The sequence below is a fragment of the Amaranthus tricolor genome, chromosome 6, assembly GCF_026212465.1.
Source record: "Amaranthus tricolor cultivar Red isolate AtriRed21 chromosome 6, ASM2621246v1, whole genome shotgun sequence".
NCBI classification, from domain to species: Eukaryota; Viridiplantae; Streptophyta; class Magnoliopsida; order Caryophyllales; family Amaranthaceae; genus Amaranthus; species Amaranthus tricolor.
This window is the reverse complement of record NC_080052.1, coordinates 20,871,895-20,943,983: the sequence shown is the minus strand read 5'-3', so window position 1 is coordinate 20,943,983 and position 72,089 is coordinate 20,871,895. Positions and strand designations below refer to the sequence as shown.

Here is a 72,089-nt window from a genome sequence, read left to right as displayed (position 1 = left end):
GGCGTACGCTCGAAGCCGTCATAAATAAGTTTAGCTATGTGCCCGCCATAGCTAGGGATCAGTCGCGTATCTGTCGGCCCCCCGGGCTGGGGTGATGTCACTAACCAGTCCGTGTTAGTGGACTGTGAGGGCCTGCCCCGTGGCGGCTCATTATCGACAAAACTTCCTCCTGCACGCTCAGATGCGGCGGAAGAACTCGGGCCGCCACGGGCAAATCTGCCGTCGGGGCCACGAACTATAGTCCAGTCCAATGGGGCAGGCTCAGGAGCTTGGAACTGAACATCATCAGCATCATTATCATCTTCACTATAAACCCCCCAACTACTCTGGAGGCTATCAGCCTGGTCATCAAAATGAGTACGCACTTGGTTCAGCGTACACGACCTTTGGGCCTCACTGTGTCTGGCCGCCTCTTCCTGCCTAGCCCTCCTAGCAGAACCCGTGACCCCCCTCTCATGCGGGTCCCCTCTGAGTAAGGTAGGCCTAGAACTATTACCTCTCAACAATTGCCTAAAAAAACCCTTTCCTTTTCCTTGATTACCAGCCATTTTCTACAATTTTTTACGGTTTCATTAAATATTATAAATAATAATATTTCTAAAAACATAATAATCATAAATAAAATATGGAAAAAAATAACATAAAAAACAAAATAATTAATTAATAATACAAACATAAACAATTATATAACAACAAAAAATTAAATTATTATTAACTATCACAATAACAGTAATAACATAAAAAAAAATTATATTTATAATAATAATCACCTTTTTTTAAAAAAAAACAAAAAAATTATTAATAATAATCACCTTTTTTTTTCCAAAATTAAGTACAATATTAACATTTTATTAAAAAAAATATATAAAATTATTAATAATAATCATGTTTTTTTTTTTATATTTCAAAATTAAAAATTATTATTCCTAAATAAACGGAAAAAAAAAACAAATTTAAAATAAATAAATAAATAAATTATTTACAATATTAACATTTTATTAAAAAAAATATATAAATTTTTTAATAAAAATCAGTTTTTTTTTAAAATTTCAAACTTTAAATATATTTTCCCTAAATATAAGGAAAAAATAAAAAAAAAAAAAAAAAAAAAAATATATATATATATATATATATATATATATATATATATATATATATATATATATTTATATATATATATATAATAATCAGTTTTTTTTTTTAAATTTCAATTTTTAAATTTATTACTCCAAAATATACAAAAAATTAAAATAAAAAAAATAAAAAAAAAAGAAAATGAGTCGCCCAGATCCGGGCGGCTGGACCCCGGTTCAGTCGCCTAAAATTAGGCGACTGAACCGGGGTTCAGCCGCCCAGATCCGGGCGACTCATTTTCTTTTTTTTTTTTCCGTAAAATATAAATAATATACACTTACTAAAAAAAAATAAATAAACATTACAACATACAAATTTAAACTAATAATTTATAAAACAAAACATAAACATATATTTAATAATAAATAAAAATAACAATAACAATAATAATAATAAAATTAATGATAACAACATTAACATATATTTAATAATACAAAATTAACAATCACAATAATAATAATAAAATTAATAATAATAACATTAACATATATTTAATATTAACAAAAATAACAATACAATAATAATAATAATTAAATTAATAATAATAAAATTAACAAAATACATACGGAAAAAATAAAAAATAAAAAATAAAAAAAAAATTGGAGTCGCCCAGATCTGGGCGACTCCTTTTTTTTTTTTTGATGATTAAATTTAATTAAAAATAACTTACCTCGATTGATAAATTCCGGATCGAACTTAATTTTTGCTCCCAAATTTTGCTTTTGTATGTTGGTTTTTAGTTGTAGTGAGAGAATTTTTAATATGAGTGTGGTTTATATAGAAAATTTTAGTTTTAATGGCATAATTGTAATTTTTTCAAAAACCAAGGGCAATATGATAATTTACTAGGGGGGTGGCGAAAAAATGAAAAGGGTGGCGAATTATAAGAATTGGGCTTCTTTATACCATTTATTAATCATGAATGTCTTGATTTTAGGCAATTTGGTGGCATCAACTGTCTCCCTAGTGGGACATCATTACTTTCGCGTATTAGGATTCTTTTTATTATTTTTCTCTAATGTTAAGATTTTGACACTTTTATTAGAATTAAAAATAAAATGTTAAATTTTTCTCTATTGAAACTCCATAAAACAATTATAGCCATTAGATTGAGTAATGGACATTCCATTACTTTTTAAATAATGGAGAAGATTCTAACTCTAATTTCACACTTTTAGTTTCTTTTGTTCATAATCCCTACCAGCTTTGTTCCTCTCATATTATCCTGCTGGTTGTAATATAGGTAAAATTAATGAAAAGTAAAATCAGCTTGAAGCCAAAAAATGTAGAGAATAACTTAAGATAGAGATTAAATATGCGTTTATGGATGAGATTAAAAGAAAGTAAATTCAAAATCAGTGAGCAAAATTAAAATAAAAAATAATACAATATAAGAGTTACCAATGAAATAATTGAGAATATTATACTACTCATATAAACATGCAAGGAAGAAACAAGAATAAGTACATCAAATAATAGTGCTATTTTTTTACCTTTAATAAAAGATCAATTTTTGACTCCCTTTCATTTGAGAGGACAATTTGTTGGTACATTCAAGTGTTTCAATTTTTTTTTTTTTTTTTTTTATAAACACTTCAAATTTATTGTTGCTAATGCTTACTTGCTTTTATATTGAATAAAACACAAGTTGGGGCTTTAAAAGAAAAAAAATAATCTCACTCTCCATAAGATTCATAAAATGAAAAATGATACTAAAATTAAGAAAGAAACTGGTATAAACATTAAAATTATTTGATAAGACTAAACAAAAAATGTAAAAAGAAAATATGTGGATAAAAATTAGGAAAAGTTATTGTGAATTATACAATATTTTGTTAATTTCTCTACAATAATATTAATTATTGATTAACCATGAATAATATCAACTTAAAAGGCTAACATGTTAAAAATCAAAATATAGGTGATTAAGATAAAAAAAAACTTAGGAAACTAGTTAATAAACTAAACTTGGTATTGTTCTAGGAATTTTTCCTAAAAATTAAATAAATATTATTTATGGTTAATCAATAGTTGTGTTATTATAAGAAAATTTACAAAAAGTTATATTATTCACAGTAATTTTTCTTAAAAATTAAATAAAGTGATGAGAATATTATCCAAAATCAAAATATTGTAAAATAAATAAAGCGACCTAAAACTAAGATGTTAAAAAACTCACGAGAACAAAGAAAGTTTTTGTTATAGAAATGTAGTTGACCATGAATATAGGTATATGCTCACATGGAATTAAATTAAGGAAGATAATCAAGAAGTATAATCTAAGTAAACAACTTTATTTATACTAATTTAAATTTAGAATAAAATCCCGTTAGACTTATGGATGATTAAATATCCTCGATATATAAATATATAAGCGAATTTATTTCCCTATTTATTGATATAATTTTTCATTTATTGATTGACATACATTTCCAAAAGGAAGTAACTTCAATAGTATATTCAATTGCAATTTTGTACTCACCACTTTAGAGGTTCTTTTGGGCATCAAAATTATACTAATATCAAAATTATATTTGTGCCCAAAGAACTAAAGCAATTTATTCATTGGAAATTAAAAAGAAAATCTAATTGGTCACCGCCAAAATGAATAAATGATAGTGGTGAGATAAACTCTTAATGGAAGAATATTGGGCATGTTAAGCATTCAGCAAACATCACATTGCAGCACGCTCACAGTCAAATCAGCTGAAACAAATCGAGTGGGAGTATAAAAATGGTGATAAGTGTGGGAATATTATTACTAATTTCTTAGGATTTTTATTTACCTTTTTTAGTTCAATATTTTTAGGTAATTACTGATTTCCTAAGCTAAGTATTTCCTAAATTAATTCTTAGCTTTTGTATAAATATTAGAGCTGTAATTATAATTAAATCAATACAAAAACATTGTATTCATTATTCCAATTTCAGCTTCCTTAATTTTTCATGGTATCAGAGCCAAAGGTGTTTTCCGGGACCGGCAACACCATTGGTTATCATCATCTACCTTAAAACCTTACCTGTAACAATGGCAAAAACAAACCCAAACCAAATCATAACTATGGAACAAATGGAACACATGTTCAGATTGTTTCAACAGATGCAAAAACCAAACACAACCCTCGAAACTATTTCACCAGACTTAAAATTGGCCGAAAAATTAAACCATCAAAATTACACAACTTGGTGTAAAATGATGCGGATAGCCTTAGAATGCAGAGGTCGTCTCAACTAGGGCTGAACAGAGTTTGGTCTAAACCGTAAACCAAACCGAACCAAACCGTAATTTAAGTATTTGGTCTGGTCTACGGTCTAAATGGTCTGGTCCGGTTTTTTTTTTCTTTAAAACGATTTACGGTCCGATCCCGGTTTTAAAAATTTTAGACCAAACCGGACCAAAAAACCGTAATAAAATCAAATATTAGGGGTTAGGGTTAGGGCTACTACTCTCCACTCCTGCCGTAAACCTGCCTGCCTCCTTCTCCCATTCTCCTCTCTTCCTCGCCTCCTCTGAGTCTCTGACCTCTCTGATTCCTCGCCTCCTCTCTAATTCCTCGCCTTCTTCGAGGCTTCAACTCTTCAAGCTTCAAGTCTTCAACCCATCGACAGTCGACAGATTTTGTTAATTATAAATTTTAATTTTTTCGACACCAAACCCTAGCATAGCATTTAACTTCGCAAGAAGCTAATCAAACTACAACACCAATCGTTCTCTTGCTCGGTTGCTCTTGCCTCGTCGTTCGATTGCCTCCTTTCGCCTCTATCAGGTATACTTATTAAGCTTAATTACTTTCTTAACTCTGATTATTACAATTTACTCAGTTCCATGTTTGCCGCCCCAATTTAAAGCTTTGTTTGAAGTTTCCTTTTCTTTAATTGAATTCATTTCATTCTGCATATTTGTTTCTTCTGAGATTGCATGAGAATTATGTTCTATACTATAGTCATAGGTAAAATTCAAGATGATCGTATTATTCTTGTTTGATTTCCATTGATTATAGTCAGTGTGTTGATTTTCAATTATTCTGTCATTGTGTAACCTTAGATTACGGAGCTTTTTGTGGTTGTGTGTAAAGTATTGTGGATAGTAGAGTATTATTGTGGCTTGTTAATGACTTATTTTTCTAGTAAAAGTTTCTAACACTTTTTTAGGGTTGTATGAATCTTAGTTTATAAGAAAGATGAGTTAGAATTCTGCAGATTATTTGGTAATGAGCAAAAAGTAAATGTTGCCTGGAAATTGAGTCTTGAGGAATTGATGTATAATACAGTGTAATTTTCCTCTAATTTTCTCTTGCACTCTTGAATAACAACATTTGCTTTTCTGGATTGTATTTTTTTGAGAAAGTTATCGCAATATTTTCAGGAACACAGCTTATTGAAAAATACAAAAAAAAAAAAAACCGTAGACCAGACCAGACCAGACCGTTCTAGAACGGTCTGGTCTGGTCCGGTCTGGTCTCTTGACTGGTCTGGTCTGGTCTGAAAAATTTCCAGACCGGAATTCTGGTCTGGTCTGATTTTTCTGTCAAACCAGACCAGACCGGACCGTGTGCAGCCCTAGTCTCAACCACATCATTGACGACCCGCCTAGCATTACTGATCCAAATTACAAAACATGGAAGCAAAAGGACTCGATAGTCCTATCATGGATTATCTCAAATATAGACACTGAACTCGTAAACCAGTTTCTAGATTACACGATTGCAAAAGACTTATGGAGGGGAATTGAAGTATTATTAAGCAGTAGAAGAGACGAACTCCAAATCTTTGATCTGAGTTCACAGGCAAATAACATGAAACAGAACCAAGATCCATTAGAGGTCTTTTATGGGAAATTGACCACAATCTGAAAGGAAATAGACCGACGGGAACCAAACCCGATTGTACATGATGAAGACATCACAATTTTTAACACTTTCATCCAAAAACAACGTCTCTTTCAATTTTTGGCCGGAATAAATGAGACGTTTGACAAAGAAAAGAAGGACTTACGGAACCTAGATCCACTCCCAACTGTCGATATGGCTTATGCTACAATCAGGCGAGAGGTTTCAAGGCGTGGTATCATGATCCACGCTTCATCATCGGGAAAAAATCCCTCAGAAATTGGAAGTGGGTTGGCCGTCAAACACCACCGGTCAAATTCATCATTCCGGCGTGAAATGGAGGACAAAACTCACCTAAGATGCAGCCACTATGGAGGAAGTCGACACACAAAGGAGGGATGTTTTAAAATTATCGGTTACCCGGAGTGGTGGGAGGAACACCGGCAACGGAAAGTTGCCACCAAGGCTCCGACCGACAGAACCGGCGGCAAGGCTAACATGGCCACCAGTGCTCCTCACATCTCCGATATGACTGATGAACCAACCCACAGAATGAAGGTCAAGGATGACAAAAATGGCGATACAGGTGAACAGATCGAAGAGGAAAAGGGAAACGGCCTAGAAGAGAGAGAAGGAGAAGGGAAACAAATGAAATCTTTCCAAAAAAAACCCTTATATAGTCCCCCGACCCCAGCCCTAAATAAAACCCTAAAACCCACAACCCAACCGGCCCAATTACCTTTACCCAATAATCAACCGGCCCATTATTTCACAACCCACAAAATCATACCTCAAAGAGTTGGCCTGATGTGTAAACCTGTTTCATCTCAGTGGATATTTGATTGTGGGACCACTGATACTATGACATTTGACCCTCGTGATCTCCTATCCACCCATCCAAAAACCCGCACCTATATCCAGACAGCAAATGGGGAATGTGTAAATGTTGATCAATCTGGGCCCGTTTCTATCTCTCCGTCTCTAAAATTAAATAATTGTCTCCTAATTCCTGGTTTATCTCATAAGTTATTATCGATTAGTCAATTGACTCGGGAACTAAATTGTACTTTGCTTATGACCTCTTCTGATTGTGTTGTACAGGATGCTCAGACCGGGAGGATTATTGGGCGTGGTATTGAACGAGATGGCTTGTACTATGTGGACGAGGCGATTCAAAAGGGTCATACTTCGCTTACTCATGGGTTCTCCGATCAGCAGTTATGGACATGGCATCGACGTCTGAGACATCCATCAGTAGGGTATCTGAAACGTCTTTTCCCATCATTAAACAATTGTAATGTTACTCTAGACTGTGAAGCATGTGTTCTTGCCAAAAGTCATAAACAATCTTATCCTCCGAGTCATAATCATAGTAGTGAACCTTTTGTTTTAATACATTCTGATGTTTGGGGTCCTGCTCCTGAGTTTAGCAATCACAATTACTCATATTTTATTTCATTTATTGATGATTGTACTCGGATGTGTTGGGTGTATTTTTTGAAATATAAATTTGAAGTTTTTGATGCATTTGTTAAGTTTTATAATATGATTCTTACCTAATTTAAGACTAAACCTCAAATTCTTCGATCTGATAATGGGGGGGGGGGGGGGGGGGAATACATAAATCAAAATATGGAAAACTTCTTCACCACTCATGGACTTATTCACCAAACTTCTTGTACTTATACATCACAACAAAACGGGGTTGCTGAGAGGAAAAACCGTACTCTTCTTGAAATAAGCCGAGCCCTCATGTTTGAAGCCCATGTCCCATCTCACTTCTGGCCCGAAGCTATCGCCTCCGCCACATATCTCACAAATCGACTACCTTTAAAAGCCTTGAAATTCAAAACTCCTCTTGAAATCCTCCATAATTACAAAATCATTCCCTCTCTTCACTCCTTACCTCCTCGGATCTTTGGTTGTGTGGTGTATGTCCATTTACCTAAACCTGCTAGAAACAAACTCAAACCCAGGGCTATTAAGTGTATCTTTGTGGGTTACGGTTAGGCATGGCCACGGTCCGGGTTGGTCCGGTTCCATCCGGTTCCGGTTCCATTTGGAACATGTCGCGATCGGTTCCGGTTCCGGTTCCGGGCGGTTCCAAACGGTTCCTTGGCGGTTCATGAAGCGGTTCCGGCGGTTCCAGCTCACGGGACGGGCGGGTCGGACCATCGGTTCCATTTTTATTTTTTCTTTAAATATTTATATAATAAAAAAATATTATAATATTGCGGACGTACCTTTGATGATTACTTGATTATTAGCGAAATTCATTGCTTGTCAAGTTGTCATCGTTATTAAAATATATACTAAAAAGAATGAGAAAAATAAATTAATAAAAAACGAATCAATGATAATGTCGATAAAGATGATTAATAAAAAAAGAGGGAGAAAATGGACTTGAACCTAGTACCCAAAGGAATACTAAGCTGCCTACGTATCCCGAAGGAATCAAAGCCCACGTAGTTCTTTGTCATACCTTTTATTTATAGTTGTTGAATGTTGATTTATCGTTGTCCGATTAATCCTATTCGTCTTCGACATCATCATCTGGTTGGTTAGATGCTTCCGCGGACTCTCCTCCTGACGATGAGGCAGATGTATCCATCATCATCCATGGATCATCATCGTCGTCTTGATCATCATCATTCCTTAGTCCTTGGTTGATCCCAATCTTTCTTGCAAACACATATTTGAATACTATGTGGAGCAAGACGAGATCTCTTTTCGTCCAAAACTCTTCTACCTGCACTAAAAGCAGACTCCGACGCAATTGTTGACGCGAGAATTGCAAGGACATCCTTTGCAATTTTCGATAAAATGGGAAATTTTACAGATTTTTCTTTCCACCACTCTAAAATGTTATAGCTACCTTGGTCTATTTCAAAGTAGTGTTTAAGATAACTATCTAATTCTAAATATGAGGTGGAGGAAGAAGAAGATGATCCTACAAAACTATCATCTTGACTCATTATATTAGCTATTACCGAATTATAATAAGAGGGACGTGCCGAAACGCTAGCACGCCTAGACGTATCGCGTTTTGGGTTATATACACTAGCGTAATAATCATAGAGTTCTGCTAAATATTTTTTACATGTTCCTACATAATTATGTACATCAGTAGGCGGGCGATCTAACGATTGGTAGTAAAATCCTATTACTTTAGTAAGGACCTCAATTTTAAAACATGGGTCTAAAATGGTTGCAATTCCATAAATATAAGGAAAATCGGTAAAATATGCCTTCCATTTTTCCATCATATCTGCAAGAATCGGCTTCAAATATGGGTTAGTATCATCATGCATATGTTTAAGGAGATGATAAAAAATAGTAATACACTCACTTATTACTAAGTGAACGTTCGGTTCATAAACATATGAAAAAATCTTAGTTGCGTGGTCATACGCTTCTAATATATTATGTACACCTATAGCTAATTCCCAAGTGTCATCAGCTATATAGCTATCTGTACACTCACTATACAGTTGTGTTATAACTGGACGATAAGCAATCGCCTTTCTTAATAAATCGTTGGTTGAGCCCCAACGTGTAGGAGTATCTAATGACCAATACACTTTTTTAAGTTGATATTGGTCACATAATTGTTTATATCGTCTCTTTATCTTTCCAATCCTAAGCCACTTCACTATATCTCTAATTGGTTCTAATAAATCGCTTAATTCTTTTATACCTGCTTGGCAAAATAAGTTAACTATATGCGCACAACAACGTATGTGTAATAAGCTACCCCCAAGGATAAAACTAAAAGCAGGTTCGTTATACAAAAGTTCTATACATTTAATGTTCGCAGTTGCATTATCAGTTGAACAACAAAATATCTTATCTAATAAGTTCCATTCTCTACATATCTCTACTAATCTATATTTTATGTTTTCACCGGTATGTCTTTCTGGCATTGTCTCAAAAGCAATTATTCTTTTTTGAATAATCCAATTTTGATCTATCCAATGTGCTGTTACACACATATAAGATTCTAAATGTGGGGGAGCAGACCAAATGTCAGTTGTTATGCTAACCCTACCATTAAAAGATTTAAACATTTCAACTAATTCATAGCGCATTGATTCATATAATTTAATTGTGCATCTTTTAAGAGTGCTCCTAGGGATTGTTCTATATTGTGGTTGTAAAGTTTTTCTAGCAAAACGCTCGTATGCCCTACTTTCACCGTGGTTAAAAGGCAATTCATCACAAATTACATACCTAGAAAATTCATCGATCATATCATTACGATTATATCTAAAAGGCATACCTGTGCTAGGAATGTCCCACTGTGTCTGTCGGCTTCCACTTGTGGTCCCGCTGCCGCTTGCTGCATGAGTTTCTTTTGTGATTCCATGCTTCTTTGCCAAATGTTTTTTAAAAGATCCCGTACCACCACCTAACACGTATTCACAAAACACAATAAATAAATTTTTATAAAATATGAATATATAATGTATGTATAAAAAACTTAAAAAGTATTTACCTCTGGCGAAACTGTATGAAACTAAGGGCTTTACTCCTTGACTTTCACAAATTTGACAAGTGCATAAGAAAATATCTGGATTCTCGGTTGGTTCTTTTGTGAAATACGACCACACATGTGAAACAGCTCTACCACTAGGAGGTGGCATTGCCGAAAAAGGTTGTCTTACTGGTTCATCTTCATCTAAATAAATAATTTAAAATTATAAAACTATAATTAAATAAATAAATAATTTAAAATTTAATTAATTTGAAGAATAAAATTATAAAACTAACCGATAGTTTGAAAATTGACTCGTTTACCACGAGCTTGTCTTTGTTGTTGTTGTTCTCCTTGTTCTTCATGTGATCTTGTTGATGACTGTCGAGATATATGTATCTCAATAGGGGTCGTTGGTTCCTCTTCTTGTTCTTCTTCTTGTATTTCTCTTTCCACTTCTTCTGCATAATTTTGTAATTTTGGGTCGTACCCTTCTGGATAATTTGGTTCATAATTATAATTACTAATGGAAGGTGTTGTTGATACCGACGGAGTAGAAGTGGCCTTTCTTTTGGAGGAGCTGGAACCTCCCAATGATTTTGCCACTTTAGTAACTTTTTTTGAGGCTTTTTTCAAAAATGAAGACATGATTGATAATATTGAAATAATAATAGAATTAAGAAATAAATAAATAATTAATAGACTAATTATGTAATTAACTAAATTAAAAAATAATTAAAACACTAATTACGTAATTAAGAGAATAATTGCGTAATTAAAGAATTAAGTAGAGAGAGTAAGTAGAGAGAGTAAGAGAAGAGATGAGTTGTGAATGAAAATGATTGAAAGTGGTGGGTATTAATAGAAAAATTCCAACGGCTATAAACGGCTAGTTTCCAACGGATCTTTTCACGGTTCCATGGAACCGTTGGGCCGGTTCACCCGGACCGGTCCCGGTTCCGTGGAACCGTTGGACCGGTTCACCCGGACTGGTTCCGGTTCCAAACCGCGGTTTTTAAGTCCGGTTCATGAAGTTTTTTTCCGACGGTTTTACGGTTCCGGCAACTTTTTTTCCGGCGGTTTCACGGTTTCGCGGTTCGGGGCGGTTCGGAACCTGTCGCAAACGATTCCGGTTCCAAGCGGTTCGGGACCGGTTCGGTTCCGGGTAACCCGCTCCGTGGCCATGCCTAGTTACGGTGTTCACCAGAAAGGGTATTGCTGTTTTGATCCTACTCAAAATAAACTCTATACCACAATGCATTGCGATTTTTTTGAGAACTCCTATTTTTTCTCCCAGCCTCGTCCTAAGGAGGAGATTATATGTGATGACTTGAGCTGGCTTACACAGTCTGTGACTGATGGTCCGAACCCCAAAGAGCAAGTAGGTAGTCCCGCAGATGTTGCCACTGAAAACATAGTTCTTCTTTCTCCTCGGACTCCCCTTACCTTGTCTGAAGCATCCAGTGAACAAGAGGCCGTTTGTGAAACTCATGACACTCAAGAGGTAATTACTGAACCTGACTCTCGGATTGATGATATACCCAGTACTGTTAACCCTCCATGCATGTGTGAATTACCTCCAAGAAGCAAAAGAGGTATCCCTCCAAAGCGGTATGATCCAGAGTTTGAGTCACAAAGATCTCGATATCCAGTTAGCCGTGATATTGATAAATTAGCACAGATGGCAGTGGCGTTCCAAACCAGTGTATACTCAAGTTCCCTTCCTCGTAATACTGAAGAAGCTCTCCAAAATTCCAAATGGCGAGAAGCAATGAAAGAAGAGATCGTAGCACTGAAGAAAAATCGTACATGGGACAAGTGTGTACTACCTAAAGGGAAGAAAACTGTCGGTTGTAAATGGGTGTTCACAATAAAATATCATGCTAATGGGAAGATTGAAAGGTACAAAGCTCGCCTTGTAGCAAAGGGGTATACACTGCCATATGGAATTGACTACTCAGAAACTTTTTCACCAGTTGCAAAGATAGACACCATCAGAGTTCTGTTCTCTATAGCCGCTAATAAGGATTGACCCTTATATCAGTTCGATGTGAAAAATGCATTCCTTCATGGTGAGATCGAAGAAGAAGTATACATGCATGCTCCACCGGGTTTTTAAGATGAATTTGCTCCAGGAGAAGGATGTCGCCTGAGGAAAGCTCTGTATGGTTTGAAACAATCCCCAAGGGCTTGGTTTGGAAGATTTACCACAGCTATGAGAAGATTTGGGTATGAGCAGAGCAACTCTGACCACACCCTATTCTTGAAGAAAGGAGAAGATTGTATCAATTGCTTGATCATTTATGTTGATGATATGATCATAACAGGGAATAATGAGGAAGAGATTAGTGATCTTAAGGAGAAATTATTTAAAGAATTCGAGATGAAAGATTTGGGGAACTTGAAGTACTTCCTTGGCATAGAGGTTTTTCGATCAAAAAGGGGAATCTTCATCAATCAAAAGAAATATATCTTGGACCTACTAGCAGAGGTAGGTATGATAGACTACAAACCAGCCGAAACACCTATTGTTACTAATCATAGATTACAAACAACACCAGGAGAAAATTCAACCGACAAAGAAAAGTATCAGAAATTGGTGGGAAAGCTGATCTATCTATCTCACACTAGGCCCGACATATCTTATGCAGTTGGAGTTGTGAGTCGATTTATGCACCTACCCCAGACATTTCATATGGAAGAAGTCATGAGAATCTTGAAATACTTAAAGGGTACAAGTGACAAAGGTGTTTTCTACAAGAAAAATGGTCACCTAAACCTCATTGCATATACTGATGTTGACTAGGCAGGTGATCAAGACATTAGGAGATCTACATCGGGATAAGTGGGCTAATAATAACATTATATCACACTTACTCTCTCTGTTCCACAATGGTACTTGCAAGCATAGTTATCAGAATTTGATCTACGATTTAAAGAAAGGCAACCGATCCGGATCGTACGTAGGATCTTAATGTGGTAAAATCGTGCGATTCTACGCAGCTTAAAAATTTAGGTAGTAGGATCATAACACAATTCTACGATCCTACGATCCAACAATCCGATTCTACATGTTTAGTTTATCGTAAAATAATTTCATATGATACAGATTCACTTACGTATAGATATATATTTAAAAGTATATCTCCTCTTATAAAACTTAAGTTTTTCTTGATTTGCAATTTCAAAATGATTCTTAAAAATATATTTTTTTTCAAAATATATCAGATGAAATCAAATAAACTTTTACCTACACCTTAAAACTGAAAAAAGAGAACAAGTATAATTGATGAATAGTAATTTAAAGCACATTAATACATATTTGTAGGATCACACAATCCTACGATTCGATTCCACTGATTTTGATCCTACCCCCTTAACTATCCTAGATAGAATCCCATCCTAATGGTTGTGTGGATGTATTTACTATAAGTATATGTTGTGTGAATACCGTGAAAAGGGGAAAAAAAGTATTGTCTTACGGAAAATAGAAGAAATTTGTGGATGAGATGCACAAATATGCTCCCTCCGTTTCTTAAAGATTTCCACAAGGAATGCTCAAGAAAATTAAGAAAAATAAAATTTTTAAGATGGTGGATATATTAATTTATTAAATAATAAATTTGGTGGAGAAAAAGTGGGGACCATAAATATTAAAAGAAAGTTAGTGGAAAAATTATAGAGACCAACACTATTAAAAAATGTTTATATAAAGTTAGTGAGAAACATGTGTGGAACATAAGCAATATTAAAATGCAAAAATAAAGTTAATGGAATATAGGTTGGGGCTATAAGCATTATTAAAATATAAAAATGAGGATCAACAAGGTTAATTTTGTCCAAAAATATCTGATTTAAATAAAAAGATTCATTATGAAAACAACAAATAGAACAACCCAAAATAATGAATGAAAACAATTTTAAGGAACGGAGGGAATATTAAGCATATGAATAGAAATTAAAGATAGAGTGTACACCATGATCAAAAAGTGAAATGTCACAAATTAAAATGTAGCCGATCATGAAAAATATAACTAAATGGAGGGAGTATGTTTTAACTCTTTAAACCTTTAATTTCCCCAACCCTTTAACCAAAAACGCTTGTGACTTAATGAATAGAATATCAGCATGTGGAGTAGAAAATTTGGGATTCGACTCTAACTGGGTGTAGGTATCAATTAAGGGAATTCTTGTGTAGGATACTGAAAGTGTCCTTTACCTCCTCTTTTTTTTTTTTTTTTTTTTTTATCTTCAATCACTGAAATGTCCGATACATCCTAAGTTGTCTCTCTAGAAATATTGTCCATTTTAAAAGGAAGAACACAAAAAAAAAAAAAAAAAAAATACAAAGCATAAACATTCGGTAATTAGCAATCATTCTTTTCAATTGGTTTCTAAAAGGTTCTTCTTGTTAATGTAAGTCACCTAGTTTAAAATGGAAATAATTTCCAATAGATTTAATTGTACTCACTTTTACGTTTTCAATTTCACTTAAGAAATTAAGTTTGCGGACAAATTTTGAGGTGAGTTTTCTCCTATTAGAAAGATCCTTCGTAGTGGATTCTATCGGAAATATGCTCCCCTTAGACGATTGGGGGATATATTTAGGATTCTTACCAACTGCCACCAAACAACGCAATTTGTCATTGTTGCAATAAATTATTTTATTAAATATGTTGAAGCTGAAGCCGTACTTACCATCACTGACAAGAAAGCCTATCAAATCATTTGCAGGAACATCATTTTAGTTAACTTTTTGTATTACAAAGTTTAACCAATGCTGTAACAGATGCAATTTTAAGCACTTTAATTTTTCGTTTTAAACTAAATTTAATAAATCTTATTATAATAAAATTGTTTGTTATGTATCCTTTAACTAATTTGTAAAAAGTATTTCGAGTATTTTTATAAAGTTTTTCAAGTAAAAAACAAAAATTGATGATTTCTCTTTGGGTCTTTCCTTTGTTTTGTTGTAGCTCCTTCGTAATTTATCTCTATTAAGTTTCTTTGAGGTATACACCCCACCAAGATAAACTTTTCTATGTTTCTTTTAAATATGTAGATAGAAATTATCGTAAATTGTAGAAATTTTAATATCGAAGAAAAAATTTCCAAGTAACTGCCTGCCACGTATATATTATTAAAATTTCTGGTGGTTTTCTTTGAATTTAGAAAGCGAAGTGGACGTCATTAAGCACCAAAATTAGGATAATTTGAATACAATAATTGAGAATGTAATTGATTACTACAATAAGTAAATGACTGGAATGTATAAACACGCCGTAATGTGCTTCTATCTATTCTAGGAAATCTCGACTAAGGTTAAGTAAAGGAATTAAATCATCTAAAAATACTACTTCAATTGTTGTCATTATAAATTCTAGAATCAATGAATAAAAGATTCTAAATCTTCTCTTAATTTACTGAGGTGGAGTGAAAGTTAACAAATTATGAAAATTTTTTAATAACTTTTATTATCTTTAATAACTTCTATATGCCCAACAGTTTCACTACGTAATTTAATGTTAAGAACCTTTCTAAATTCACCACTAACACATCATTTCTTTTCCCCTGTCATTTTATATAACGGTGCTAATATTTTTGCAAAATGTATTATTTATGTTGTAGTGATCTTATATTTTTCAAAATTAAGCATGATGGGGTTGAATAAGGCAAAGATGGGTGATCTTAATGATAAGTGTTCGTGCAATTTCAATTGAAATTTTTTTGTCGTCCAAACAACGAAAAAGAAATTATATTTGGCTGTAAATGCTACCAATTGACGTCCAAATAACCTTAGTTGATCAAATTTTTTGTAGTGAAACTGTTGGGCATATAATATATTTTAAAATGTTAACCGATAATTAATTAAATTTTTTATTGTGATTTTAAAATATGCTATATAATTTTAATAAATTTAAAAGACAAATTATATATGTTTTCGATTCTACCTCAAAACTAAAGCTTTGTTAATTTGATTCTTTAATGCCTAACCTAATGAGTTAACTTCACGTACACAGGACCACATTGAAATTAAGATTACATAGTTGGTTTTATATCGACAGAAATAATGGATATTTGCTGTGGTACTCTCCACCTAGGAAGATTATATAGCATTGCAAATCAGTAAAACTCAGCCTTAGATTTGAAGTCTTTTCGGTGATAATGCTATATTTGTTATATTTGACTTTTAATTAATTCAAAGCATTATTTTAGATATATTCAATTATTCATGACTAAAAGTTATTAAAAGTTAATATTATTAAAGATTGCAATCGAATAATTTAAACAATATCTCACATGACTATATTTTTTCTTAGATATTAGCTGCAATATATAAAATAACTTGAATGATGAATAGTATTGATAATCTCTCATGTCTCAACCTATTGGGTTGTAGGGGAGTTGCTAGTGAAAGGTTCTGGCCGGGAAGGATGTAAATCAAATTTAAAAAGTAAGTTAGAATATACTTTATTTTTATTATTAAATTATGCATTAAAATATATTATATTTATTTTATTTAATGTAATATTTTTAGTGTAAAAAATATAATATAAATAGAATCTTTAAAAAATAAATATTATGTAGTTTTACTTTATCCTTAATTATAAAAACAAGACTAATAACTGAAAAAAGTACAGTCTTTTTAGGAAAGGTTATCTAGTTATGTGAATGAATTAATAGTCTTATTGTTTAGCTATAAAATACAAATGTATGTGTGATCTTGAGTAACTATATTATATTAATATTTACTATTTCAAAATTAATGACAACGCCATTTAATTTAACACAAAATAGTACAATAATTTATAAATCAAACGACAAGTATATAATTCCATACCAAAAAGATAAAAACTTTTCCCTATGTATTCCTACTCCTAACCCAAAAAGCATTTCTTATATGAGAAGATGCCAACATACATAAAAAGAAGATGACACCACCATTTCTATTCATCATCATTCACTAAATAAACCCCATCAAAACCCACTAATTCCCCCCCCATAAAAACCTCCTTTCATCTTTCTCTATTCACTCTCAACCAACTTCATTTCCTCTCTGCTCTTGCTCATTAAAAAAAATATCATCCTATTTTCCTTATCTGTAGAGATTCTCTTAAAATTTGATCGACTAATAAAAAAAAACTAAAATGAAACAATCAGGTGTAACAAAAAAGTTTGAGGGCACATTTGAAGCACATCAACGTCTACCAAACCAACACCAACATCATTATATTACACCACCACCCGCGGGATGGAAGTCTCCGGTACCATATCTATTCGGCGGCCTTGCGGCAATGCTCGGATTGATTGCTTTTGCTTTACTAATCCTCGCTTGCTCTTATTGGAAACTTTCCGGTTACCAAAACTCCGACGCCGGAGAAAATTCCGACGAGTCCACCGGTGATGAGAAACCCAAAGAAGCTGCTTCGGCGACAGCGTATTTGAATAGTATACTTGTTATAATGGCGGGTGAAGAGAAGCCTACTTTTTTGGCAACTCCGGCGACGAGTCGAGCTTCCTCTTTTGGAAACTCTGAGAGTAGTGAAGGTTCTTGTAGTGTTAGTAGTAGTGAAGGGGAAGAGAAAGAAGAGGAAATTGAGCATGAAACGACAACGTTGGATGATGACGAAAAAAGATGATGATGAATGATAATATGAGTGTGTATGTTGGTGGAAATGGTGGTGGTGGGGATCAATATTTTTCTCAATTATTGTGATCAGGTATGTCATGGGATTTGTATGTGGGGCCCATGAGAAGTTTATTTTTTCTTCTTTTTGGAAAAAAAGAAATGGAAATTTTTTTGGGTTTTAATTGTTTTAAAACCTAGCTTAATTTGGGGTGATAATTAGGTAAATTGTATGCTACCTTTTATGTTTAGTTGCTTTTTAATTTGTAAGTGATAGGCATTAATATTGATAATTGAATTATTACATTGCTATGGGAATCAATTAGTTTCTGGACCCGATCTCTCAGCCCAACCAATTAAAATCCAGATCTGCTTTAGATTTGCCTATTAATACAATTCAAAATTAATTTTATGTTCATTCTAAACGTATTTTTATACTTATTTGAAGTCAATTAAGACTAATATACAACTCACAAATTCATTTCAATACTACTGAAACCTTTAAATAGTAAAAAAATTTAAGTACGAATAAATAAATCAACACATGTTATCAAACCCGATGGGTTCAGGTCCAGGTTTAAAATTTTTAAACCCTAATGGTCTGAGTCCGAATGTAAGTCTACTGAAATGATGGGTTAGGATCAGGTCTGGATCCGTGTCCGAGTTTGATAAATCCGACCCATGACCATCCTTAGCTGAGGGAGTGAGATTCGAACCCAACACAATAACTGGAAAAAATTATACTTATTTCAAATAAAACAAGATTAAATTTTCTACTATTGATCAAATATATTTTTTTTCTGTTTTATGTTATTTTCTTAGGGATGGAAAGCCGTTAAATTGTTATTACTAACAAGGAACGAAAAACAGAGAAACCTCATGATAACATGCTAAATTTAAGCTTGCCTTTCTTAATGTTGTTTTTCTGGTCGTCATGGTGGTACATTTGCTGCTCAATTGAGTTGGTTACAAAATGAGACAAATTTGATTGAATTAATAGGAATATGACAACGAACATTTGGATTTTAAGTCGACAAAATATGTGAAAGATGTACTAACAAATGTAAAAGGAAATGGTAAGTTTCTAATCGTGACACACACATACCATAAAGTACCAAAACTTTTATTAAGACCTTGAAAGTTCCGATGCGTAGCTTCTCTATGCATAATTAAAAATTATAGAAAGTTGATATAAATAATTTTTATATTAAGACCTATTAAACAAGATCTCACTTGATTATATTGCAATTCATAAATTAATAATAAAATAAAAAGTTAATGGGACACTTGAGGTGAATAAAAAGAAATATTTTTATTTTGAGATATTTAAAATAAGTTCGACCATTATACTATGTTAGGATAGGGAAAAATGAAGGCAAAGGATTGAACTCAATTTAATTTGATTTTAAAAACGAATTTACAATTACGTAAAACCGACAAAAATATTAAAATTAATTTTATACCGATTTCAAATGCCTGGCTAACACCTTTATTTTCTGATTCATATTTGTTGCATTTCCGCGTGATAGCCACTACCCTTAAATGTGAGCCTTTAAAAGAATTCAAATACTAACAATTGTTAGGCTGAACAAATTATCAAAAAATAATACTCTTAATATGAAGTATAATTTATAATCTAAATAAGAAATATCAACTACATTAATTAATGTAATAACGTTAATTACATAGGAGTATAGTTTTATATATTATTATTTTCATTAATTAAAGTCTAAAACTTTATTATAATTATATACTCTGTGCAAGGAAGATAATTGATAAGTGTAATTATTTGCACTTATTTATATCATTTATACTCCTTAATAATGGTCGTTGCTAGTAATTTCGTACTTATTTTGAAGATTTATGCTATATTACTCATTTTGGTTATTCATGTTGATTTTGAGTGGTTTTGATTGTTTTAAGCATAATTCTTATGGTTTTGATGATGACGGAGTTTACTGAGGGGAATTTAGCTCGGTTGAAGATATTCTACGAAGAAGATGAGCAAAAGGGTAGAAGAGTATTTATAATGCAAAAGTTTCGAGGTGAAATTTGATACATGTCTACTCTTTTGGTCATTACTTTTGATAGAAAGATTGTATTACTGAAAGGTTTGCGTCATTAGAAACTAGACTTCAAGAGCTTTCTAACAATATATTATATGTCCAATTACGACTACCGAGCAAGAGATGAAGACCGTTTGAAATTGCTGCGATTTTCCAGCACAAAACGCCGACTCGGCTTCCATGTTGTTTTTGATGCAGCCGACTCGGCTTTGAGTCTCTGTTCAATAAAGCTAGCGTGTGAGAATTGAATTAGTAGGGTCTAAATATAATAGTTAATCAACAGAGCGAGAGTTTGAGATTAACAAGATCATGTTTAATCACGTAATTATCCGACATTTCATAGACACCAATGAGAATTTGATCATACAAGACTATAGAGGATTCCCGACACCCTAGATCTCTTCATCATATAGTTTAATCCATATTTCTTATCGCATTTGTAGTTTATTAGAAAACAATCAACCACATATTTTTCTCTCTGGGCAATATAATTAATCGAAATTAGCAAGTTTCTTGTCCTAGTTTCCTTGTGTTCAACCCGCAACTACGCGTATTCAGTGCGCTTGCGTATAAATAAAATTTGCACACCAATAAGTTGCCATCCAATGTAGGAAAGCCTTCCATCAAAAGATATACCGAACTTATTGTTGTATAGTAGATATCATGTGGCCTCAATTATCAGCTTGAGGTTTTGGTTGAGTTGATTTTTTGACATGGTATCAAAGTCAGCGTGACAAGAGGTCACATGTTCGAATCTCAACCACTCCTTATTTAAAAGTAGAATATTAATTCATTGCTAGGTGTGATAAGACCATGTGTTTCATCCACAATTCTAGCCCAAAGGGCTATCGTGTGAGGGCGCGTTGTAACATTTGAGAAATTAATAATTAAGACGAGTGAGTTTAAGAGAATTGTAAGTACGAAAATGACCTCAACCAAATTTCTAATTGTCTTGTTCTTTTCAGAAACAAACACACAACACCTCCTTCTTCATCCTTTCTTCCCTGTGTTCTCTCCTAGCTTCTGGTACACACAGCAACAAACATCTTCTTCCCCAAACGTTCGAACAAACAGCAGCAATCACAAGTGAATCGATCTTTCTTCCTTTTCTTGTCGACATTCGCTCTGAAATTAGGGTTAAAGCTTTCGTTCTTCTGATATGCGAATTTAGGGCAAAAACTAAACTATCACCATCTTCGACCTTGAGCTCTCACAAGATCCATTGCAAGCTCTCCTCTCATACCGCCATCTTTGAATAAACTTAGACACTCCATGAATGTTCTTTTCTCCTTGATTGATTATTGGTGTAAACAAAATTAAGGTTTGAATCTCTCAATCTCTATGTGTTGCTTTACTCTATTCTTCTCTCATTTCTTTTGATTTTCCTCTCAAGAATCGAACCTCAGCCTATCTTTGATTAAATTTTTTTTTAAGTAACATCAACATTTTTTTTTTGGTGGTTATTTTCCTCCATTGAAGGGAAATCATAAAGCAGCGATTGATTTTCCTTCCAAGTCCTTCGAAATTCTGCCGATTTGGGGAAGGATTGAGTGAGTTTTTGGTCCTGTTGATTAAACATCAAATCCAAGCCGAAAATAAAGCATTGAACCTGATTTTTGTCTGTTTCTTGCTGCTGCAAACAGAAGGTAGTCCTTCTTGATTTCTTCCCTTGTTTTTCCTTAATAATTATGCACTTATTCATATACTTTCCCTTGTTTAATCTTTCATTCATGTGTTAAACCCTAAATGTTTTTGAATCTTGGAATGTATGAGTTAGTTAGATGAATTGTTAAATTGGAAATTCATGGAAAATGTGTTGATTATTGCGAGATTCTTGGAGTATTGTGGATTGTAAGTTAGAGTACCTATCTTTGAGGCAAATGAAAATCTCTATTTGAGAATAAAGATGGTAGATTCAATTTGAAGAGATAGGATACATGACATTGAAATATTAGTTTTTGTTGAAAAATGTGGTATATTGGTGAAATATTAAGTATTTTCAATTCATGATTGAATTAGGAGCTTCTTGTGAAAATCATTAATGGTGGGATATATATTGGTTGTGTTGTTGAATAGTTTGATATTCTTGAAGGGATTATCAGATTATTTGAGGATTTTTGAGGGTTGGTTTTGAATGTAAAGTTTAATTAAAAATTATAAAGAATGCTGAAGGTGAGTAATCTTTACAAAATATGTAAACAAGTTAGAGAGTGATTATAATATTTTGATGACATGTAGAGTGTTTAAGCTTGGAGTGCACAATCCTTGTATGATTAGAAATGTTAGAATATAATCCATGAGTAAGTTATGGTCTTAGGAGGAGATGCAATAAGCTATATGATCCTAGTTTGTAGTATCAAACGCTTTGTTGTGATGTTATGTTTGTTATGCTTCAGGAGACGATTTCTCAGCGGAACCATTCTAACTGATACCTGCGAATCGAACCCAACTCTTTGAAGCGTCGTCTTTGGTGAGTAGCAGAAGTCCCTTAAAGGGTCTGATCAGACTGCATTCTTGAAAATAAAGTTTACTAAAGCTCTTTTGAGATTGGAAATTGTTAGGACAAATGTTGTTGCGAATGTTTATGCTGATATTATGATATGGTCAATGGATCGGGCTTGCGAGCTGGTCATTGACGGAGTTGAGGAACATTGTTCCCTGCTCCCTGTTTGAAGCGGATTGTCATTGAGATATTGACTAGCTTCACCCGAGAATGACATAGCCTTAGAGCTATGGATGTTCCTCTCAACTAGACTCCCTGTGCGCACATAGATCTAGGAAACTGATGTTGCTTTTAAACCTATGATTTGAATTACTGTGTTTTGTTGTTTGGATTGTTACTTCTCATTTAGTTTAATCTGACCTTCTATTGTTTCCATCTTTTAGTTTGATTACAGATCGGAACCGGTCGGGAACGATGGGTTAGCAGTGTTGGATAGCGTTCCAAGGATGTGTATTAAGCTGAGCACGTAGGAATTTATAGATTTGTTTTAGGATTTTGGATAAATGTATATTTGACTTGGTTGTGTTGGTTATATCGAACTTGTAGAGAATTGTATGATTACTTGTGTTTTAGTCAGATGTTTGGTTTGAGAATTAGCTGAGTTAGTTACGTTAAAGAGCTTGTGACCCCTTTGCTAAAGTTTTGAAAGTGTGATTCCAGTTTCTCGGGAAACGAACCCAGTGATGACTATGTTTACTCAGTCAACGGTAAGTCGGGTTGTTACACGCGTATTAAAGTATATAACATATTTTAAGGCCTCAATCATCAACTTAAGTTTTTGAATGAGTTTATTCCTTGATAATTGGTATTATTCCTTGGTCCTTGGGCTTGGGACTCATAAAGAGATTGTGAATGTCATCTCTTGATCATTTCAGTTGAGTTGGTCAACTTTCAACTGGTTTAATCGTTCTTGAGTCTTAGCCGGTTAAGTCACGATTAGGGAGCGTAACAAGTAAACAGTCTAAAGAGCTCATGGATTGCATCGATATAAAAGAACCATGTGTATGCTTTTTGTGGAGAAGGAATTGGCAAAACCATGTAGTGCCACTACAACATAATTTTCTTTTAGTGGGATATATTTAGCAACATTTAATTTAAATATCTCTATTTTAACTTTCTAATGGTATATATATAGTAGATTTATTGACATTTATTAGACCTTTTAGCAGCATAATACAAAATCATACTAAAGCTTTTTGTGACATAGGATCTAATGACATTAATCATAAATGCCACTATTGACTATAATAACATTTTCATATGTCACTAAAGGCCAAATAAACTGTTACTAAATCACTTTATAGTGAAACTTAAAATAAAACCAACAATTATTAATTAAAAATATAAATTTATAGCATTTTTTTAATGCCATTAAATTTAATATCGCAAAAAGTTAAATTTATTGTAGTGTGTAAAATATTATTAAGTAATAAGTATGTATTTGATATTTGTCATGGCTTTGGTGATATCTTGTATCTATTTTGTTATCGTGAATGTAATAAAGTAGATGAAAAACTTATTGTGATGAGATTTTATTTTAAACAATATGAAATCATGGTTCTTACAAAATTTTAAAGCATTGATTCACAATATTTCCATTGAAAAATAAAAATTGTTTTATTTTTACCAAAAAAAGGGAAAACCCATGTTATTTATCTAGTTATTTGGAATGATTGTAGGTAAATTAATTATCAATATATGGCCATTGATCTTATCTCTTAGCAACATTGATTAAGGCATTAGCTTATTTTATGTTATGTACAACACTTGCATATTTTATGTTATGTAGTAATCTACATCTAGAATCCATCTCTATGTTTTATTAATGGCCTTTTGAAAAAAAATTACCTTTGATGTAACAATTATAAATTTTTAATTTTTTTTAAGGATGTGACATTTATATATCTTTATGATGTCTTATGTGCTAATACACAATGCTTTCTCATTTTACAAAAACTATTTTTCAGTTTCATCATCATTATACTTGTTACAATTAAGTTTTACAAAATTTAATGTATTATTTTAATTATTTATATAATAAGTTATGTATAATTCAAAATTATAACAAATTAACATCATGAAAACAAATGTTGAATTAGACAATTCAAATAAAATCCTACTTGATTATATTTTTTCTTACACATTAACCGACAACCGTAATATATAAAATAAGTCTAAACGACAAATAGTGCTAATAATTGTAGTGTAGCAAGAATTTCATATGGAAGAATGAAGTATATGTATGAAGTGATCGAGGAAAATATGATTATTCAACCAGTTGGGATCTTCTCCATTATTTTTCTTTATTATCCATGCTAGGATTTTGACACCCATTTTAGAATAAAAACTAAAATGTCAAAATTACCCCTATTAAAACTCTATCAAGCAATTATAGTTATTAGATTGAATAATGGACCCTCCATTACATTTTAAGGATTGGTAAAAATTACCTATAAAATTGATAGTCTTTGAGACAAATAAACTATACTTTTTAGGTAGTTTTTGACAAAAAAATTTATTATAGGTAATTTTTCATAAAAGACCACTTTTTATTGGTAGGTTTTAACAATTTTTCCAATAAATAAAGAAAAAATCAAATGCAAAAACGCAATCTAGATACAATCAACAATATAAAAAGATTTATTAAGATTTACCTAATGGCCTACGACCTCCCAAGGCTAAAGACGCTTTCCAATACTACTATTTTAGAACCCCATTATGCCTTGTTTTTTCACAACCAACCCAACACTTGCTGCATTTAGTGTCAGACTCAAAATTTAAACTCAGTATGAACACAATTAATAAAATCATATTTTAATAAGAAAATCATTAATACAAAACAAATTTCAAGTTAGTCCTATAAAAAAATATTTTATATTCTATTTCAACAAATTTTCATATCTTGAAACTGATGATGACATTTTAATATATATATATATATATATATATATATATATATATATATATATATATATATATATATATATATGAGAAAATTATATAAAACTACCTTTTCTATACCCTTCTTTGCAAAAAACTACCTTTTGTAAATTTTTTTGCAAAAAACTACCTTATTTAAATTATTCTTTGCAAAAGACTACCTGTCAACCCTTTGTAAGTGTTTGACCGTTGAAAATAACGTTGACCATCACGTGCAAGTCACGTGATTTATTTTCCCTTTCATTCTTCATTCATTTCAGCGATTTCATTCGCAATTTTCTAAGTAAACGCTTTCTTCTTCATCATCTGAGCGATTTCTTTCTTCATCATCTCCTTGCGACATCTTGTTGGTCTTAGTATCTTGTTGCCACATCTTCTTCATCATCTAACATTTAGAGGTATATATTACTTCATCATCAGTGATGGGAACTTGTTCACTCTTCTCCCTTCTTCTGTGACTATTGACTTCAAGATTGCTTCGAGGACGTTGACGATAGTGTTTTTAATCATTCCGATGATTTTGATCTCTCTGATTTCGATGTTTTCTTCGATTGGGATCTCCAGAATTAAGTTGTACGAAAAATACTAAATCCAGCTCTATAGCTCTGTTCTGTACAGATTGAATGGACTTGAATAATTTTTTTTTTCGCAGATGAGATGAAAATGGAGGAGCAAAAGAAGGAAGGAAATAAGGATTTAATTTCCCTTCTGCTCAACACTCCTACAATTCTACTCCACCATTTTGTATGATTTGAGCATTAATTAAGGTGTACCAATTGTTTGATGAAAGATCTAGCACTTTAAGGTGTACCAATTTGGATAATGATTCTGGTATATGGTTGCAATCCAAGATTAAATACTCCAAATTAGAACATTTGGATAACTCTTCTGAAATATCACCATCTAAATCATTATGACCCAAATCAAGCTCTCTCACTCTCTGGTGTCGACGATCGCAATGAACCCCAAACCACAGACAAACTCGGAGAGTGTGGTTCCAGGAGTTTAGAACTTCAAAAGGGACATCAGTTATTTGGGATTTAAAATGGAGCAAAGCTAATTTATCTTACCTTGAACATTTTATGAATGAAGAAGAAGGAGAGAGGAAGATGATTGGGATTCAGGAGCAAACGGAGGGGTTTTCGACTAAAATGGCTGAAATGAAATAAGAAGGAAAGGGTTAACATATCACGTGACTTACACGTGATGGTCAACGTCAATTTAAACGGTCAAACACTAAGAAACCGTTAATAGGTAGTCTTTTGCAAAGAATAATTTAAATAAGGTAGTTTTTTGCAAATCAGGGTATAGAAAAGGTAGTTTTATATAATTTTTTTCTCTCTCTCTCTCTCTCTCTCTCTCTCTCTCTCTCTCCTCTCTCTCTCTCTCTCTCTCTCTCTCTCTCTCTCTCTCTCTCTCTCTCTCTCTCTCTCTCTCTCTCTCTCTCTCTCTCTATATATATATATATATATATATATATATATATATATATATATATATATATATATATATATATATATATATATATATATATATATACTTCTTAAACAATAATATATCACTAATCAACAATTATTAATTGAAAATTTTATCAAAAGCAATTCACTTTTTTTAAATATGTAACTTAAATAAAAATTTATAAGAATCAATTAATCAAAAACATAGTTAAATAAATAATTAAACAATTAATCATGTATACAACTTATTTAAAAATGATAATAATTGAAATTAATCTAGAACAATAATCAATTAATCAAGAATTTATATATAATTTATTCAAAAAAATTGATAGTCACTGCAATTAATCATGATGATATTATCATAATCGACTATAATTTGCAAAATTAAATAGATTTGCAAAATTTAATTAATTAAAAAATCACACCTTTGATTAAACTTGATTATAATTTCCAAAGTTGAATGCAATGGTGGTGGGCTGGTGGCAAAAGGAAACCGACGGTTCACGATGGCAGCTTGGGGGGGGGGGGGGGGGGGGGGAGAGGGAGGCGGTGGTAGTGCAGATATCAGACGGCAGACTCACGATACAGCATTGGACAATGCTGATTGCGCGACTGTGTTTGGTTTATGTGCTAATAATAGTGAACTGATTTCATAATGGTTTGTATTATTAGTTTATTGCAATAAAACCAGTATATAAAGTTTATTTCATAATACATCACTGATATTACGTTTCTCAGTTGACAGCGAGTGCAAACTGATACACAGAGGCGTGCAATTGTGAGTTCGATTCCTCTTGGCAGTAGAAAATTGCAAATTTTTAAATTTTTTTCAAATGTCAATGAGGTCACTTGCGGACGCAGAAGCCTTCTAGGTCCGCCCTTGGCTGCATCCCCTTAACTAGAATGAGGAGCGGAACAAAAATTGACAAATTCTTTGAAGCCCCGAGCAATTTAAAAAATTATGATAATTTTTTAACAATTTTGTATCTTTTAAAATTTATCATATACCACGTAATTTAATATTAAGGCCCTTAATTATTCGATATCCTGTATGATCGAACATATTAAATATGATCAGAATCTTCTCCAACTAGAATGGACCAAAAACTAATTTAGTAGGCATTTAGAATGGCACAAGAAGGGTATTTGTACTAGTGTTTTCACAAAGAAAACTAGTCACGAAATCGGATCCAAAGAAAGACTCTCATTGCCTTTACTCCTATGTTCAAAAGTATCTTCCATCCTACTTGATGTAGAAGGTGACTCACTATTGATCAAAAGTATAGTTTTATCAATGTTTCTCAAGCTTTATTTTTTTAAGAATAAAATAACTCTAAAAACGTGAACTTGTCTATACTCACAAATTGATTTATCTCTAAAAAAAAATATGAACATATGAGCGAATTTTAGGCGTACTTTTGAACTTTACTCGAAAACAAAAGTTTTGCTAACATCCCCAAGATTTCAAACAATTGTGTTATACCTATTACCCTCAATTCCATAACTGTTAATATAAGTATAATTAAAGTTGTCATATAGGGCAAATTTGGTTAATCTTCCAACAAAGTTATCATAATGATTGTGATTCTTCAAATAATTTTTGATAATTATGTATTTTTTTTTCTTGATTAAAAAACTTTATTAATTAGCAAATACTTCAACATAAAAAAACAAATATATATTTTAAGAATTAAAAATCTTAAATTTTGATAGTTAATATCTAATTGTGATATACTTCTTATATATTAAAGAAATAAGTTATGTTATCTTTGGTAGGAATTATTTCTTATGGAAAATTATTCTAAGGTTGTCATGTGGATTTTTACAGTCTTTTTATTAGATTGTATAATATGATATGATGATAAATCACTATAAGATTGCAATGTGAAATTTTATAGTCTTTTTATCGGATTATATAATATGATTATATGATGACAAATCACTATGAAGTTGTCATATAAAATTTACACTCTTTTATTAGATAGTATGATACCATTTTCTTTGCAAAGTTTGGTTAAAGACTTGGTAATGTATTGACCATCTCTATGTGATCTTAGTTATTTATGTTGAGGTCTTTTTTGTTTTGTACTTCAACTTTATATTTTAAAATGCATTTTCCGCATTGTATATAGTCTTAATTATGAGATATTCCTTTTCGTTTTTTAAAGAAATTCCTATAAAAAATATTCATGAGAATTAAGAAAAATAGAATTTTTTAGATATTAAATATATATATTATTTTATTAAATAATAAATTTAATGGATAAAAAGTCGGAGCCATAAATATTAAAAAAATTAAAAGAAAACTAGTTCAAAGAATATATGGACCTTAACTATTAAAAAAATATCTTTTTGAAATTATAGGAAAAATATAGAGACCATAAACAATATAAAAATATCAAAATGAAGTTAGTGGAAAATATGTGATGACCATAAACTTTATTAAAATATTATAATGAGGATAAACAATGTTAATTTTATCTAAAATTTATGATATAGATAACAAAATTATTTATAGGAACAACAAATTTATAGAACACCCCTAAATAATAAATGAGAAGGACTTTCAAGGCTGAAAGGTAGTATAATTTTGTGTTACTTTAAAAAGATCAACAAAGGTAAAAACATTCCCTACCTTGTGCAATGTCCATCATTCTCATTAAAAGAAATAAGATGTTGCTTTTTAAGTTTTTTGATGGATGTAAAATTTACATGTCCTAGTCTAGAATGTCAAATATCTGAATGCTAATTAAAAGATATTTTTCAAATAATTATGGGCGGATCTATATTGGGGCACCCCTGGCACGTGCCCTAGGAAAACTTTAAAACATTAAAAATTACGAAATTTCCATGGGAAGAAGAAGTATGTGTGGCATAATTGCAATTTGCAATTCAATATTTTTACCATCCTCCCTTCTCTCTCTTAAAAATAAAACTCTAAAACCTAAAATTTACCTAACCAGCACCCTCGCCGCCGCTCCTGTCCCGCCATTAAGTTGACCGGTCCTAGCCTCCGCCTACCTGCCACCCCTGTCCCGTGATATGAGTTTTTGATGTTTTAAGGTATTTTTAACTCAAGAAAGTGTTCTTTAAATTTTTGTGTTTGAAAATTGAAATAGTTTTTATTATTATTTTTTTTTTGGCAAATAAAGAATTTATTATTCACCAAATTAAAATAACGATACAATTGATGGAGCAACCAAGTGAGAGAAAGCATCAGTATGGAACAAGGGTTCACTTTCGAAGAAGGGTATACCAAGCCCGCTCTTCATCATCACAAGGAGCCCAACAGCACAAAACAAAACAAACAACCAACACAGAGTCAAAAAAAATTGCTGCTTAGAACATCTACTAAGTAGTCAAAAAAAAAATCTACAAAGGTGCTATCATTATAGCCAGAGGATGAAGACTAAGTAGCCTAGTCCGCATATCAGCTTGAACTTAGAGACTGAGCTGTGAAGGTAATCTTACAAAACCATCCCAAATAGCTTTATTACTATCTCTCCGAATGTAGTAAATAGGGAATGAAAAAATTAGCACACAAAGTATTCCGCTGTAAGGTATTACCTTTAAGCTTCGGAAAATCCATGCGACCAAAAGGTTTAAAACGATCTCCTAATCAATTCTTGATCTTCTATAAGCACTGCTGACTGAATGCACACTCAAAAAATAGATGAGCATTGGATTCAGACCGAATGCTGCAGAGAGGACAGAGATCATTATCAAGCACACCAATGTATTTATCTTTCTTTTTGAGCTTTTGTAGTGCAACCATCCAGAAAATAAAGCGAGTCTTTGGAATTGAAAGCCTATTCCAAACAATGTTGACCCAGCCGACCTTAGCATGAGATTCTACACAAGCCATGTAAGTAGCATGTATTGACTATCTTCCCCACAGCTGCAACATTCCATACTTGAAGATTCCGAATTTCCAAACCATCGGCTTTTTTTGGTTTACAAACAGCATCCCAATTAACATGACCAGGTTTGTGAGAGTCATGAATACCAAACCATTAAAAAAAGGGAATTAACAATATGAATAATACGACGAGGAAGGATAAACATCTGACACCAATACGCCTGAAATCCCCGTTAACAATATTATTATTATTATTATTATTATTATTATTATTATGGTCTACACACATTCATCATCTAAAAAATTATCGTCTTGTAAGATGGATTCAAGCAACCTAGAGAGGTGAGAAGGAAGTGATAGATAAGATTAACGTAAAGATCAAAAATTGTTGCATTAATTATTGTATGGAACATATGCAAAATTGGCATACATGCATGTTGATAGAATTGAACATTTCAAAAATCCAATCTCGATTCCTTGCCGATGATTGGCAATTGGCATCTTTTGTTAACAAAAATAGGGATCTATACAATATACTCTGTCTATTCTACAAAATTTATCTTATTTTTTTTAGTTCGTCTTATTTGATTTGCCTATTTTTATGTTTGGTCATGTGAAAACTTATTTTTTCATTACACTACAATAAAATTTTATCTTTTTGACATACTCCCTCTATTTCCTTTCAAAAAACGTTTTATTTGCTTTATGAGGACTATTTATCAACCACTCTTAATTTGTAATTTATTCTTAATCTATAATTAAAACACTGTCAAATAAGATCTTTTTTGATTCATCTCAACATAAGGTGTGCTTTATATAATTTTTAATCATGCACAATTAGAGATATTTAAAATTAAACTAGTGCATTGGCAAATGTGCAAAAAACAAATTGAATGTTTGAAAGAAATGGAGGGAGTAGAATTTAGTGACATTAAAAAAAACTCACTGATTTATATTTTATAGTTTAATAATTATTGGTTTTTATTTTAAATTACTATAAAGTGATTTAGTGACACTTATTTGGACTTCAGTGACATATGTAATTGTTACTATAGTCGATAGTGACATTTCTGAGAAATGGATCCCATGTCGCGAAAAACTTTAATACTCCCTCATATTCATCTTAAGTGTCCCATTTACTTTATGCACTCTATCCAATGTCCTAATTCGATCCTTAATATATCGAGTTATGTATAATTAAAAATTATAAAAAGTTGATATTAATAATCTTTACATCAAAACAAATCAAATAAGATTTCACATTACTATGTTTTAACTTATAGATTAATAATAAAATGTAATTTAAGAGTGATAGATAAATGTGTCCTAAAAGTAAATGGGACCTAAGGTGAATAGGAGGAAGTATGATTTTTTATTATGCTACTAACTACTCTTATAAGTGTCACTAAATCCACTATATATGTCATTAGAAATTTAATATAATAATATTTAAATTAAATGTCACTAAATAGATCCCACTAAAAGTATATTATGTTGTAATCTTATCATCTATGTATTTAGCTTCTACTTTTATACCATCTACGTATTTCTCTGTTTTCCTTATAAAATACCATTCATTTTTATCCATTTTTCTTTGTATTTGTGGACACTCCTCAAAGATTGGCGGCGATTTGCCATTTGTAAATGAAGGGAATCATCGCAATTTTCTGCTTTCGATATGCATTACTCGGAACATGGAAACCACTAATGCTTCACTGAAAAGCAATAAGTCATCGCTTTCTTTTGTCACGATATCTCACATTTGAGAGTTGCGACGAGTCGTAGCAAAAGTTTGTAACAATTGACATATTGAAATTATAAAACCTTCTACTTGCTTCCCAAATCTAACAATTGTTTATAGAATTTTATTGACCATTCTTATTATTATTGCATCTGCGGAAAAAAGCTTTTCAAAATTGAAGTTATTAAAGTCATATTTGCAAACTATCATGTCACAAGAAAGGTTAAATCGACTTGCTTTGATGGCAATTGAAAGTGATCTTTTGGAGGAAGTTGATATTAATATCATTCTAGTCGAATTTACTTCAACACATGTGAAAAGAGCAATTTTTTTAAGTGATTTAATTAGTGTTGTAATTAATTTTAAAATGTTATTTAACAATACATTTTGTTTTAAGCTCTTTTCAAAATTGAAGTGACATTCTAACTTTCAAATTGTTAATGTAGGGGCTTCATTTTATGAGTTAGTTGTATAAGTAAATAGGGCCTTCGTAAGCATTGCTCCACCCCTATTTCTAGGTTATTTAGATCAAAAGGAGTATAAATAAGAATTTGCTCTGATGAGAGTCTTTTGGGCTAAAAGTATAGATGCAACACATGTCCTTCTCATACATGTGCGGTGCTAAATATGACATTAGAAATGATGAGAAGTGGATCGATGAGATTCGAACCCGTGATCTCTTGTCATGTTGACTCTGATGTCATGTTAAGGAACCAACTCAAGCAAAAGTTTAGGTTGATAACTAAAACTCTAATAAGATATGTTTTATACTCTAACATAGAAAACGATATTGAGAAGTGTTCCAAAAGTATTAAAACTCATGTCTAACAATGCTTTTGTGAAAGAAATAACCCAATTTATATCATCAATGGAGTGGATCACATAAATGAAATTGTCGTTACTGCTGAACTTTTAAAATATTTCGAAAAATAAAACAGCTAGTTTTTTGAGAGACCATCTATTTGAGAGACGTTTCTCAGACTCAGCCCATTAAAATGTAGTGGCTACTTACATTATTCTTAATATCTACTTATTGTACCTTTAATACCTACTTATAATATTATAATTGTCTACTTACATCATTTTAAATTTCTATTTATATTATTTTTAATGTCTACTTACAATATTTATAAAATTATATATTGGGCCGTCCCAATTAGAGTGGTCTCTCAAAGAGACCGTCTCTCACAAGAATTTGTGAAAACAAAATCAGATGTACATCACTCTTAATGGAAGAGCATGTTTGTATATCATCAGAAAGCCCAATGGGGCAAGATAGCATAGAGCACACATTCTATTAGGCTAACCATTGTAAATTTAGTGACTTAAAGTGATTATTTATAATTTTAAACAGATCAATTAGAGAAATAAAGTAATTATAATGGTTCGTCTCATGGTGAAACAGTCTCGTACAAGACAGGCTAAAACATTAAACACGAGATGGTAAAAATACAAGAGTTATTCTTTGGAGAGACTGTCTTTCGGTGAGACGACCTCAAAACAAGTAGCTCATATGCTAATAATTGTATTAATTGAGCTATTCAATCTGTGTATAAAAAGCGTCTCACGATAAAGCCGTCTAACACACAAGAATTTGTGAAAATATAAAACTAAGCCCAGTAGAGAGAATTTGTATAAAATTGGCCAATAGGTAGGTCCAATGGCTTCAGTAAAACAGACGATTTGGGTTTCAAGATGAACAACACCATTTCGGAATTTGTGTCAACACATTGAATATCAATTTTAGTTTTATTTGATCAACCCAAATTCATGTGAGAGATGGTCTTTATGAGAGATCATCTTTAATTAGGTTGACTTAAAAAGGAAAATATAGTGTAAGTTTTTCGGTAGGAATTAAGAATATTCTAAGTAGGTATTTAGAATATTGTAAATACTTAAGTACTTACTCGGTGGGCATTAAATATATTGTAAGTAGGCATTAAGGATATGGTAAGTAGGTTAAATTTCTCGGTAGGCATTAAGAGTATTGTAAATAGGCATTTTAAGTACTTTTTCGGTGGGCATTAAATGTGTTGTAAATAGGCATTAAGAATACAGTAAGTGGACATTAAGGTTAAATGGATTGGGCCTGAAAGACGTCTCTCAAAAAGACGGTCTTTTAGAAGACCAGCTGTTTGATGAATTACATCTTCATTGCTTTGAATTAGTGATCTTTAATAGGAGTATTTAAACTTTGTTGTTTTTGCAATAACATCTTAGCCAACGACAACTGATTTTCTTCCACTTACTCTCCCCCACTAAAATTATAACATAAGTATTCCATTTTAAAGCGACTTATTCGCAACCCTTTTTCTTCTAGAATCGACCTCCAATTCTCTAGCCTCGCGTTGACTTATTCATTAGTCATGGCTACGAGCAAAACATTGTCAACAGATAACATGCATCAAGAAACATTTTCACGAATATATTTGAATAACTCATCAAATATTATAGAAACTAAAGGGGCTTAGGGTCGATCTAGCCATACATCCATAATTCACCATACATATCTTGTATTACTTTAATATACTCCCTTAAATATTATTCCATCAGCCTCGAGGCTATCCAAGATCACATCTAAGAGAAGCAATTGCATTTGGGAATCATGTGTTGTAACAAGAGCAATATAGAGCTAATAATAATGATAACATAAACAATAATAATAATGATGTATTGTTGGTGCTACACATAACATGTAGTCTAAGACAAACAACTCCCACAAGTGCAATCATACATGTTATCATTCCTTTTAAACACTTTCCTCTTTTATTTTGTCATACTTCAATTCATAACTAACTAAATCCCATCATAAATCATAATATTTGTCAGTTACATCCTTTTCCAACTGTGTGATCCTAATTGAAATACTCTTAACAATTTTATTTGATTGCCATATTTGCTCTTCTCCCTACCAAATGGTTCATAAGAATACAGCCAGTCAAAACTTGTCGCTTTCACAACAAGGATACTCCACATAAGCGCAATACAATTCCACCACCTTTGCTTACCTCTTAAAGCACCCTACCTCTCTTGCACTTAATTATTCTATCTTCAACCCTAATTTTTACAACAAAAAATTCTCCTCTTTTACTTTTTAGTATTCACCACTATTGAAATAAGGAGTTTAGAAAAATTGATGTGTATATATTTTTATATAGGAAAATATTAAAGGTTAAATATTATCATCATACTCAGTATATCGCGCCCATATAAATAAATCATACCCATGAAAAGGATGTAACCAAAAAATCTCTCCGTTCGAGAAAGACCTACAAACAAAAGCAAAAAAAGACAAATAAGACAAAGAAAAACACCACAAGACAATATAACATAAAAATTAAGGCTTATAACTAATAACATACATAAACAAAGAATAAAAAAACAATCATAAAAGTCATAACAATAAACAATAATAATTAAGAAGAAAATATGAAGCTTTAAATCAATAAAACAATAAAAAAAATTCAAATACTTATTATGAAATATTTGATTAACTATTATACTACTATGATCTCGTTATATGAAGTATAAGATGAGGGAATTGAGAATTTCTATCAAATTTCACAAAGTTAAATGTCTTATTAATGCTTTCAAGCTTCTTGATCTCCCTAAGTGTTATTTTTAATAAAAAGGTCTTATTAAGGATTTCAAATATCTATTATAAAATATTTAATTCTTTTATACTTTATGTTTTTTGATTCTTCATATCTTTTATTGTGCATCAATATGAATAAAACTTACACTAAAATGATCAATAAGATTTTAAGAGTAATCAATAAATAGAGTCAAAATAGCAAATTAGATAATTAAAGTGAATACGCAAATCATATATCTACAAAAAGAATAAACATATATATATATATATATATGTCCACCAATTACATTGAAGGGAAAAGCATAAAATTTTAAACTTGTTGAACATTCAATCAATGGTATATTTTACTCCTTAATTTAGTAAGATGGTTAATAAGAGTGGTTGTAACACATGTTAGTTACTCACTTTTATTGATTATATAATGATTGAATAAAATATTAATTAAATTATCTCAAGAGATAATAAGAATGCTTGTTTAAGAAGAATGTCTAAATGTGAGCCATGCTAAGGTGGTGGTCTCAATCCTTATTCATTTAGTCCCCACTATACCTAAACCAATTAACACTCTTTTCCCACTCAATAAAAATCAATCTTGTGTACTTCACCTCAATTGTATCCAAACAAATTCTAAAAATGATTCCTTCAACAGCTCCGGTTACTATACTTGTAGCAACTCCCTTAGACATTGATGATGCTAAACACCTCCTTAATTGGGCTATTTCTATTTTTTCTCATCCTAATTACACCATCATAGCCTTACATGTTATAGGTAATTAGTTTTGTTAATTAATTATGTTCATAGTTTATTATATATAAGTCATACACTAATTCTTTATTGAGATTGTCTCATCATGAAACGGCCTTAATTGGGTCAGTTCAAAGTTTTTTTAAAAAAATTCCTCTACGTACAATTCAAATTTTATTGTTTTTGGTTTTTTTTTTTTTTTTTTTTTTGCTAATGAATTGCTTGTATCCTGTATGGGCTCATACAAGACTTATTGTATGTCATATACATGCAAATTTACTATGTTATCTTGTTTCTTAGTATGGAGTAGTTGGAAGTGATTTAGTTGCTTAAATTGATGTTAGCTTGTTCAAATGAAAATTACAGTAGGGAAGGAGCCTAAGAAACTTGTACCAAAGTCAAGAGACTACAAACAATATCGTAGAGCCAAATCTTTTGTTCTGTCTGTCATGGGAGAGTTTGCCAAGACTTGCCAATGTAAACAGGTACGATACTCTTCATTTTTTCGAAATGTAATATAACAATTTAGTTGTCACATTACTATTACGTGTATGAGTAGAGAAAAAATCATGGGCGAAATAACTGGCAAGGGCCTAGCTTTGGTTAGGGGCGAATCAATGCCTAGTCAATGGTATCAACTGATAGCATTCAACTTATGTATACAATCACATATTTAGGGATACTAATATGTGTGGGTTAAGTTAATATGAGCTTTGATATATGATAACATTGACCCAAGTTCAACCCCTTATTAACCACATTTTTTTAATATTATCGACATTATTTAATTTTATTTTAGATTTGCCACCACTACATGCGGCTCACTCTGGCAGCCCATTATTCTAAAAGTTTTACGCATTGAGATTTTTTATTATAGAACTTTTTTTACTGCAAGTGGTTAGAGGATCAAGTTTTCATAGCTAACAAACTTTTATTAATAATTTCGCTTTATAAATTTTCAGTCGTCGTAATTTTTATTTTTTTTACTTCCTCCCAAAATGATTCATTTTTTCAAGGTAAAGCTAATATATTTTTTTTCCATTTTTGGTTTTTATGTCGAATTATATTTGTATAGATGCATTTAGAGGCTAGGGTAAGATACAGCTCAAGCATAGGAAGTGGCTTAATCGACGAAACCAAGGCAACCAAAGCAGAATTTCTTGTTCTCAAGGGGTCTAAACTTAAATCAAATCGGTATGTATTATGTGCATTTATCATATATCATGCATATCATGTTATTATTTCTTATAAATTTTATTTTTAATCTCAATTATTGTAAAGAAAATCAACTCAACTCAACTCAATCAAATCAACTCTAACATGCCCCTTCGTAGTCACACGAGAGTTAGCCCTTTAGGCTAGAAGTGTGGATGCAGCAAGGCCCTCCTCATACTTAGTGCGAAATACTCCACTTAAACTCGTAACCTTTTGTCACGTTAGGCTCTGTTACCATGTGAAGGAACCAACTCAACCAAAAGCTTAAGCTAATAATTAATACTCCTGAATATGTTATAAACTCTAACGATTACGACAAACTGAAACAGACCAAAAGGAGAAATTACAAAGTATTGCATAAAACATGCACCAAAAGGATGCTCAATCATCTCAATTGGACAACTACCAAATAAAGAACCATTACATGCATCAACTTTAAAAGAAAGTTCATTAGAAGAGAAGAAATCTCCAAAGACAGTTCTAAATGGAGTTGAAGAAGAATTTGCAACTAGTACGGAGGATGATAACTCAAGCTTTGGTGAGTCGAGCAACTCTGATTCATCACCACCGCCACCACCACCACACCCACCAATGAAAATGGTATTGGTAAAATCAACCAAGTATAAGGAGTCCACATTGCGACGGGTTGCTTCATTTTTCTTGAAGAACACGACAAATGGAACGAGGAAAAACAATAATACTAATAGCATTGTTGTTAGTGAAAAGCGTCCACAACCTTCTTTGAAGTACTTCAGCTATGATCACATCTCATTAGCTACCAACCATTTTCATCCAGGTAATTTTTATGAACTAAAACTAGGTTCTTAGTCATTACATTTTATTTTTTATTGCAATTTATTATATTATTAAATCATTTATATTTTGAATTATGCATAATTAAAAATCTTTAAAATTGAATATAAGAAAATACACGATTAAATAATTCAAACCAAGTCTCTCTTGACTATATTATTTCTTACACACCAGCTACAATATAAAATAAATTTAAATAACATAAGGTGTCAAAAATATTTATGTAGCAACTATATCAAAGGGAGGTAGTATATATTTTACCCTTTTCTTATTTCTTCATGTGATATTTTATGATCTTGTCCTCCATACAAGAAAGAAATAGGTGAGAAAATGAGCTTGCACTTACATCATGTGAAATGTCAACATCAAAAAAGTCATACCAATGGTCTCAAAACTCTTAAGAGAGTATAGGGTTATTTTGAACATGATTGTATGTAACCTTTACATAAAATGATATTAAATGTTAATTTTTACATAATTTGTGATTTTGATAATCTTTGTTTTTAGGCCTTAAATTTGTGAAAAAAAACTACAAAATAAATAGTATTTTAAAAATTATGTATATTTTCTCCATACAATATTTAGCAAATGTTTTAACAACATCTACTAGTAATGGATGTTATTGATATTTAGCCAATTTCCTAAGAGATCGTCTTGATCGTCTCTCTGAGAAACATCTCTCAGGCCTATTTCATTACGTAATGCTTACTTACGGTATCCTTAATGTATACTTACATCATCCTTAATGCATACTTATCGTATGTTTAATGTCTACTTACAATATCCTTATCAGACTCAGCCCATTAAAGCTTTATGTCTGTTTATAGTATCCTTATTGTCTACTTACATCATTCTTAATGACTATTTATCGTATCCTTAATGCCTACTTATTAGTGCCTACTTACAGTATCCTTATCAAGCCCAACCTATTAAAGCTTAATGCTTATTTACTGTATCCTTAATGCCTGATTACCGTTTCTTTAATGCCTACTTGCAATATTTTTAATGCTTACTTACGGTATCCTTAATGTCTACTTATATAATCCTTAATGCCTACTTACCGATTCCTTAATGCCTACTTACAATATCTTAAACGCCTACATGAGGTATCCTAAAACCCCACCGAGTAAGCTTACAGTACTTACTGTACATTTTCCTTTTTTGAAAAAAATATAATAGATTTGTCCAATAAGAGATAGTCTCTCAAAAAGATCGTCTTACACAAAAATTTGTGTTTGATATTATCGTCGCAATACAGGTACATCATCATGCTTGTAGATGAGTTTTATTATGACAGGAAACACACATTAGAAAACACAAGAGAACTTGTTTTGCACTTAACATACGATTAATTATTATTTAACTACAACTAAAATCTCTATTTCATGCGTTGTTGTACAACTAATAGCTTGTTAAAGGGGCAAGATCACAAGTTTTTACCATTCATATCATTGGAAGACAAATATTACATACTATATAGTAGTAATAAATAAGCAAATTAGACAACAAGTGCGTGTTGCAAGTTAAGAGATACTCCATCTGTCCCCTGATTTTGCTCTAATCATTTTTATTGAATTTGTCCCATTACTATTTAACTATATAAACAGATAAATTTGTCATTCACCTTATAATACACAATAAGATCCAGTGATCCACACAAGAGGATAATACAATGTACAAAAATCCAATAAAATTATATCCTGAAACCAATTAGTAATAGGAAGAATAATTATCTGTTAGTTAATTTTTCTCTAATTATTAAATGAGAAATTACATATAGGTTACTTTCCAACATAACCCGACCTATAATATCCCACTATAACTTACAGTTTATTTTTTTCTTTCCTACATCAAAACCTATAATTATCCCATTATATATATATTATATATATATATATATATATATATATATATATATATATATATATATATATATATATATATATATATATATATATATATATTATAAAGTTCAAGTGAGAACCATCCTTACATGAGAACCGTGAGAACCAATCCGGTTGACAAAAAAGTGTTACTTTTTTACTACAAAGGTGATACTTTTAGATAAAAAATTGTTACTTTAAGAAAAAGATTTAAAAAAAAACTCAAAAAAAAATATTACTTTTTATATAAAAAAGTGTTAATTTTCCAAAAGAACGTGTTACTTTGTATTTATATTTTTTTTTTGAAAGTAACACTTTTTTGTTAAAAAGTAAAAAAAAAATTTTAAAAACAAAATTAACATTTTTTTGCTCAAAAGTAACACATGTTCTATAAAAAAATAACACATTTTTATCGGAGATTTTGGTTCTCAGAGTTCTCATGTAAGCTTGGTTTTCACTGGAACTTGAATATATATATACATATATATATATATATATATATATATATATATATATATATATATATATATATATATATATAGGGTCGCGTTCAGGTGCAAACCACAGTTCTATGCAAACCGTGAGAACCAAAAAATGTGTTACCTTTTTTAAGAAAAGGTGCTACGTTTACACAAAAACTGTGTTACTTTTGTTTTTAAAAAAATCTGGTACTTTTTACCAAAAAACAGTAACTGTCAGAAAAAAAATACAAATCCAAAGTAACACGTCTTTCTGGAAAAAGTAACACCTTTTTATATAAAAAGTAACACCTTTTTATGGTTCTCACAGTTCTCATATAAGGATGGTTTTCACTTGAACTTCTCCTTTTATATATATATATATATATATATATATATATATATATATATATATATATATATATATATATATATATATATATATATATATATATATATATATATATATATATATATATATATATATATATATATATATATATATATATCCTGTAAAGTAACCTCTTAACCAGTATTCAAGCAAAGTGATCGATTTTGTACAATTTTAATCGTTGACCATACTTTTTACTTTTTACTTTCCTTTTTTGGTTATAAAATCTTTAATTATTTTTTTTTTCTCATTTAATCCCTTCTTTCCCTCCTCTCATTTAATTCCTCCAATGATAAAATTTAAAACCCCTCCTCATTTTACTCCTTAATCCGACCTCGTTTTGGTTGAATTAGCATCAAAGAGAAATGAGGTGATTTTTTTAAAAAATGAAGATAATTTAGTAAAAATTAAAATAGAAAATGAATTGTAAGGAGGTATTTAAAGGAGAAATAAAATATATGGATGAAATTCAAAGAAAGCTTGTTGATTATTATCCAAAAATATAAATGATGCAAAATAACGGATCAGAGGGAGTATAAGGCTAAAATCACAAATTTAAATTTTTGGTTGCGTTGATTGTTTGACACACTTTTCTCTTTCGATATGAAAGTCATAGTATCGCAAAATAAGTATGAACAATTGAAATAATCTCACTCATTTTGCATTATTTAGATAAAAAGTTCTTATACTGCACTTAAAGTTAAATGATTCAAAATCATGTAAAATAAATGGACTGAAAAAGGAAGTTGGTGGCATGGATGCAGAAAACATGGTGGGACAAGGTGGGTACTCAGAGGTATACAGAGGAGAACTGGGAGATGGAAAGAGCATAGCTGTAAAAAGATTAGCCAAAGACAACACAAATCCACAAAAAGAGAAGGAATTTCTAGTAGAATTGGGTATAATTACTCAAGTTTCTCATCCTAACACGGCCACCTTAATTGGTTACTGCATCGAAAATGGTCTCTACCTTATTTTCCCTCTCTCTTCCAATGGAAATTTATTCAATGTTCTACATGGTAATCATCTTTTCAATTTTTATTTCACATTTATATTCTTTATTGTTTTATATTTTCATATAAATTTATACTTTCTCCGTTTTATTATACTTGTTATTTTTGACTTTTATTCAATCTAATGTTTTATTTTAATTATCTGTATATTAAACTATACATATTTATGAAAAATAAAAAAATTTAATAATTACAAAAATATGCAAATAGATAATTTAAAAATCTCACTTGATTATATTTTTTCTCATACATTAGCAGCAATATATACTATAAAATAAACTTGCACGTTGAATGATGTCAATTACAAAAAATTAATATTATAAAAATATGCAATTAGACAATTAAAAAATCTCACTTGACACTATAAAATAAACTTGCACATTGAATATTATCAATAACTGTAATATAACAAGTATTTTTGAACGGAGGAAATATATACTGCACCCATTCCCATTTTGATGCAATATTTGTAATATAATAATTTGATCCTATACATACAATATTAGGGTTTTCATGCAACTTAATAGAATACCTTCTTAAGTGTTAATCTATATTATTATATAGTTAATTAAGAAGAAATGTTTACAAAGCAGGTGATACAAGCAAGCCACTTGAATGGGCTGTGAGGTACAAAATAGCAATAGGTGTAGCAAAAGGTCTTCATTATTTGCACAAATGTTGCAAACATCGGATCATACATCGTGACATTAAAGCTTCCAACGTTCTTCTTGGGCCTGATTTTGAACCACAAGTAAGATATAAACCACTACTTCTCCATCCATTTCATATAACACAAATCGTTGCGTCACACTTGGGGATAGATAATATAGGTCAGGATCCAACTAGACTTGGATCCATACGGACATAACGTATTTTTTTATCAAATCAAATAAATGAAAATTTCCAACATTTTAATTTTTCAAATGAAACATGTATTGACTCTTTTGATTTTTAATGTACAACAACTACTTATCAAATTACATAAAACCGAAAAAATTTCAAATTGAACAAATAAAAACACATATTAGTTTTTATATAACTTAAGAAAATATTAGCAAAAGAGTCTATAAGATTTGAGTCAAATTTTGGTCTCAAAAGTGTAAACCTAGTTCCGAATTTAGATTATAAGATTATGGACCCGAATCCAATACGAAACCCTAGGGTCAAAATATAGGTTGATCCATATCCTTGAATTAGGGTCGAATTGGGTCTGTTCTAGATCATAGGGTCCAAGATCCATGCCCATTCCAACGGTACATATTATAAGATATAGTTTCTTTTTAAGACATGTCTCATATATAGCTTATATAATTCATTTAAGAAAAATTTGCTCAAAATAATCTCAAGAATCACTCGTTGGCCACAAATAACCTCAACTATCACTTATTTTTTAATAATCCCAACTATCACTACAGTTTGTTCATAGCATACGCCTTCCTCTTATTACCGGTTACAGCCGATTAAAATTATACTGTTGGTATCGTCTTGCCCCTTCCTTCTATTTAAATGTTTTTTCTTCTTTCCAATTACTCCTCTCTCCATTGATAAACCTTAAAACCCCAAAAAATTAAATTCAAAATTTTGCTTTCTCTTCCAAATTCGAACATCATTTTCTTTCTAAGTTTTCTCCCATCCTTGTCATTTTCATTACACTCTCATAACTGTTTACCCTTTTCAACCCAAATTCAAATTGCAGGCAAGCTGGATTCTTAAAAAATAAAGAATGTGCATATTTTTAACTTCGGGTCTGGGTCATTTTATATGGTACAACATTGACCACCAACAATTTAAGCCATTGTTTTGCCATTTGAATTTACCTCCAAACCATAACTTAGCAGTGAACTTATCAAGTGTACAATCCTAAACCAAAAAAAAAAGGAAAAAAACAACATACAACAAACAATAAAAAATAACAGATTTAACAAAAACTTAACCTAATTGCAAACAAATTAAGAAAGAAAAAACGAACATACCATTGAAGGACCTCAATCCAACAGCTTCAATTGATCTTCTGTGCTTTGATTGATCTTTTGTGCTTCGAAAGATTGGAATTTTAGGGTTAGAAATTTGATTTTGGGGATCAGATTTAGGACTATAGAGGGAAGTAGGTGTGGAATTATGAAGGGAATTAATGGAGAAAGTTCCTGAGTACATGAATTAAAGACTATAACAGAATAAAAAAAAGAAAAAAGAAAATAAAAATATTTTTACTTGTTGTAACCGGTAATAAGAGGAAGGGGTATGCTATGAATAAACTATGATGATAATTGGGATTATTTAAAAATAAGTGATAGTTAAAATTATTTCTGACCAATGAGTAATAGTTGGAATTATTTTGAGCAAATTTTCCGATGCAAAATAAGTAGATGGACTCATTACTCTTAGGGGGACTTGTCACAAAAATAGTTATTTTAATAAAAATATACTCAATTATGATTACATAGTTGTTATCAATGGTTTTTACTCAAATGATAATAATCAGGACAAAATTAGGTAGCTAGTGACATCTTCTTTATACTTAAAATCAAATTATTCAACAAATCAACCAAAATCAATTTTGATTAGCAAATTAAAGTCAATTTTTGTTTTCTTACAATTATTTCAGTCACAATTATTATAATCTTGATTTGATCGGTTAAATTATTTATAACTAATTAGATTAGAGTTAGTTAAAAATATGTAGGAACTGTTTTTCCTACATATTTTTAACTAACTCTAATCTAATTAGTTATAAATATTTTAACCGATCAAATCAAGATTATAATTTTCAATCCAATTAACTAATATCACCTTTTAATATATAATTCGAACACAAATTTTGTACAACTTGATTTGTTGACAAGCTTAGTTATAATGTGACTTGTTCAATTCTATTATATTCAATTCAGATCAATTAGGTTTAAAATAATATATCCATTACATAATTCAAAAAAAAAAAAAATCATATCATTCTTATGTATGATTGTAGATTACAGACTTTGGACTAGCAAAATGGGTACCTAGCAACAAGTCAAACCAACATGCTTACTTACCGATTGAGGGCACATTTGGATACTTAGCACCAGAATATTTCTTGCATGGAATTGTAGATGAGAAAACAGACGTTTTTTCATTTGGTATTCTTCTTCTAGAGATTGTAACCGGTCGAAGACCAATTGATTCTTCCAAACAAAGCCTCTTACTTTGGGTGAGAATTTTTCTTTAATAACTTTACAATATCTTCTTGTAGTTGATTTGTTTAAAAAAAGTATTGATTTGTTTAATTAATTTAATTAAAGAAGAAAATACAATAAAATAATAATAGCACTACTTTTTTAATAGGAATAATAGTACTACTTAATTACTTAGATAGAATAATTAATAATAACAAAAAAATTCTACTAGATAGAAACCCAAAATCAGTAATTATCGAATAAGTAGTCATTATATCATTAATTATGTGAAAGTGTTGATATAGATTATATGAAGATTTACATGTGTTGTTAATAAAATATTATATTTTTTGATATTTGATTCAAAAATCGAATAAATTAACTTTTTTAGGCTCTTAAAATAACGGGGTTCTGAGCCGTCGCTCATGTTGTTTATGCAGTTGAGCTGACACTAGCCAACTAACACAAATTATCACATACACTTTTTTTTAGATTGTCTCACCGAAAATTAGTCTCTCGATCACAAAAGTAGCTCACACTATATTATTTTGTAGTATTTTGATTTTTTACCCCTACCCCATTGTTTCAATCAATTTGCTAAACTAATTTATTACGCATTTAATATTATATACATAATTCAAAAATTTTGTCTTATTCTCCTGATAAACCAGTCATATCTTGGTGCATAATCTTTTACTAGGCTATGCCTCTAATGGAGTGCGGAAAAATATCAGAGCTGGTTGATGCAAGATTAGAGGGTGAATATGATAAAGAGCAATTGCATAAAATTGTATTAACTGCTTCTTGTTGTGTGAGACATTCCTCTTCATGGCGTCCTTCAATGACTGAGGTACATTTCCTTAACCTATTATCATTCACAATTCCTCATATCCATTTTAAATATCTCATTTACTTGATTTCTTTAATTATACTAAATAAAAATTCAATAATTTAAATTAATATAATTTACATTAAAAAATTATAAAATATAATATTTTAACTTACAAATTGAAAATAAAATATAAATCACGATTAATTAGTGAATATTGCAAATCCTAAATAAAACACATAAAAGGGGATAAGAGGGACTAGAACTTTCAAACCAAAAGGAATCTAGACTCGGACTAATATTCGTTATGGGCCTAAATTTCCAAAAAAAAAAGTCATAATTAATTTAGACGGTCTTTTGAGAGTGATACCGAATCCATTAAAACATACGGCTCGTCTAATATGAGACAGTCTCATCATAAGACGGGTCCATATAATTAGCTCATTTCTTTAATTGATTACTTTAAGATAGTAAGTGATCGTTTTAAGGTTATAAGTAACCACTTTAAAACTGTAAAAAAGTGAATATTTTAAGATTGTAAGTGATCATATTAACGTTATAAGTGATCACTTTAAGACAAAAAGTGTATATTGGGCCAATCCAATAGAGATGGTCTCACCGTGAGACCGTCTCATTTAAGAACTTGTGTAAAACATAATGGCTACTCTTACTCTACCTTTCCTTTATGAGCCAATCCAATCACGGATATTCTTTCAAAGAGACTATCTATCACAAAAAATTGTGTAATTAATTTTAGCTCGTCTTAGACCGTCTCACCATGAGACGAGTCCATAAAAGTAAGCCTATTTCTCTAAGTAATCACTTTGAGAAGTGGAAGTGATTACTTTAAAATTATTAGTGATAACTTTAAAAATATATAATGTTATATTTAAAAATAAATGTATATTAGGCCAACCCAATTAAAATGGTCTCATCGTGAGACCGTGTTGTATGAGAATTTGTGAATTAATTTAAGCTTAGAAAAAACCTAAAAATGATCGGATCAAGTATTTATCTTTTCAATTTGAAACTACATTTTGTTGTAAAACTTTAATTATTTTATTTTTGAGTCACATGATATTCTAATGATCAAATAAAATGATTTTAAGCTGAAAATTATGGATTGACTCTAACCGTTAAAAGTTTTCATTTAATACTCTTATGATAAAAATTTATTTTTAATATGTACAAAATTAAAGATTAATTTTCTTTCTCCTCTTTCTGATAGGAAATTCACATTAACCTGAAATTTTTGGGAAAAAAAATTAAAGAATTACATAAATGCTATTATAAATGGGTATTTCAAAATTTCAATTGGTGTGTGATGTGCATAGGTGTTGGAGCTTCTATCAAATGGGCAGGAGTCGGAGATTGCTAGGGAATGGGGTATCTTGAAAGGTTCATCCGAAGAAATAGATGATTATTCTATGGTTTTTGGATATAACGTCCCTATCGATAAAGATTTAGAGAAAGCAATTGCGGCTCTAGAAATTTAGAAAACTTGTTATTTTCCATAATTTTAATATTACTAATAAATTAAACTTTTCTTTTATTGGAACGGGTTTGTGAGATAATTATCATTTATAAAGAATATACATGTATATATTTTTGTGAAAAACCATGGATCATTTTGTAAAATGTTTTATTTATTCATCTCTTTCTGATCAACCTATCTCTTATTTATAATCAAAATTTCATGACCATGAAAATGACATGATATATTTAATAAAAAGTTACACTACAAGTCATTTACTAAACTTCTCACCTAAATAAATCACTTTAAAGCCTATATTTTAATATAGGTATGCTCAATTTGTGGTTGACATTTGATGGCAATGCATGATTGGACTAGCGTTGAATTTGAGTATTTGACAAATTTTAAGTATGGATTATCATCTAATTAATATGTTTGTATGGAGGGGGTTGTTATTTGCCAAATTGAAGAACTATAAGTGTTAAGTGTAGCCCAAAATTTTTGGCCCACTAACAATTCTATTTTGTAGGAGTACAAAATATTTTGGCCCACTAACATTATATACATTATTAGTTTCATAAATTCTTATGAGAGACAATCTCTAATTGGACCAACTTAGTATATATTTTAAAATATTATAAGTAGGCATTAAGAATGATGTAAGTACACATTTAAGATATTGAAAGTAGGCATTACGTATACGGTAAGTAACCATTAAGGATAATGTAGGTAGACATTAAGAAAACAGTAAATAGGCATTAATCTTTAATGAATTGGGCTTGAAATACGTCTCTCAAAGAGTCGATCTCTCAAAATACTAGTTGTATTAGTTTTGTTAGGAAATTGCAAACCACATGCTCCAAGAACTTTAATACTGTTCTAATTTTATTAGGAATAGGTAGATTATTGAATTAATTGGATAATAATTGGGTATAATCATGCGGGTTTTACATTGTATTTGTCTTAGTTGGAACGGGTAAGAATATGATTATATGAATCTTAATGGGTAGTAGATGGATATGAGTATGAAAAGTCTTATTTATCATGGATAATGGGTATATACTGAGTATGAGGTCTTACTCACTTTGACTCGTAGCCACTCAACACACCTTTTACCCGTCGGTGCCATATCTACAATAATATATACTACTTTATGTTAATTTTACATATTTCTATTTAAAACTATTGACCAAAAACTATAAGTATGTTGATTTTATCTTATTAAATTATAAGATTTATAGAAATATAAATGTATAATTTAATTTGTAAGAAATTTCGATTGTATGAAGCATATATTATACACAAACATGGAGTGAATGTCAAATGGGTGCGTGGAGATGAGTTTCAGTGCATATCTCAGATGGCAGAGGTGAGTACAAAAAATTTACCACTCATGGATAATATATTAGTGGAGGTAAAAAACTTTTAAATGGATAAATATGCGGAGGGAATACTATCAGCCAAATTTGTCGTCCATACGACCTATGTCTCCCAATTCAAAGATAATTAACTGTTTGGTTACCTTTAGAGCTAGTCTTAGTATAAGTTTGGATTGAACAAAGGTATTGATAGTTTGTTATATGGAAGGCAGGGTTAATAAAAAATATTTTTTTACTTATAATATTGTAAAAATAGCACTATTCATTTATCATTCATTATTCAATATTATTTTTTAATCTATAAGTTAAAATATAGTTAAATGAGATCTTACACTAGTGGAAAAAACCTCATTTGCTGCGGTTTTTTGGCCATTATTTGCTGCGGTTTTGGCCCCAAGCAATAGTGATAGCAGCAAATAGCTTATTTTAAATGCTGCGGTTAAAAACCGCAGCAAAAAGGGTATTATTTGCTGCTGTCAACCCTTAACCGCAGCAAATAAAGAGGAGTATTTGCTGCGGTCAGCCTCAAAATCGCAGCAAATAGTTTTTTTTTTTTTTTTTTTTTTTTTTTTTTTTTTTGCTGCTTCAGGAGGTGCTCCCCACATGCCGCGGAGTTGTTAATTTTTTTTTTTTTGCTGTTTTCGTTTAATAGTATTAAATAATTCAATAATGTACAATGTAATAAACAATGATTAATCCAATGATAATCACCAATAATCTCTTTCTAAACTCTCGATCGTATATATAATATAATAATATGTACATCATATACAAATTAAAGTCCTAATAAATCAAAAGGTGCTTTTAAACTTGACACAATTACTTTTAAACTTACTCTAGTCATAAAAATAATGAATACTTGACTCCAAAAAGAGTGTCACACATCAAAAGCTCTCGGTTTTTGAGATTCAATCTTACATGTTTCATATAGAAAGCAGCTTGCGAAAGTGAATAGTGGATTCGACGAGTTGAGAATTTTTGTCCTTCGAATAAACATCGACATGGCAAACTATCAATCTGCAAATCCAACGAAACACAAATAAGCATTAAACTCATCCAAAAACATAATTAATTAACATCCTAGAAGTACATTAGAATACCAACTTAATCCTAAAAATAGAAAATGAATAATACATTATCAACAATCAATCACCAACAATCACCAAGGAACTTGATCATTCACAAACATCACGCGTTCAATCTTAAATCTTTATAAACATAAAAATAATGACACAAAAGCAACAAACCTTTTGAACCTGATTGAAGCTAAAAGAATTGTTCATTAGCTAAAAGATATCTTCTTGTATTTTATAAGTAATGTATATAAATCTCATTTCATTTTGAGGTTCTTTAAATCTCTTCAATTTCTTAGCCGATTTTCGATAAGCAAAAGCCACTATCCTACTTTCAAATTTCTTCACACAGATAATAAAGCAAAGCAGGTTTAATACTAGCAAATATAATTAAATTACATGATTATAATCTTACATGATGTCGTTTACAAGAACAACTACCCATTGAACCATTGATACCACATACATAAATAATTATTCACATTCAAATATACAACTACATATATACATAATTAAATTATTCACATTCAATCTACCCTAAAAATCCTACTTAATTAAAATTATTCACATTCAAATATTCAAGTACATACATAAGTAAATTATTCACATTCAAATATAAAATACATACCTTGGTAATGAGATATGATAATTTTGTTTCTACAATAAGATTATGTAACCTACAATGAAAAACAAAATCAAAATTAGTATAAAAAAAGACTAAATCCTTATTAAAACACAATGACTTGACAAAGAACAAGACTAGCCCTAATTTCGTGGCTTTTGAAGGAAAAACAACAATGGTGGGTTGAAGAACTTAAACAAAGATGGAAAAGGAAATTCGTGCAATTGGTGGTTATTGAAGCAACAAATCTCAACAACACGGGAACTTGAAGAACTTAGACAAAGTCGTTGGGTTTGGAAGATGATGAACAAAATGAAGAGAAAACACAGTAGAGTCATATGATTTAAAAAACTTAAAGAACTTGAAGAGATTTTTCGTAAGTTTTTGAAGAAATTTTCTGAAATTGGAGAGTTTGAAGAAGAAGACAGTCGTCGTCGTGAGTTTTTGAAGAAAGTTATTTTAGGGTTTTAAGCAATTGAACGTCAAAACGCGTTTTTTATATTTTTTGAACCAACTACTTGCTGCAGGCTTTTTAAAAAACCGCATCAAATACCCATTATTTGCTGCTGTTAAAAGAAGCCCGCAGCAAATAATAGTTTTTTTTAAAAAAAAGAAAAAATTTTGCTTGGTCAGGTTGCACTCCACGAGCCGCGGAGATCTACGCGTGCCACGGAGTAGGGTTTGTCTGCCTTTAAAGTTTTTCTTCACTTTTTTTATTTTTTATTTTTTTAATACTTATTTGCTGCGGTCATTCAATAACCGCAACAAATAATGCTTATTTTTTATTTATTTATTTTTTTTTATTTAATATGCACTTATTTGCTGCGAGCCATAGCATAACCGCAGCAATTAATTGTGCTACTGAGTATTTGCTGCGGTCACACCTTAAAACCACAGCAATTAATGGTTTTTTTTTCTAATTCTTTTTCCTATTTATTGCTGCGTATATACAAAAACCGCAGCAAATGATACGCAACAAATACGTTTTTTTTCCACTAGTGTTATTTGATTCGTCTCAATGTAAAGATTATTAATATCAAATTTTTATAATTTTTTATTATACGTAACTAGAAATATTAACGATTAAAGCATTGCATTAGACTGCGTGAAAAGTCAAATATTACAAGTATTTTAATTACAAATTGTTTATTTTTTAAAGTGATAACAATAAATAACTATTTTATTTAATTAAACTAAGTATTAATTTGCTCAACTAATTAAATTAACAAACAAAAATAATAAATTAAGAATGACGCTACTAAGTTACCTAGATTCAATTAATATTAATGAAAAAATAAAAAATATCAAACAATACCCACTAACTAGTAACCAAAATTAATAATTAAAACTCAAGTACACATTATCAAAGTAATAAATTTTCATTATTTATTGAAAAGATCGACATAGATTATATGAAAATTTTCCCATGTTGCTCTTCTAGGTAAAAATACTATTTTTTTAATTGAAAAGTTCAAATAAATTAAAAGATTTTAGGCCCTCAAAATAACGGCCCTAAGTCGTGGCTCATGACGCTCATATAGTTGAGTCGGCCTATTACATCTACTCACCGAGTTATTTACACGCGTGAGATGACAATTAACTATAAATTAATAAATAATTAAAAATATTTTTAATACGTAATTGATGAATTATAAATATATTGTCTTTAATATTTTCATTGCTATCATAGATAGTTAGTTTATTTACCCGGCAAAGTTTTTTGCGGTAGGGATGAGCTAAAGGAAAATGGACGCACCAGTCTTTTGGGTCATTAAGTGCACATGGATATACTAGTAGATAGTACTAATCGTACTCGCTAGTAAAAATATATTTCTTTTATTCTACTCATTACTCTCATTTATTTATATTATTGTTCATTTATTATTTTTAATTTGTATTTTATTTTTAATTTATAACTTAAAACATAGTCATATATGATCTTATTTGATTCGTCTCGTCTCAATACAAAGATTATTAATATTGACTTTTTTATAATTTTTAATAAGAACAATTAGAGATATTAATGATTTAAATGTTGCCTCGACAAGTATGAAAAATTAAATGAAACTGATGGGTTGAATAAGAGGTAGTAACTAGTAAGTATTACTTCCTCTATTTCTTAAAGATTTTCTCATAAAGAAAGTTTACAGGAATTAAGAAAACTACAATTTTTTATATTATTGATGTGGGTATATTATTTTATTAAATAATAAATTTGATGAAGGAAAAGTGAAAATCATAAACAATTAAAAATATTAAAATAAAGTTAGTGAAAAACAGAGGATCACAACTACTTAAAAAAATATTTTAATAAAGTTAATGAAAAACATGTCGACACCATTTAGCAATATAAAAATGTTAGCATGAAATTAGTGAAAGATATATAAAGAACATAAACATTATTAAAATATCAAAAGAAGGATATAGTACAAGGTTAATTTTGTCCAAAATTTATGATGTTAATGAAAATATATTTTATGGGAACAACAAATATAACAATCCAAAATGACAAATAAGAATAACTTAAAAGGAATAAAATGGTATGTTTTATTTAATTTGTCTTATTTTTATTTTAGCTCATATAAATAAGTTTATTTCATTTTTATTTTTGATATATGACTTTATTACTTTTATTTTCTACTTCTATTCTATTACTTCCTCCGTTTCATTATATTTGCTGCACTTGACTTTTTACGTAATCCAATGTGTTATTTGGATCATTTATATATTGAACTATATACATCTAAAAATTATTAAAGGTTAATATTATGAAAATATGCGATTAGATGATTTAAACAAAATCTCACTTGACTATGATTTTTCTTATATATTAACTGCAATATATAAAATAAATTTGAATAATAAATAGTATAAAAACTCTTATATAGCGAATATTTCGGAACGGAAGATTTATGTTACATGTAAATATCTTACTATTTCCGGTATCCTCAAGTTCTTATCTTCTCTTGAAAAAGGAAAATTGATGGGACATTGGAGGATAGTGATGATTATGAGGAAGAAAGTACCAAAATGAATTAAGAGTACCGACAAAACCCGCCATTTGACACATCCATCTCAATCTCTCTCTTGTAAATGCTGCTACCCTCGTGGGTAGTGGCCCTCATTTTGAGGTCTTGCCCATCTTTGTCTCTTCGTTGGACCCTATTTCGCCTATGAATCTTCTTGGTCATGGAATCATTCGTTTAATAACTCAATAAAACTTTTTAAAGAAGCAAATCAACGTTCGATTAGAAGAATAAACGAAAATGCAAATAGATTTGAAAGATTTTAAATGTAGCAAATCAATGTTAGCATAAATTTCATTAATTAGCCCATCAAAATATCAAGCTTCATCATAGGTTAAAGAAGGTGGATTAGTGGTAGGTTTGTAACAAATAACTCAATAAAACTTAATCACATTTCATGATCATGAACAAAAAATCAATTCTCGTGAGGGTACCCCTACTCAACGACGCTCTGCACTTCTCAGGTTGGAATGTAGTTACTAGTTTTTCGACCAGAAGCAATGCGCCACATTGCCTGAGTGTGATATCAAATAAGTAATTGCAGGTTACTTAAGCTAAGAGGTCGTCCAAAAACGACGTGTCACATGGCCCGTGTGTCGTGTCAATTAAGTAATGCAAGGACACTTGACCAGTATGTTTTTTGGAACATAGGAAACTAAAGAGAACCAAGAGACTTGAGTGAAAATTGGGATCTTAGAACATCGATCGCTTGATTGGTATTTTTTTGAGCAGGTTGATATCATGAAAATGAGAAAAATAAATATTTTATATCTACAAGAGATAAAATAGTTGGAGATAAAGCCTAGTAGGTAAAATGTATGAATATAAATTATAGGGCTCGAGACAAGATAAAAATTATAATAGAGTTGGTGTTATTATGAATGAATAAATATCTAAGGATGTAATCCTAAATTCTAATTAAGGTTACCCAGAATAGTGTGTAGCCACCTAACACAAAATCCTTATCCTAAATGTTTGCCTTCAGTTGAGATTAAACGGTGACGATTGAAATAAGATATGCTAAAGTTTTTGCCGAGAAATTTTTTAAAGAAGCTGAATGGGAGATGACTTCGGATATAGAGCATACTTGGATAATTAAGGAAACATTTAGGAGAATCATCGGGTAGTTTTGGGGAAAAGAAATGAAATATTTTCCAAGATCATTACGACGTTAAGAACATAGATGAACGATACAAACAACAATGAACAAGACAATGTTTGATAATGTAAAACTAAGCAAAGAGACACAAAGATTTAAGGAGGTTCACCCAATGATGGCTATGTCCTCCGTCGTGTGTAGTTTCCGTTTATATTATATCAATGGAGTATAAAATACTCTTACAAATGAAGTATTACAATTGTGTAAGAGATAAAAATAAAAGGCTATGTGTTTGGCTTAGAGGTTGTGTTTTTTATCATGTGTTTGAGTGAGTATGAGAGCTCTATATATAGTATTAAGTACATTAATGTCAATTGCTCACTGAATACAAGATTAATATTGAATAATGAATGATATAAAACAGCTCCAAGAACTTGAAATGTCGATAAACAGCATCCTAGGCCCCCGCTCGACCGAGACTGGAACAAAGAGCTCGCTCGGTCGAGCGAGCTACAGACACCTTCTGGATGCATTCTGTCTGACCGCTCGACCAACCAAAAAACTCGCTCGGTCGAGCGACCATCAGGCTTCTTCTGTTAGAATTCTGTTCGAGCAAGCATCTACCAAAACCCTTTGCACTTCTTCATTAATCATTATTAACACCAATAATACCCATGAATACTCTACCATAATAAATCACACTTAAACACTATAATCATTAAGTTAACAACTTAATCTCCCACATTATCACACCCATTGGATTCCAAACCCAAGAGTCATACATGAATGCACTCATCAAATGTACACTCAAGTCACATAATTCATAACAAAAAATATACAATATGGTGAAATGAGGAGATCAAGATAGTTTACAAAGGAAAAGAAAATATGGTATCTTGCATTTGGAAAATTTAGGAATAAGGAAACTTAGCCAAGTATAACAAAATTAAAAGCAACACAATGTAGCAGTTTGCGAAGCAAAATTAAAGACTTTTAATTAAAAAGGTGTTTGACAAATTATATTCTAAAGGAGACACAAGTATAAGGAAAAAAATTAAAGTCTTTTAATTAAAGAGGTGTTGACAAATTTTTGTTTTGTTGGACTTTTTAAGTTTGATAAACACTTTTTAAAAAAAATATTATGGACAAATTTGTTAAAAAGAGGTGGCGACATATGACAAAAGTCAAGACAAACAATAAGTCAGTTTAAAAGTTTAAAGTTAGGTGTTATTATTAAGAACTAGTGTAAAAATTTGTATAATGCACGAATTTTTTTAGTATAAATTAATATAGAAAATATAAATTTTTTTTGAGGTTGGTTTATTATTTACCATAATAATATATCAATCAAGACTGAATTATACAAATTAGTAAATCAATAATATTGTATCAAACAAGGCAATTTCATGAAATTTAAATATTATTTTTTGGATGGAAATCATATGATTTATTATATATCATACTTTTGCATCTATCAATGCAGAATTATATAAATCATAATAATATTTTTGAATGGAAAGCGGATGATGTATTAGTCATATTATTGCATTAATCAAGGCAGAATAATAGAAATTAGTAGTTCATTAATGTATCAATATCTAATCAATATTCTATATACCATATTTTTACATCAATCAATGCAGAATCATATAAATCAAAATATTATTTTTAAATGAAAATCAGATGATTTATTATTTACCAAATTATTGCTTCAATCAAGCACTAATAATAGAAATTAGTAGTTCATCAGTATATTAATATCTCAATTTATATTTATTACTTAATTTAGGGTGTATGATTGCTTAATTTAGTGTAGAAATAAATAGATTGTCAAAAATATCACCATGTAAGTAAAAATGTTGTCAAGTAAACATAAATATCCAATAAAATCAATTCATTTGGCAGTGCTATTGTGAGAATGACATTAGTCATTTTATAGTCTTAAAAATATGTTGTATGATGGTAAAATTGTCTACATAGACCTTGAAATCTCACCTTAAGTGGAAGCAACTTGATACATTGGTGTAATAGTCTAATGTACTCATCTGACTCTTTCATTTTGTGTCATGATTTATTTTAAGTATATGGTATTAGGTGGTAATCGAAAATTGTGAAGAAAAATTAAAAAAAAAATTATGATTAATCTTTTAGTACCATGGGAATGACATGATACATGTCATGAAAACTTAAACTATAAATTATTTCTATTTCCACTATTTAATACTGATTACCAAACGACTGTTAATGCTGGTTCAAAGACAGGAAGGAGTAATGAAAAAAAGTAACAAATTTCCAAAAAGATCCCTGCGTAGAGAAGACAAAAATATCAGTCCAGTATTAATAATTTTTTTAATAGTACTTCCTCCGTTTCATATTACTTGCACCAAACCAACTTTTGCATTGTTCATTAATTGATGGTAAATTACATATTTTGGGCTATCATACGAGAAAAAAATAATGAGGGATCTTGTTTTATTCGTCTCGTTGCATATTTTCATAATTTTAAATTTTTATAATTTTTAGTTATATATAACTCTATATATAAGTAATCTGACAAACGAATTGAATTGTGCAAAAATTTATTTGATAAAAGTAACATAAAATGAAGAAAGTATAAAGTAGGAGTTTTTTTTTTTTTTTTTTTTTTTTTTTTTTTTTTAAGTGAGGAAGTAGGAGCATTAAGTAGCCAACAAAGGCATAATAGTGCGTGGACCTACTTGTCCCAGCTCGGTGCTTATCTTGTTGTTTTCGTTTTAGTCCCCAGTGGCCCAGTCCCCACCATCTCCTCTCGTAGTCAGAGCTATAGCCTATTGTCATAATTTTCCGAGTTTTATATTTTAATATCTAAATATTAAATAAAAGTATAATATAGAAAATAGTTAAATAATTTATCTGACAAACTAAAATTAAAAGTGGGAGGAATTAAATAAAAGAGAGTATTTCTCTTTACTAACTACCGGCAACTAGTTTTTTAATCAATATTCTATTTCACTAATTTTAATGATACTATGAAATTTGTTTTCTCAAATGATAATGTAGATATTGAAAAAGATATGTTTAGTAAAAATAGCCTTAAAGTTGAAGTTATATATAAATTGTAATCATAAAATTTAATATTTATTAATTGTAGTCGCTATAAATAAAATAGTATAAGCATGATAACTATGTTACCGGATTTTTGAATGACCTACATGTAAAAATTATTTTGCCCTTAGAATACTTTGATGTATTGTATTTAGTATTTAAAGATGTTTACAAGCAATGATTATGGAAATTAAAAAAAAATAGAGTATTTACACAATAATAATATCCCTAAGCAATACATGATATGGAGAATATAATATACTAAAAATACTCCCTTTATTTCACTGAAAAGCAGATATTTGCCTTTTGACACTATTTAAGTATTACTTTTAATTTGTACTAATTTGTTCTTAATTTATAAATTAAAACATAGTTAAGTGAGATCTTGTATGATTCATCTCAATACAAAAATTATTAATATCCACTTTTTATAATATTTCGTTATGTATAATAAGGAATACTAAGCATTGAATAAGTACATTGGATAGCGTGAAAAAGCAATTGTCCCCTCTTCATTGGAATGGAGATAGCATATAATTATATTCTAATACACCCCTTTAGTTAGAGCGAAAGGTTGATGAACGATGAGACTATCAAGAAAATCTTTTATTGATGAGGAAAATATTGTAATTCAAATTTTATTTTCTTTTATCTACTTTTCTTTTTACCAAGGACTTTGGTTTGACTTATAGCGAAATTCACTTGTCTTGGAAGGATATTCATATGCAAGTAGAATCGCTAATGTTAAAGGATCAATCCTCTTCTAGTGGCTAGATATTCCTCATTGGAGGATCGGCTATATCTTAGTCATCTAATAAGCATGCTTGTAAAATCGAATCAAGTACGGTTTCAAAGTTCATTGCCTTCGCTTCGGCAAGCCAAGACGCGGAATGGTTAAAGAGTCTTTTCTATAAGATACCCTTTGTTGCAAAACGCATTATCGGTAGTAAAGTCTATAGAGGTAATTGCAAACACATTGCACTTTGGCACAACCTAGTAAAAGGCTTATTAAAGATGGTGTCGCATTCTCAACTATGTGAGCACAAATGAGATCATAGTCAATGCTTAAAAAAGGTCAAGAATCAAATTTTTATTGAACATGTGTCAAATGGAACTGATGTATGTCTCTAAACACTTGTAAGGGAGTGCAATTTAACGTTTCATGTCATGTTATGTCTCAGATCAATGTGGTTATATTTTAGCTTGTTGTTAGTAAGAAATAAAGAAGATCTAAAGATTGAGGCAAGCATTTAAAAAGTTGTTTAGGTCTAAAAGGGATCAAGATGGATGTGTCTTGTTTTAATGACATAATTTTTAAGTAAGAACAATCTACATATATGTAAGTTTTCTACTCCAACGGAAGTCAGTCTGACATTATAAACTCTTAAAAAAACTTATGAATAGATGAAGACTCAAGCCTAAATGAGGCGAGAGATACGTAAGCTTTATATTTATGTGTTCCTGAATGGATCTGGTTTGACATGTTTAGTGAGGTTTAATAAGGCATTAGTGACACCAAAAATATTATCGAAAGAGGTGATAAAGTACTAGGTTTCAATTCAATCCTAGTGAAATTGTCATTGATGTACAAATAGGATTTGGATATATGCTAAGCATTTGAGTAATTCCCAAGTACTGATTGGTCATTGTGATCAAGTGTATGACATGAATTAGACCATTTGAATGATTGCAAATCGTGCAAAAAGGAGTTATACTGTCAGCTAATGGATTGCCAATGGCATGCACAATGCAGATACTACATAAAAACAGGGAATACAATGAGTCATCGGGCTGGTATTTGACGATTCATCAGTAAGTGTGGTGTTAGCTTTATATGTAATTTTATGGCATATGTATTTCTTGGGCGGTTACGTCTTGATAGTCTTGCACATATCAGAAATTATGCTGTAAAGTGAGAAGTTGGTTTTGACTTTAAAATAACTTTATAAAGGTTAGAAACTTAGAATACTCTTAAGGAAGTTACTAAGAGAATATACAAGTTGATTAGAAAAATTAATTTACATTTCTTTAATTTGTCATTTTGATAGTCCAAAAAACGATCCTAAGTGTTTCTATAAACTCAAACTCACATAAAAATTAATTTTCCATTCAAAGAGTTTTTCTTTGTTTGCCTTCGGGAATAGTTCAAGATCATAAACTCGGAAATTTTGTTGAATTAATACTTAAGTTTCAGTTTCATCAAGTCACAAAGTAACTTCCCTTGTTTATTCGAAAAAAAAAAAAAAAGTAACTTTCCTTATTTATTTGTTTGTGATTATCATCAAGTTTTTCCGTATTTTCTTTGATGAAAATGTTTCCAACATTTTATTTATCATGTGCATCTATTCATTTAATCCATCTCTTTGTAATACTTACTCAATGTTCGCACCAACCGTTTTCTTAATATTAACAAAAATTGGTAGTCATGTGGAATTCTTTTCCGTATAAATTTTATTAATATTAATATTTTAAATTTCCTTTTATTCTCTTTACTTGACCCATTTGCCATATACTAAAACGTAAACCAAAAATCAGAATGCTTCAAACACCAAAACAGAACCACAAACCCAACCCAGCTCCAAAAACATCATTAAGTCCCTTTATAAAGGGACAATCAAATGTATTACCTCCACATACATTTATTAAGATGGAGAGATCAAGAAAATTAGATAATGACAGTAGGAAGCAAATAATACATGAATTACTGTTGTCAGTCAATAGTAAAGGCAAGCCAGCACTCGGAGTAATGGGTGAGATGTCAAAGAAATACAAAGTGAGTAGGAAGACAATATCAAGAAGTTGGAGACAAATTAAGCAACAACAACAATACAATGCATTTCCTATTGATGTCAACAGCAAGAGTATTGGGAAGAAATCAAGAAATGAAATCAAGTTTGATGATACTAAGTTCAAGGGACTTGAAAAAGCTAAAAAGACAAGTCAAACAGAAGAGGTAAGGGCCATAGGGGTTAGTCAAAGCACAGTATGGAGATGAAAAAAGAAGTTCATTTGAAAGCAAACCAATGCAATTGAACCGTTACTAAATGACCAAAAAAAAAACTTAACAGGTTAATGTTTTGTCTCTCAAGTTGCATTTTAGATCAAAATTTTACCCTCAAAAAATTCATAGGGCCATAATAAAACACAGGGTCTCAACATCATCAAAGACCACAAACATGCATACCATCAAACAAAAAAACGAAATCATCATAAGTCAGAATGGAAAGATATATCCACATACGAGAGAAGGGTCCTTAAACATCAAAATCAGACTCCAAATCATCATCATTGAGTGATTCTTCATCTGAAAAAGAAAAAAGGTCTTCAAGATGAAGATCTTGTAGATCTAGTTGTAAATCGAACAAACCTTCAATTTCTTCATCCTATGAATTCAATTTCCTGCCCCAGTTAGGATCAGTTTCTACAGAAATGGTAGGAGATGGAGGGACATAATTATAGTAGTCAAACCAAGAATTTGGAGGACCCACAAAAATCACTGTCTTCAGATGAAGACAACCAAAAAAGACACGAACTTGGTGAATCCATAATCGTACAAACCCCGATCTACAAAGAAAGATCAAAGAAACGAGAGAGGGGAAATCGGTACTTAAGAATCAAAGAACTCAGATCTAAAAATTGAACCTGAATCAGATAGAAGAACAAAAATGAGAAGAGAGTAAGGGGAAATGATGATGAAGATTAAAGAACCCAGAATGAAGATGAAGGGAACTCAGGATGAAGATGAAGGAAACTCAGTAGGAAGATGAAGATCTTCATCTTCAAGGATAAAGATGAAGGGAACTCAAAAGGAAGATGAACAACCAACGAAAATTAGGGTTTTTAAGGTTAGATCAGGAGTGAGGGAAGGGGCATAGATTTAAAGGGAGGGAAATGTTAATGGGGTAATTAGGGTTAGTGAGGGTTAATTAGATTAGATAAGTTTGGTAAGTGAGGGTGGTTTCGTAATTACACATGGGAAATGAGGATAATTTGGTAAAAAAAACAATGCCAAAAAGAAAATGCGACATTTAAGGTGAACTTAAAATAAGGAAATGGGACAAGTAAAGAGAATAGGAGGGAGTAATTTTTATTTATGCACAATGGAAAAATTTTAGAATTAAATTAGTACATTGAATAAAGTATAAAAAGCAAAAGGATAATTGGCATAAATCGGAGAGATTTATAAAAGGTAGTACTGCCTGCTATTCGAAAATATTTGACTTTTGACAATATTTACTGATCAATCTTGAATTGTATTTATCCTTAATTTATAAGCTATAATATATCGGTGTTAGATCTTGTTTGATTTGTGTTAACACAGCAAAAATAATTGATATTAACTTTTTATAATTTTTAATTATGCAAAATTAAAAATATTAATGATAAAAATATTGCATTTGCAAAGTGCACAGTCAAATGAGACACTTACACTGTGTTTGGATTAAATGATTTGGTTGAAAAGGAAAATGAGCGACTTGGAGGGATGTATTTGTGTTGTTTGGATAGTAATTTTGAAGAGATAGGGAATTGTAAGAAGGAATTTGAGGTGGGATAGAATAGATTTAGTCTTTGATTTTTGTTAATAGTTAAATTTTTTCACATTGGAAAGATTTGGAAGGAAAGAGGTATATTGACTATCAAAAATAATGAAAATGACTTACTGTTATCATCATTATCATTATACTTTCTAATTTAGATGAAATTATGTCATTTTCCTTTCTTAATTTTTAAGTATAAAAATTTCAACTTCCGAATTTCTTCTCTCTTCCTTCCATTTTCCTTCTAAACAAACTTATCTTCTTTTATTTGTCTTCTCTTTCTTTCTTCCTTTCTTTCCTATCGATCTTAATGCTCTATCCAAACATACTGGTAGACCGAATAGAAAGGAGAATTAAACAAACTCTAAGGGCACGCCTGGAATTCTAGAAAACATTTTAAGAATGAAATTTTAATGGTATAAATTTTACCGGGGAATCAGTTAGGAGGAAATGTTTAATTTTGTCAAGATTGGCATGTTCTTGTATCATCATTGATAATAAAAAATTTAAGATTTATTTAAATTTGAAATTTCCTAAAACCTTCTCAAATTATCTTCAATAAAAATCTCAAAATTTTGATAATTATGTAGATTAATGATAATAATAAACTAACACAAAATTAAATTGTAAATTTAAAAACTGAAATGACATTGGTGAAAATGTTTAATTTTGATTTTCAATTAAATTAAAGTTCACAATTTCAAAATTTCTGTTTTGAATCTAAAAATCTCATTTCTATTCAATGGCAGTTAGAAATAAAATTTTGTGTTTGTTCATTATCAATAACAAAAGTAGGGATTTTAGTCATCAATTGATGAAGAAAGAAAATAAAAAATGACAATAGTGAAGAGAAACAAGGTTGAAGACTTATAAAGACAATGGAGAAGGGCAGAGCAACAAAAAGGTAGAAGGAGAAAGGAGGAAGGGAGAAGCCTTTTTTTTGCAGGGGTAAATTTTACCCTAATATACTCCAAGTAGAGGTGTTCATTCGGGTAATCGGGTCGGATTTGGACGGGTGTCATTCGATTCGGTTGTATTTCAGATCGGTTATATTTCGGATGCGTGTTGCGACGGGTCATACTCGGTTCGGGTCGGTTAGTCACGGTTCGGTTGAAGATCGGTTACTCGAGCTATCGGGTTAGCATCAGTTCGGTGTCGGTTGAAGTTTGTGTCGAGTTTCAATCGGTCTCGGGTTGTCATCGGTTAATAATTGATTCGGTTTTACCGGATTCAGATCGGGTTCGGGTATTTTTCAAGTAGAATTCGGCTACGAATTGCGAATTACTAATCACTATTGATCGAGTCAGTATCAGATTAAGTTGTTAGTCATTTTTTAATTAATGATAAGGTTCATTTATTTAAAGAAAAATAGTGAAAATGCAAATCAATTAGTTATCATTATTACATTGTTACTTTTACTTATTTGACCGGAAATTAAAATTATAAAGTTCTATCAATTTTCATATAATTTGATTAAAAGTAGTTAATAAACATTGACCATTGATTATTAACTCTAAATATATGAAACCATATATTTATAAAATTTATTTTATTAAAATATTTATGACTTTATTAGAATAACTAATAAGATGATTGAATATGAGTCAATCATAATTCTATGTAAGAAATTGGCTCAGGTTTACAGCAGTTCGATTTCAACTTCGTTCGAGTTAAGTCGGTTTTAATCGGATCGAGTTTGGTTTTGAGCATGATTCGGGTCGGATATTACTGGGGTCGGTCACTATTAAGTTCGGGTAGTCTCGGTTAATTGTTACGTGTCAGTTAGAAAAATCGGTTACAACTCGGGTTCAATTTTCTCATTTTCTGTTGTCAACTGGTTCGGATATAGCTTCGGGTCGGATATTACTGGGGTCGGTCACTATTAAGTTCGGGTAATCTCGGTTAATTGTTACGTGTCGGTTAGAAAAATCGGTTACAACTCGGGTTCAGTTTTCTCATTTTCTGTTGTCAACTGGTTCGGATATAGCTTCGGGTCGGCTAATATCGGTTCGATAAACCTAAAAAAGAAACACATTTTCGGATTGGTTTATTTATGATTTCGAATCGGATTTTCGGGTCGGGTCACTTTTGAATAGCTCTAACTCCTGAGTAAACTTTTAACCTTGGACTATCAGATTACACTTATAATTATTCACTCACATTCAAACTTGCTAAAATCACTAACTTTTTATCCCATACTAATTCCACCTCAGATACTGACTTTATAATTGTCTTGCCAAGCTTGAGTGGGGCCTATGTCGGCACAGCCCCATAAACCATGATAGCAACGATCCCCCTCCCTCCCAAGAAAAATAGATAGATATACATGAATGAAGTAATAAACCAACCCTAATTTTTTTCCATAAAAAGCATAAGTAAACAATAAACAAGAATTTGATTTCCCCAAATCCAATATATGGCCATTGTTGTTCCACGTGTACCCTTTGACCTCGTCATCACTTCTTCCCCATTAGTACCACCTCAACTATCAAGCAACAATCAATCTTCTCAAAATTACCAAAACAGAAATCCTTCTCTTATTTCCTCATCTCCTTAAAATCAAACTTCACTCCAACTCCATTAAGCATTTTGCTTCCTAAACTTTCTTTCAACCTTTTCCTTCTCTCATTTTCTCTATCAATTAAATCATGGTTTTAACTGATGAGACTAACAACATCAAAGGGTTGTTATCTGGTTGGGGTCTTTCCCTCACGGGTAGACCCTGCGACACTTGCAACGCTGCGTCTGCTCTGCTTTATTGCAGAACAGACGCAGCGTTTTTTTGTGGGCCTTGTGACGCCAAGATCCATACAGGAGTAGGCGTTGTTAACAGTCACGAGCGGGTTTGGGTATGTGAAGTCTGCGAGCAGGCGCCTGCAGTTGTCACCTGTAAGGCTGATGCTGCAGCGCTCTGCTCATCGTGCGACCATGATATCCATTCTGCTAACCCGTTAGCCCGTCGCCATGAACGCATCCCTGTCACTCCCTTCCTTGACTCCCCCGTCGACGCCGTTATCTCTCGCTCCACCGCCGCCTCCGCCGCCGCTTCTGCTTTCATTGTACCTGACGAACTTGACACCGTTCCTGCTCCTACACTTCTTAACGATGCTGTAGATGAAGATGCAGATGCGTGGTTGATTCCAAATCCAAGCAGTAGTTTTCTGTATAATGATTCTGATATTCTAAATTTTAGCTATGGATGTCAGAATTCTGTAAAGCCACAACAACAAGAAATTAAACCAATTGTTGATGATAATCGGCCTTACGCATTTACAGACAGTGTCGTTCCTACACAATCGCAAGGAAATAGCAAGATTAACAATACTTTCATTATTGGTACGGATTCCTTGTTCGAAAATTGTTTCAACATCGATTTCACTCAACCGAATAAACTCAACAAGAAAAACACTAATCCATTCTCCTTATTCAATTACTCCGGCCAAAGTGTAAGTTGATTTCCGTCATTTTACTCTGAACTTCAAATTTCAAATTTCAAAAAGTTTGACATCTAACGAATCATAATTTTTTTTTTTTCAGGTTTCATCATCTGACATTGGAGTAGTACCAGATACAAATACAAATTCAATGTCGTCGGAGGTTTCATATTCATTTGCAAAATCATCGGGTTGTGATAATGGAGCATCATCAAATGGAGGTCCAGTAATGGATAGAGAAGCGAGGGTATTGAGATACAGAGAAAAGAGGAAGAATAGGAAGTTCCAGAAAACCATTCGGTACGCTTCGAGAAAAGCTTACGCCGAAGCGCGTCCTAGAATTAAAGGACGTTTCGCTAAACGTACTGAAAGTATCGAAACGTCTGAGCTTGATTTCGCAGTTGATACTGGCTACGGCGTCGTTCCGGCGTTTTAATGTTTATTGTTAAAGTGTATTAGCTTTTTATGTTTAAACTTTAAACTCCATCAATTTAAGTGTTATTTTTTTAGTAAGAAAACAAAATTTATGGGGTTTTAAATGTAATATCTCTGTATTAATCTCTTTTTATTTTTTACATTTCATGATTTATGAATTAGTTATTTAGTTTTAGAATCTTTGAATTTTTTTTGTCAAAAATTAACACAACCTTTAAATTTTTTTAAAAATGGGTTAATTATTATATATTTGATTTCATAGTAAATAAACGTAGTATTGGAGAATGTAGTTGAAAGTTTTCTCTTTATTTATTTAATACTCCCTCTTATTCACCAAATACGTTCTATTTGACTTTTTACTATTTTTTAGTTGGTCAAATAAAACTACATATAAAAGAAAAAATGTAGTATTTTTAAATTTTAATAGAGGTATAGTGAGATTAGTAGGTGTATAGGTGTGAATAGTCAAATTTTTAATAAGAATAAATTGGTAAAGTTAATATATTTAAAATAAAAATGAGACATTTAAGGTGACTTGACCAAATAAAAAAATTAAGACATATAAGATGAATAGGGGGAGTATGAGTTTGATTTCTTATTAATTACATATGAATTAATTTTCTCTCTTTTGTTTGTGGGGATTTTATATTCTTCCTTGGATTTATAAAAAGAAGGTAATGGTTTTCATATTTAAAAAATAAGAATTAATATAAAAATTCACAAATTAATTATTTTTCATATAATAAATTACTTAAAACTTAGAAGATTTTTCACTATCACCATTTATAATAACTTTATATCCGAAAGACCACCTTTTAAATTTTAATAGCTTTAAAAATTGAACTTTAAACTAAATTATATATCAAGTAAAAACTTTTATACTTCAAATTGAAAACCTTGTGAATTATTAGGACTAACTTTAACTAAAAAGTAATTCAAAAGTTTTCATTTTCTCTTTTATATTTTTCATAATATAGAAATTTCATTTTAGAATTTCAAATTTCCTTTTGTATTAACTAGGTTAATTATTATATGTTTACTTTCACCTTCCACATATAGACACTATGTTGCACTATTTACTTATTTAGTTAACAATTTTATAAGTAAATTATCAATTAATTAATACAAGAAATATCTAATATTGTTATATTTTAGTAAATATTATATATTTAACAGTATTTATAATTTCATCATTCCACGAGTTAATAGTTATCATTGGTTGATTTTTTGCCGTCGGATTGAAGGAACAGCTAGTAATATGGTGAGGTGTTTCACATCAGAAAGATATTATTTTTTAAGGAAAAAGATGGGTATTTAATATGTATTGTAAAATGTCCCTTCGGTAAATTGAAGGCCAATGAAGGAATTTCATGATATCGGAAAAGAAAAATAAAAAGATTCGCTATTTTGATGGCTGGATCGTATTGGCTATAATAAGTTTTTATAAAAGCAGTTGTTATTTTCAGTTTGTCTTTTATTATATGATGATATTTGACTCCCTAAAGAGTGGGGGTTACCATGTAAGGTTTTTATTGTGAAAGCCTTTACATTCAATAATGCAACAATGCTCAATTATTGTTTTAGCTTTTAACACTCATGTAAATGTTTGTAAAGCAAATTTTGTAACAACAAAGGAGCTACTAAATACTAGTTTATCCGTACCTCTAAAATAGTACCATTTAATTTTAATATGTAAAATTTTTTTTTTAGTTAAATAGTGTTACTTTAAAATAGAGTTGTTCAAAATTTTGTAACAAAAAAGGAGCTAGTAAGTACTAGTTCATCTGTAACTCTAGTATAACACCATGTAACTTTTATTGTAAGATTTTTTTTGAGTTAAATAGTGTTACTTTAAAGTAGAGAGAACATAACACTAGAGGAAGCAATAACAATTGTAAGGGAAAATGAAAGGATGGTATCCAAAATGGATAGAGAAGGGTCCGAAGACGAAGACAGTCGAGGAGGAGATGAGCGAGCACTAGCTGCAGAGGAGTCCGGCAGAGGGAGAAATAAATGGAGAGTAATGACCCTCATTATAGATCAAAGTCCGGCCAAGAGAGTGGAATGATAGAAAATGTTACTATTATCATGAGAAGGGGCATATTCAACATAATTGCCCAAAGGCAAAGGAAGATTTAAAGAATTTAAAAGAATTGCAAGAGAAGTTGGGCAAGGTAAAGTTAGATGAAGAGGGTGGTTCATCTAATGTGGCCCAACAAGAAATTTATGGTGAAGAACATTTTCTTGACTCAATGTAATAAGGAGGTGAGTCAAGAGAAATGGGTGTTGGATACAGCCGCCTCTATGCATGTGTGTAGGGACCAAGAAATGTTCGAGACGTTGGAGCAAAAAGGTGATTTTGGTTACGTTCAAATCCGTTGATGGACATAAGTTAAAAGTTGAAGGCGTGGGCAATGTGAAAATGAGGCTCGAGCTAATTTGATATCTTTGGGTAAGTTGACAAGAAATGGATGTAGATACGTTGGTTGTGGAAAGTGGTGTTGCAAGGAAGGAGGGCGGATAATAATATTTTTTATCTTGATGGTTGCGTTATCAGAAAACACAAGTTGGAGCGTACACAGAAGTCGGAGAAAAAGGTTCGATTTAATGAAGTGGTGGAGGTATTTTAACTTTTTGTACAAGATTTTTCAGATTAGAAGGAGTATTAGAGATAATCTAGAAAAGTATTCTACATATAAACTAGGAGTATGATAAGGAAAGTTCTAGATTAATAGATGAATTAAAAAGTTAATTTGTGTAATATGAGTTTTAGAAGTCAATGACTAAAATTGATGTAGAGAATTCTAGAGCTCATGAACTATTCTTGTTAAATGTATGTCAGAGCTTGTGGATTAGTTTAGATAACATAGTTTAGCCCATATAGCACTAGTATAAATAGGAAGTGTCAATTAGTGTGTTGTGTGTTGAAGAGAGACACAACTAAGAGTGAGTTGAAAACACAAAGTGAGAGTATTAGTCAGTGAGTGTGAAAGTTGTAGTCTAAGTGTAAGTGTCCCAAAATAATTGTGTCGAGTGTGTGTCCTCTAAATTGTAAATTGTCCTTCTTGTAAATTGAGTTGTGTGTAGAGTAATAAAATTACATTTTTAATTACTATGCTACGAGTGTCATTGGGAATTATTTTCCTACAAAACAATTTTCTTCCATTTTCTCGCTTCTAACATATGTCTTATTCTCTAATCAAGCGGTCAAGCCAAACAAAAGATAAATAATTAAATATCATTTAAAAATTCTTTGAAAAATATTTTCACCAAACTAAACAAAATTTATTAGAAAAAAAATGGCATAGTAATTGACAAAGATACGAATTTTGACTTTTTTTTTCAAATATTTATTTATTTTGGTTTTTTAATTACACAAATTTATATTTTCAAAGATTGATATAGACATATAAGTATCCTAATTTGATTTTTTTACAAACGAGAAAAAAGAACCAAACAAACTCATAAAGGAGGAAAAGGAACTATTTAGAATGAACCATTTTTCAAATCCTTTGAGTTAAATAAAAAAAAAAATAAAAAATAACCCACAAGGGAAGGAAAACAAACCATCTAGGATGAACGCTTATCCCAAGTTAAAGTAGGAAACTCTATAACTACGGCTAAAACACCCTTATCAAAAAAAAAAAAAAGAAATCCAAACAAAGGCAAAACCAAAGGAAAACACTAATAAACCCACTATAAATCACAAACATTAAAGCAACAACAAGATAAGTTAAGGTGAGAATCAAGCCAAGGAAGGCCTAAATGCTGAAAAAACGCAAAAGAGAAACACTACACAAGAACGCAAGTAAGAACAGAACGAACTAAAGACTAGAAATCCAAGAACAATCACTAATATTTATCTTCTTGTATTTTGGCAATCTAATTTTTTACCTCATATTGAATGGATGATGTGTTATTCAAGGTCATTAGAATATACTCTTGGCAGATGAAAAGATTTCTATATGTCAAGGTCATTAAAATTAAATCGTGAAATAATATCGTAAAATCGACTGATTCTACCAAATACGACTGATATAATATTAATATAATTATACTAATACGACTAATATTATGCTAATACAACAAATAACATACAAATAATGCACTAATAGACTAGTATACATTAATACGACTACTTATACTAATACGATTAATAATATACTAATACAACTAATAATATATTTATACTGAATTAATTAATTAATTTTTATTTTCACATTATTGATGACCTGTTATAGTATAAGTAGTTCATTATTGTTGTATGTAATATATATATATATATATATATATATATATATATATATATATATATATATATATATATATATATATATATATATATATATATCACACACACACACATATATATACATATATATATATATATACATATATATATATATATATATACATATATATATATATATATATACATATATATATATACATATATATATATATATATACATATATATATATATATATATATATATATACATATATATATATATATATATATATATATATATATATATATACATATATATATATATATATATATATACATATATATATACATATATATATATATATATATATATATACATATATATATATATATATATATATATATACATATATATATACATATATATATATATATATATATATATCACACACACACACATATATATACATATATATATATATACATATATATATATATATATATACATATATATATATATATATATATACATATATATATATACATATATATATATATATACATATATATATATATATATATATATATATATATATATATATACATATATATATATATATATATATACATATATATATACATATATATATATATATATATATATATATACATATATATATATATATATATACATATATATATATATATATATATATATATATATATATATATATATATATATATATATATATATATATGTATATATTACATATAAATACTACGCTAATAAGAAGCAACTCTCAAAATTGAATCGTGAAATCGTATCGTAAAATCGAACGATTCTATCAAATACGACTAATACTTTATTAATACTTTACTAATACGATTAAGACTTTGCTAATACAACTATTAATATACAAATAATTCACTAATACGACTAATTAATGAGTACATTAATACGACTACT

The 72,089-nt window shown here is 30.5% G+C and overlaps 3 protein-coding genes across 4 annotated transcripts; all 3 read left to right on the top strand.

Annotated features, from left to right (window-relative positions):
* Window positions 1-17,213: 17,213 nt before the first annotated feature.
* LOC130814702 (protein GLUTAMINE DUMPER 1-like) lies at window positions 17,214-18,398 on the top strand. The gene has a single exon (XM_057680852.1). The coding sequence runs from the start codon at window positions 17,586-17,588 to the stop codon at window positions 18,075-18,077; it is 492 nt and encodes a 163-aa protein (XP_057536835.1). The 5' UTR covers window positions 17,214-17,585; the 3' UTR covers window positions 18,078-18,398.
* Window positions 18,399-36,810: 18,412 nt separating this feature from the next.
* On the top strand, window positions 36,811-48,379 carry LOC130814701 (probable receptor-like serine/threonine-protein kinase At5g57670). Of its 2 annotated transcripts, none has more exons than XM_057680851.1 (9): window positions 36,811-36,997; window positions 37,343-37,458; window positions 38,049-38,167; window positions 38,518-38,984; window positions 42,498-42,752; window positions 43,340-43,497; window positions 45,715-45,933; window positions 46,599-46,748; window positions 48,062-48,373. In XM_057680851.1, exons 1-9 carry the CDS (start codon window positions 36,862-36,864, stop codon window positions 48,221-48,223), a joined length of 1,782 nt encoding a protein of 593 aa, XP_057536834.1. In that variant the 5' UTR covers window positions 36,811-36,861; the 3' UTR covers window positions 48,224-48,373. The 2 variants fall into 2 exon arrangements, with proteins under 2 accessions (XP_057536834.1, XP_057536833.1); XM_057680850.1 differs by having other exon boundaries at window positions 36,812-36,997; window positions 37,340-37,458; window positions 48,062-48,379.
* A 16,730-nt stretch (window positions 48,380-65,109) lies between these two features.
* Window positions 65,110-67,140, top strand: LOC130814700 (zinc finger protein CONSTANS-LIKE 3-like). The gene is made up of 2 exons (XM_057680849.1): window positions 65,110-66,468; window positions 66,560-67,140. Exons 1-2 carry the CDS (start codon window positions 65,671-65,673, stop codon window positions 66,890-66,892), a joined length of 1,131 nt encoding a protein of 376 aa, XP_057536832.1. The 5' UTR covers window positions 65,110-65,670; the 3' UTR covers window positions 66,893-67,140.
* The last annotated feature ends 4,949 nt before the right edge of the window (window positions 67,141-72,089 follow it).

Excerpts from the sequence above, each read along its gene's own strand:
- LOC130814702 (XM_057680852.1), top strand. The coding sequence starts at position 17,586 with ATGAAACAATCAGGTGTAACAAAAAAGTTTGAGGGCACATTTGAAGCA.
- LOC130814701 (XM_057680850.1), top strand. The coding sequence starts at position 36,862 with ATGATTCCTTCAACAGCTCCGGTTACTATACTTGTAGCAACTCCCTTA. Across the intron at positions 37,459-38,048 it reads AGACTTGCCAATGTAAACAG|ATGCATTTAGAGGCTAGGGT; the intron begins GTACGATACTCT and ends ATATTTGTATAG. Across the intron at positions 46,749-48,061 it reads GGCGTCCTTCAATGACTGAG|GTGTTGGAGCTTCTATCAAA; the intron begins GTACATTTCCTT and ends TGATGTGCATAG.
- LOC130814700 (XM_057680849.1), top strand. The coding sequence starts at position 65,671 with ATGGTTTTAACTGATGAGACTAACAACATCAAAGGGTTGTTATCTGGT. Across the intron at positions 66,469-66,559 it reads TCAATTACTCCGGCCAAAGT|GTTTCATCATCTGACATTGG; the intron begins GTAAGTTGATTT and ends TTTTTTTTTCAG.